The sequence below is a fragment of the Pogoniulus pusillus genome, unplaced genomic scaffold (assembly GCF_015220805.1).
Source record: "Pogoniulus pusillus isolate bPogPus1 unplaced genomic scaffold, bPogPus1.pri S76, whole genome shotgun sequence".
Lineage (NCBI taxonomy): Eukaryota > Metazoa > Chordata > Aves > Piciformes > Lybiidae > Pogoniulus > Pogoniulus pusillus.
Genome location: NW_026974538.1, coordinates 76,288 through 141,988, shown reverse-complemented (window position 1 = coordinate 141,988; position 65,701 = coordinate 76,288). Strand labels below are relative to the sequence as shown.

General features: G+C 63.6%; 3 protein-coding genes and 1 long non-coding RNA gene across 11 annotated transcripts in view; 3 read left to right on the top strand and 1 right to left on the bottom strand.

Annotated features, from left to right (window-relative positions):
* SLC48A1 (solute carrier family 48 member 1) overlaps positions 1 to 1,257 on the top strand; it is a 5,224-nt gene extending 3,967 nt beyond the window's left edge. For both annotated transcript variants that reach the window (XM_064141022.1, XM_064141021.1), the window contains exon 3: positions 20 to 1,257. In XM_064141022.1, the coding sequence (XP_063997092.1) occupies positions 20 to 156 (137 nt within the window). In that variant the 3' untranslated portion in view covers positions 157 to 1,257. The remainder of the gene's footprint in view (positions 1 to 19) is intronic.
* Positions 1,258 to 6,112: 4,855 nt separating this feature from the next.
* LOC135173826 (twist-related protein 2-like) lies at positions 6,113 to 13,492 on the top strand. Of its 3 annotated transcripts, none has more exons than XM_064141011.1 (5): positions 6,113 to 6,467; positions 7,082 to 7,216; positions 8,640 to 8,750; positions 9,424 to 10,186; positions 12,479 to 13,492. In XM_064141011.1, exons 3-4 carry the CDS (start codon positions 8,670 to 8,672, stop codon positions 10,168 to 10,170), a joined length of 828 nt encoding a protein of 275 aa, XP_063997081.1. In that variant the 5' UTR covers positions 6,113 to 6,467; positions 7,082 to 7,216; positions 8,640 to 8,669; the 3' UTR covers positions 10,171 to 10,186; positions 12,479 to 13,492. The 3 variants fall into 3 exon arrangements, with proteins under 3 accessions (XP_063997081.1, XP_063997083.1, XP_063997082.1); XM_064141013.1 differs by lacking the exon at positions 12,479 to 13,492 and adding an exon at positions 11,764 to 12,463; XM_064141012.1 differs by lacking the exon at positions 12,479 to 13,492 and adding an exon at positions 11,329 to 11,637.
* A 2,187-nt stretch (positions 13,493 to 15,679) lies between these two features.
* HDAC7 (histone deacetylase 7) lies at positions 15,680 to 62,847 on the bottom strand. Of its 5 annotated transcripts, none has more exons than XM_064141042.1 (24): positions 62,729 to 62,847; positions 30,543 to 30,739; positions 29,942 to 30,032; positions 29,299 to 29,407; positions 28,831 to 28,946; positions 28,406 to 28,528; positions 27,930 to 28,039; positions 27,022 to 27,205; positions 25,649 to 25,854; positions 24,681 to 24,890; positions 23,774 to 23,999; positions 23,116 to 23,249; positions 22,751 to 22,871; positions 22,545 to 22,594; positions 21,447 to 21,554; positions 20,383 to 20,438; positions 20,138 to 20,225; positions 19,037 to 19,156; positions 18,628 to 18,725; positions 18,050 to 18,168; positions 17,776 to 17,909; positions 17,573 to 17,657; positions 17,297 to 17,435; positions 15,680 to 16,542 (listed from the first exon to the last, which is right to left on the bottom strand). In XM_064141042.1, the coding sequence occupies exons 1-24, from the start codon at positions 62,745 to 62,747 to the stop codon at positions 16,497 to 16,499; spliced, it is 2,889 nt and encodes a 962-aa protein (XP_063997112.1). In that variant the 5' UTR covers positions 62,748 to 62,847; the 3' UTR covers positions 15,680 to 16,496. The 5 variants fall into 5 exon arrangements, with proteins under 5 accessions (XP_063997112.1, XP_063997115.1, XP_063997114.1 ...); XM_064141045.1 differs by lacking the exon at positions 62,729 to 62,847 and adding an exon at positions 49,795 to 49,930; XM_064141044.1 differs by lacking the exon at positions 62,729 to 62,847 and adding an exon at positions 47,238 to 47,356.
* LOC135173844 (uncharacterized) lies at positions 49,860 to 62,750 on the top strand. Its single transcript, XR_010301450.1, has 3 exons — positions 49,860 to 50,182; positions 56,301 to 56,398; positions 62,148 to 62,750. It is a non-coding gene; the product is annotated as an uncharacterized LOC135173844 (long non-coding RNA).
* Positions 62,848 to 65,701: the final 2,854 nt, after the last annotated feature.

The following is a 65,701-nucleotide window of genomic DNA, read 5'->3' as shown; positions in this document are numbered from 1 at the left end:
TCAGGACCTTTTCTCCTAGCCCTGACCGATCCCAGGAGCTTCTACCTGTCCTGCGTCTGGAGCTTCATCTCCCTCAAGTGGGCCTCGCTGCTGGCGCTCTACTCCCACCGCTACCGCGCCGAGTTCGCAGACATCAGCATCCTCAGTGACTTCTGACGCCCGCGGGGGGCTCCTGCCGCGCTGCTGCCGCCAGCTGCTGGGTCTCCTGGACTCGTCCTCCCTTCCCCCGCACCCTCCCACCCTCCCGGCGTGCTGCAGCGAGAGGCAGAGGAAAGGATCTCGCCCCGCGGTGGGGGTTGGGCTCCAGCTGCTTTCTGACTCGGCCCTCTGAGGGCTTTGCCTCCTCTTGTCTTGTGTCTGCAGCTTCCCCTTGCAGCCCCTCTCTGGCTGCTGCTGAGCTTGGGCCACCGAGCAGGCAGGCCTGGTGCTGCTCTTTGCCTTGCCCCTGAAGGCCAAAGTGGGGAGGAAGTTTGGACCCCTCCAGGATCTGGAGGTTTCTTTGCCTCGTGGCTGCAGCTCCCTGAGCTCTCCTCACTGCTGCAGCCAGCAGCAGCTGCCTAGGAGAGGGAGGGAAGGAAGGATTCTGCCCTGGGAAAAGCAACTCCTGCCCCTAGGACTGGGCTGGGTGACCTTTGGAGGTCCCTTCCAAGCCAGACCATGCTGTGGTACTGCTCCTGGAGGAGGACAGGAGAGGGAAGCCTTTCCTCGAGGAGAGCAGGAGGGAGAGGAGGCATTCCCCGGGGAGAGGAGGGAGGGTCCTTTCCCCGAGGAGAAGAGCAGTGCTCAGGCTTTGGGGTGGGGTCTTTGCTACTGCTCTGCCCCTGAGTGCTGTTTGCACCCTACTGGCATCCTGCAGCAGCACAGCCCTGGGCCCCTTCGGGCCCCTTTGAGCTCCTTTCAGCCCCTTTGGGCTCCTCGGGGCCCCTTTGGGCTCCAGAGTTCCCAACAGGGACCCCTGAGCACTTGGGGGGATGAGGGTGGGACTGGGTGTCCCCCAGGCAGCTCAGGGGTGTCCCCTCTGTTTTCTATCCCCCCACTCCTCACAGGTTGTTTCCATCTTGGCTTTTTGAGGCATTTCTGCTGACCTCAGATCTGTTCCCACGTTGGATCTTGCTCTCTCTGCACCCCTCAGTGTCACACCTGGGATGCTGCAGCTCACAGTGGGGGTGGTCTGAGTCTCTCCCAGTGTCTCTGTGCTAAACCCACACCATGACTTGTTGGTGCCACCACGGAGCAGAATTCACCTTTCTCACCAAACCTGTGTCTGGAGTCCTTTGCCCTCTCACAGCTTGGAGTGTTGTGCCCAGCTCTGGGCTCCCCCCAGGGGCAGAGGGACAGGAAAGTGCTGGGGAGAGCCTAGAGGAGGCTGGGGAGAGGCTGAGGGCCTGGAGCAGCTCTGTGAGGAGCAGAGGCTGAGCCCTGGGGCTGAGAGCCTGCAGCAGAGCAGCCCCAGAGGGCATCTGAGCAGTGCCCAGCAAGAGCTGAAGGAGCTGGGGAGGGGGCAAGAGGCTGGGGCCAGGCTGTGCTGAGTGGTGCCCGGGGCAAGGGGCACAGAGTGGAGGGCAGCAGGAGGAGAAAGTTGTTTGTTGTGAGGGTGCCAAGGCCTGGAGCAGGCTGTCCAGAGAGGTTGAGGGTCGGGGGGAGAGAGCTGGGGCTGAGACCGCAGCCCGGCGGGGAGCGCTCATGGGTGCAGGGCGGGCGGCGGCCAGCAGAGGGCAGCAGTGGCCATGGCCTGAAGGGCGTTTGGAGACCTCCGGGAGAAGGCTCCGCGACCCCAACCCTGCGCCTTACACGCCTGCGACCCCAACCCCGCGACCCCACCCCTGTGACCCCACCCCTGCGACCCCACCCCTGCGCCCCCCACCCCTGCGACCCCAACCCCGCGACCTCGAAGGTGGTGCTGGAGGTCTCTGCCATTGCAGTGGGCAGACAAGGCTGGAGCGTTCTGGGGGTCCCACGGGTGATTCCCAGCACCTCCCACCAGGACCCCTCCCCACACGCAGTTCCTCGCTGGCTGAGGCGCGCAGAGGTCCTGGCCTCGCCCTCTGCCCTGCCCCAGGCTGGCAGCAGGGTCTGGAGGGGTGAGGGAGCTGTGGCTGGCAGCGCCAGGGCACCTTCTGAGGACTCTACTGCCCTCACCAGGAGCTCCCAGGCAGCTTCTGCCCCGGGGGGTCTCTCCTGGCACCATTCCCGGCTCCCTGTGCTGCAGTTCCAGCTGGGGCTGCTCTGCCAAGGAGCCACCGAGTCTCTGGTGCCGGTGGGGAGGTGGCAGGGGCACCCTGGGGGCACCTCCTGAGCCCTTCCCCAGGGTGAGCATGGAGAGGACTCCTCCCAGCCCGGCTCAGGTCCAGGGGCTGAGCCCAGAGGTCAGATCCGTTTGCCTCACCCTCTGCTGAGGGATGGGTTTGGAGCTTGGCGTGAGGGGTCCAAAGGAAGGGCAGAGCAGCCCTTGGCATGCCCACTCAGGAGGGAGAAGCCTTCCCCTGCCCTGGGCAAGCATGCCCAGCCCTGCTCTCAACCAAGGAGGGCAACAACCCAGCCCAAGGTTCCCTGTGCCCCTCCGAGAGCCAGAGCAAGCCCTGGGGGTAGGCTGGAGGCCATCACCTTGCCACGACAAACTGCAGGGCTCCCCCAGGCCCTTGCTGATGCCAACCCCAGACCTTCCTCATGCCAGCTGGCAGCGTGGGCGCCCCCTGGTGGGAGCACCAGGAAGCTTCTGCCTGCAGCCCCCTGGCAGACCTGTGCAGGTCTCTCCAGCGGCTCCCTGGCAACCGCTGGTGGGGTCTTGGGCACCTTCCCAGGGGGATCTGTTGCTTGCCCACGGTGTGGTGGCTTCGATGCCACCTTCCTGCTGGGGGCTGTTGGAAGCAGCTGAAGGCAGCCAGCAGCTCCCTGGCATCTCAGCAATCTGCTCTCAGGATGTGGGGAGGACAGAAATGACCTCCTCAAAGCCTCCCAAACCCTGCCAGGCCCCCAGGGGAGGCTCTCCTGGAGCTGCTGAAGGTGGCACCTCCAAATGGAATGGGAGCAGGGAGCTGGGATGGGAGCAGGGAGCTGGCATAGGAGCATGCAGCCAGGGTCGGTGGCACAGCTCAGAGCAGACCCCCCTGGACGCTCCCTTGGCTGCTGCAGCCCGGGCCGGGAAGTGCTGACTCAGCAGATTTTTGTTCTTTGTTCTCAGGCTTGTTAAAAAAAAAGACAGCAAACAACAACAGAGAAACAAACAAAAACCTCCCCCGAGGAGCTCCTGATGGCACTGGTGGAGAGGAGAGGGAGAGGGAGAGGTGCCAGGAGCCACCTCCACTCCAGCTGAACACCTCCAAGTGAGGCTTGGTGGAAATTAGCAGTGGGATTAAAAGGCTCCATCTGGGATGGCTGAGTGCTGGGATGAGCTAAGTGAGTGCAGGCAGAGCTGGGAAGCAGCCATGGGATGAGGGAAAGGAAGAGGGAGGAAGGGAAGGGAAGGGAAGGGAAGGGAAGGGAAGGGAAGGGAAGGGAAGGGAAGGGAAGGGAAGGGAAGGGAAGGGAAGGGAAGGGAAGGGAAGGGAAGGGAAGGGAAGGGAAGGGAAGGGAAGGGAAGGGAAGGGAAGGGAAGGGAAGGGAAGGGAAGGGAAGGGAAGGGAAGGGAAGGGAAGGGAAGGGAAGGGAAGGGAAGGGAAGGGAAGGGAAGGGAAGGGAAGGGAAGGGAAGGGAAGGGAAGGGAAGGGAAGGGAAGGGAAGGGAAGGGAAGGGAAGGGAAGGGAAGGGAAGGGGGGGAGGGTTGAGAGTCACACAGAGGGAGCTGGGAATTGTTATTTTTAGGACCTCTTTGGAGTCTGGAGAGCTCCCAAGAGGACTTAAAAAAGGCTTCAATGTGGTTCCAATCTTTCAAGCAAGGAGGCTGAAAATGAGGCTGAGTGAAATGAAGCATCCAGGGAGAGGCTGGGGAGGGAATGTTTCCGGGGAGCAAAAGATGTGCAGCCAGAAGGAGCCAAAGCACAGCTGCAGAGAGAGGTTACCAGCTGGGGCTGGCACCTCCCTGCAGCTTGCAGCTGCCTGGAGGGATCTGCTCCTCTGCTGGGACCTGAAGGGATCTGCTCCTCTGCTGGGCCCTGGAGGGATCTGCTTCTCTGCTGGGACCTGGAGGGCTCTGGTCCTCTGCTGCACAGCCCAGACTAGAGCATGACCTTGCCCTTGGCCTGTTGCCTGCCTCCATACCCTGGGGGGTGCTTTAATGACCTCCTTGAACCCATCTCCAGGGGTTGCAGCTCTCAGCTTTGCCTTTCCCTCCTGGGCAATGCCACTTGGCAGCTTTTGGCTGATGCAGGAGCCCCACAAAGGCCAAGGAGTGGAGGAGAGGAAACCAAATCCTGCCCTTCCCCCCCCCCCTCCAGGGAGATCAAAGGAGCCTCAATCACAGCAGAATTTCCTCTGCCAAAAGGAGGAAAATCTGCAGCTCACATCTGCCCTGGGCTGGAGCCTTCCCCTGCTGCTCACCCCCAGCTCCAGCTCTTCACCCATCCTCACCCACAGCTTTGTCACCTCCAGAGGGGTGCTGAGGTGCCCCAGAAGTCATCTCCTGTGGGGTCCACCAGGCTCAGCTGCTGCACCCTCCCTGCGCTGCCTGCATGTGAGGGTGCTCTGGAGCCGCTGCGGAGGGCTCAGACATCTGCTCCTGGGGCCGAGGTGGTAAAGTCCTTCTGCAGCTGAAGGTCTCCTCGAGGAAGGAGGCAAAGGCCCCAGACGGAGTCCGGAGCAGCAGCAACTGGTTCCAGCCGCGCAGAGGAGTTTGCTTTCATCTCCAGCCAGCCCTTTCGTCTCCTCGCTCAAGGCTTTGAAGCCTTGCAGGGTCCTCCCACATCTGCTGCCGGAGCTGGTGCCGGCGGCAGGGCTGGGACAGAGAGGGTGAGGAGCAGGAATTGTCCTTTCCCCTTTTTTGGGGAGGGGGCTGCAGTAAATGGAAGAGTTCCTGCAAGGCCACCCTCACTCTGGGTGCTCCTGGGGACGGGGATGGCCATGGGCTGGGGGTCCTGGGGGAGTAAACTTCTTCAGAAGCTCTTCCCCAGGCGACTTTAAAGGGTTTGGAGCAATTTGGGCCAGAGGCAGAGCTCGCACTAGGCTCCCTGGGGGTATGGGGTGGGCTTGGGGGGGTCCTTTGTGGGGACAGCAAAGATGGTTTGGAGAGGTTGCAGAGATGGAGTTTGGGTCTCACTGGCAGCAAAGTGTGGGGAAGGGTCCAAGCTCTCTGCCATCCTCTGCTGCAGCTCTCCGAAATCCTTCCTCCTCTGTGACTTGTGTTGATAACAGATCCTGGCGTGGGGGGGTGGGGGTGCTGGGGAGGTGATAGTGCTGGTGGTGACGGTGGTGGGGATGAGGGTGATGGTGGTAGAGGCTGAAGGTGATGGTGTTGGGAAGGTGATGGCAATGGAGGGTGAGGATGATGATGGTGGGGGGGTGATGGTAATAGAGGCTGGCAGGTAAGGGTGCTGGTAGGGGTGATGATGGAGTGTGGTGGTGATGGTGCTGGTGCTGGGGGGGGGGCTGACAGGTGAGCCAGCACCCATCCTGCCCAAGTGTGTGCCAAGCTGTAGCTCACTGCTGTGCCCTGCCAAGTGTGGGCCAGCTGGCAGCTGTGGGACTCCACAGGGCTGGCACTGGGAGCTCCAAGGCACCGATGGCTTGCACGGGGCTGGACTCTCTCGCAGAGTGCCCTGTGGAGAGGACCCTGGCACCTTAGCATTGCAGGCACCTCCCTTTTCCCCTCCATCCCTTGGGCTGGCTCCGGCCTGGGCTGCGGCTTGGGCGGGAGGAGTTGGAGCGAACTGAGCCAGCTCCGAGCGCCTGCGGAGCTGCTCCCAGCGCAACAGCCGCGGGCGGGCCCTGGGCTGCGTCCTCAGCGCTGCCCGCCCTGGGCTTCGGTGGCCTCCTGCTGCCCTTAGCTCCGATGGCAGCTTGACACCAGACCAGGGAAAGCTGCTCCTGGGTCCTCTGGGGTCTCGTTTTTTGCTCCTCTGGCTGGGACTGGTCCCAGCTCTGTCGATTTCTCCCCCACCCCTGCTCTGGTTTTGCCTCATCCCTGCTCCTGAGCCTCAAATCTTTGTCGTGAGCAGCAGCCTCAAGGGACCAAGAATATTTGGTTGCTGCTGCTGAGCAACACCCAGAGAAATGTTTCCTCCCATCTGGGGAGATGCTCTTGGCCAGAGACCTCCTAGGGACAGCCTCTGCCCTTCCAGCACCTTCCAGAGGCTCTTTTGCAATCCCGAGCAGGGGGTGGGAAGTCTGTCTCGTTGCTAGTGGTGATGCTGACTGCTGCCTCCCCACGAAGACCTCAGCTGATGCTCTTTGTGGCTCCCTGCAAAGGGCAGAAGGAGGCCAGGATGGGTTTTGGCTTCCTGGATCCTCTCCAGTTCTGCCCAGGGGGAAGCAACTGCAGATGAAAAATGAGATCCTTGCCCTCAACCCAGTGCCACTGGAAGAAAGAGAGCAGGGTGAGGGCTCCAGGGGAGCAAAGAATCCACTTTGTCATGGCATGAGGAGGAGAAGGGATGATGAAGACCATGGCCATGCACAGGGTGGCTGGGGGGGGGTGTGAAGGGTGCATGAGCAAGCCCCCAGAGATGCATGAAAGTGGAGCTGAAGCTGCATGAGGTGCCCAGAGGTTGGATTGTGCCCCTGGCAGTCTCAAATCCTGGGATCAGTTTCGTGCCCCTCACTCCAAGGACACTGAGGGGCTGCAGCAGCAGGGCACAGGTGGAGCCCCCACCCCTGCAGGGGTTTCAGGGCTGTGGTTTGGTGCTGTCCTGGCTGAGGGCTCAGTGGTCTTAGAGGTCTCTTCCCATGCCAAAGGAGGAGTGGGCACGTGGGGAGCCAGAGGTGAGGGCCAGGACGCGGGAGGAGTGGGCTGGTGTGGAGCCCAGGGATGCCCTTTGGCCTCTGATGAGCTCCCACACCTCAGAAACTGCTTCTGGGGGGGTGCATGGCTGCATGGAGAGGCTTTGGTGCCTCTGCAGGGGGGGGTGCAGGCAACATTGGTACCTCCAGGGGGGATTAAACCTCAACAGTGCCCAAGAGCAGGAGGTAACTCTTTGAGTGTCCTTCCCAGAGGCTGGGCTGGAGGCTCTTGGACCTCCTGGCTGGAAGTGAGTCAGCCCAGGAGCAGCTGAGCTGCTGCACAGAGCCATGGGAAGAGGCTTCCTGCTGAGCCAGCCGCAGGGTCAGGATCCTGCTGCGCCTGACAGTGAGTCACTGGCCCAGGCCACGCTCAGCCCTCCCTTCCCTTCATCCATCTCTCCACCCTCACACCCCTCCCTTCCCCCTCCCTTCATCCATCTCTCCACCCTCACACCCCTCCCTTCATCCCTCCATCTCTGCCTCCATTCCTCCCTCCCTTCATCCCTCTGTTTCTCCTGCCCTCTCTCCATCTCTCCCTCCTTTACCTCCCTTCATCCTTCCATTCCTCCATCTCTCCCTCCACTCTTTCATCCTTCCATCTGTCCCTCCCTTCATCCTGCCATCCCTCCAACCCTCCATCCACCTACCCCCTCCTTCACCACTCTGTCTCTCTCCCCTTCCTTCCAACCTTCCTTCTCTCCCTCCATCCCTTCCTCCCTTCATCCCCCCATATCTCCTTCTTTCATCCCTCGTTCCCTCCTTCCTTCCAACCCTCCATCCACGCACTCCTTCCTTCACCCCTCCATCTCTTCCTCCATCTCTCCTTCCCTCCGTCCCTCGGATCAAAGCCCTCCGCCACCCTCCCGCAGACCGCTCCCGCCGGAGCCCTGCTCGCTGCCTCGGGCCGGGCCGCGGCTGCTGCAGCGAAGGCTCTGCCGGGCGCAAGCCTCGAAGCGCCGCTCGCACCGCAGCTGTTTCCACTCCGCGGCTGCAGTAACCAGAAAAACCTGCGGCAGCCAAAGCTGCTTCCCGGCCCCTCCTCACCGCCCCCCGGGGAGCAGCGGAGCCTATTCCTGGATCCCTTTCATCTTCCCTGTGACTTAGCCTCAGCCTCCCTCTCTTCACGCGGGAGAAGAGAAGCGAGAGAGGACTCTTTATTTATTTCGCCTGACGAAGGAAAGGAACCCGAAAAAGAGACGAAAAAAACCTCCCCCCCCGCCCCCAACCCCGACATAACCCAACCGCATCGGGGCTCAGCCTCTGATCTGCGCTCGGAATGGTTTGCAGACAGAAGGCATCAAAGCGATGCTCACACATGGGCAGCGTTAGCACGGCACGGCCCCGGCACAGCTGTGGAGCAGCCCAGGCTCAGCCCTGGCACAGCCCAGACACAGTTTCAGCACAGCCCTGGCACAGCCCAGGCTCAGCCCCGGCACGGCCCCAGCACGCCCCTGGCACGGCCCAGGCACAGCCCTGACCCAGCCACCAGCTCTCAGTGAGTGGCTGAGGGTGCAGCTGGAGCTGCCTTTGTCTTGCTCCTCTCCCTCCAGCGTGCCAAGCACGGCCGTGCCAGCCTCGCCTGCCTGCCTGCCTGTGCCTGATGCCAACCTCTGCTGAGATTCAAACTTCTTCTGTTTAGAGACAGAACCAAGGCAGCAAAGCCCAAAACCAGGCAGCAAAGGAGGACCAGGCACAGGCCCCTTCCCCTCCCCGCCTTGCACTCTCTCTGGCTCCCCAGGCCCCTCTCAGCCACTGCCTGTCCCCATCAGGACCTTCTGCTGCTCGTTGGTGTCCTGACCATGCTGGCAGCCCACAGAGGAGTGCCTGGAGCTGATGAGCTGCAGGCTGGAGAGGAGAAGGAGCAAAGTGGAGCCCTTCAAGTAGGAAAAGCTCTGCGAGGTCAGAGTCCAACCATTGACAGTGCCAAAACGTGGCCCCGGGTGCCATGGGGGCTCCACCACCTCCCTGGGGGCAGCCTGGGCCAGTGCCTGACCATGCTGGTGGGACAGAAATGGTTTCTTGTGGCCAACCTGAAGCTCCCCTGGGGCAGCTTGAGACCATCTCCTCTTGGCCTGTTGCTGCTGCTTTGGGAGGAGAGCTCAACCCCCACCCTGACCCCAAGCTCCTTTCAGGCACTTGCAGAGGCCCAGAAGGACTCTGGAGAGGGATGGAGAGCTGGAGATGAGGAGGGATGGAGGAGTGGATGAAGGGATGGAGATGGAGGGAGGGTTGGATGGAGCACCCTGAAGCATCCAGTGCTCCACATGCCCCCTTGAATCTCCCCCGCGTGAAATCCTCCTGTTCCAAACCCAGCCCACGACCATTTCTGGTTGGCTTTTGCAGGGCCAGCTGGGCCCAAGGACTGACCAAGAGCCAGCCCAAGCCTGGCCTGACCTCTGCTGCTCACATTATCAGGGGAGATGTCCCCTGCCATCCCCTGACAGCAGGCAGCAGCAGCGGCAGCAGCGCTGGAGGGCTAGGGGGTGTCGCTGGAGGAGGGAAGGAGGAAATCTGGAACCCATAAGCTCCGCTGCTGTTTGCATCACCTTGCAGGGCTGCATTGGTCCGCGCCTGGCCCGCCCATGGCCCTCCTCACCCTATCAGCAAGAGTCCTTCCCCGAAGCCCCTCCGGTGCCCAAAGGAAAATCCACCCCAAGCTCCCTGGAGGCTTCATCGAGGCTTGGGAAGTTTGGGGCTTGGGATGCCGCAGGCTGTGCCCCTTCCTCAGCTGGCCTGGGCTGCTCTCTGCCTCGCCTCTCCCATGCGCCTCGACCGCCGCATCCCCTGAGAGCCTCCCCGCAGCCGACCTCCGGCCCTCGAGGCGCCCAGGAGATGAAGGAGGAGCCCCCCGAGGGCAGCAGCGAGGAAGAGGAGGGCGGGCGGCTGCCTAGAAAATGCCTCCGCAAACGTGCCCAGGGGGGCAAAAGCAGGGGGGGGTCGGGGCCCCCCTCGCCGCAGGGCAAGCGCAGCAGGCGGAGCCCTGCACCGCCGCGGCCCTTCGAGGAGCTGCACTCGCCGCGGGTGATCGCCAACGTGCGGGAGCGGCAGCGAACGCAGTCCCTCAACGACGCCTTCGCCGAGCTGCGCAAGATCATCCCCACGCTGCCCTCCGACAAGCTCAGCAAGATCCAGACCCTCAAGCTGGCTGCTCGCTACATCGACTTCCTGTGCCAGGTGCTGCGCAGCGATGAGCTGGGGCACAGGGGCGCCAGCTGCACCCACCTGGCACACGAGAGGCTCAGCTACGCCTTCTCCGTCTGGAGGATGGAAGGGGCTTGGGCTATGTCTGCGTCCCGATGAGCCCCCCCCGGGGTGGGTAGGTATCGCCCCCTCCCCTACTGCCACGGCTCTCGCTCCCCCCCCAGCCCCGGTCTCCGCTCATCTCCCCCTCCCCCGCTCAGACTCGCCGCGCTGGGGAGGAAGGCTCCGCCGCCTGCCCCTCCTCGCCCTCCACGTGTGAGCCATTCGCGCTAATCCAGCCCAGCCGCGGCCGACGCCGTCGGGCCTGGGGGTGGCGGTTCCCGAGCCTGGGGAGGGTCCAAGTGGCAGAACCTTCGCGCAGCAAGTTGAGAGGGGATGTGGGGTGGGGGCAGGACAAGGGAAAGGTCTGGAATGAAGGCTTCAGGATCTCCCCGGGTGACCCCAGGCGTTAAAGCCACCCGAGGGAGGTAAGAAGAGCCCAGCCTGGTCCTGCCTGCCCGGGTGACACTGGGCAGCCCTGGGGCCTCCATCCTGCCAGGCTTTCTCCCAGCTCTCTCCCGAAGCACGACGAGATCCACAGTCCCTCTGGGCGCGGAGGAGTCCTGCCCTGCAGGGAGTGAGCCACGGCGCCAGGGCAGGGAGCTTTTCCCACTCGCTGCCCTCAGCACCATCCAGGCACCTCCTGAGCGTCTTTCCAGTCGCCAGCAGAGCTGCAGAGGGTGGCAGGATCCTGAGCTTAGTGTCCGGAGAAGGAAGTGCAGGGGGAAGGGTCCTGATGCAGCCCAAGAGATGGAGGCTCTGGAGGGCATTCCTGAGCTCTGCCCAGCTCTGGAGAGTCTCAGCTGAGTCCCACAAACAGGATCAGGGCTTCTGGTGTTCCTCAGGCACCAACTCATTCACCTCTGCCCTATGCTTGCCCTGGCACAGGGGGTGGCAGACACACCCCCCCCCCACCCCCCACCCCCCCCCCCACCCCCGTCCCTCATCCTACAGCGGGATTCCCATTTCTCCCTGCCCCCACTGCTGAGGGCTGCCCAGGCAGGAAAGGCTGGCAGAGGGCAAGGGCTGATTTTCTTTGCCCTTCATTCACGTCCCTGGATTCAGTGGCTCACTCCTGTTGCCCTCCCCAAATTGTGTCTCCTGGAAGCCCCTGGGTAAAGTTCTTCCCTTTGGGGCCTGCTGCTCCTGCCTGGGGTCTGCTCTGGCAGGCAGCTGCTTGGCTTCCTTATCCTGATCATAAACCTCCTCCCCTTGCAGGGTGCTGAAGCCACCAGGAGAGCACAGGAGCCTGGGGAGATAGCTCCTTGCCCTCCCCTCCAGAGCTGCTTGGCAGCAAATGCCTCCAAGCAACCAGAGCTGTGTGCCAGCTGCTTCAGCTGGCAGAGGTGACCCAAGGTGCCCAAGGCTGGGTCTGAGCAAGCTCCAGTCTGGTCTAAAGTGGGTGACAAGGAGCCACTGAGCTTTCACTTTTGGTTTGAGCTCCCAGGAGGGGCCCAAATCCTTGGGCATGTGAGCCTGCATGCCCTGATGGCTCTGGCAGCAGCTCTGCTCCCTCTGCCATCCATGGGATTTGCTCCTGGTGCTGGAGAGAGTGGACATGGGTTGCCCCCAGCAGCCTGCCAGCCCTGTCTACATGGCCTCAGCAGTGCCCCGGGTGTGGATGGCTGCAGGGTTCATTTGTCCTTCCTCCAGGGCTCCTCTGGGGAGGGTTGAAGGTCTCTGCTGCTGTGTGCCAAGGAAGGACCAGAGAAGCAGAAAGTCGTGGGGGTGGAGGCTGATGGAGCAAGCCCAGAGGCCTGCGGGTGGAAGCCCAGAGAGTGCCAGGGCCAGCACAGGGCCTGAAACTTCTCTGCTCCCACCCATGCCTGGGTCCTCACCACCTGCTGGAGCCTCCTTAGGAGGCTTTTTCTGCTGCCCGAGGTCCAGCTCAGCCTTGACTGCCCTGCTCCTGTGCTTGCTTCACCCTCCCCGCAGCCCCTGGCATCAGGCTGGCACCCAGCATCGCCTGCAGGTGCTCAGGGAGGTACCTCCCCCGATGGTGTCACCCACCCTGGGGACACCAACCCTGACGTCCTCCGGGGGAGAGGAACCCCCTCACGGGGAGGGGCAGGCAGGCTGAGCAGAGCACTTCGGCTGCTCCGTCCTGCTGGGGACGCACATTTGGGGTAAACCTGAGCTCTTTTGGGGCACTCCCGGGCCCAGGCTCCACTGCGGGGACTTTTCCCGGGCAATTCCACGAAGTCTGCGGATGAGGCTGAGGAGGCAGGAACCAAACGTGGCTCTCCCGGCCCGGCGCAGCGTTTCCCCCTCCCCCGTGCCGGGAAGCTCAGGGCTGGCCCCTCCGAGCCGATCCCCGCTCGGTGCCTCCCAGCGGGACTGATCCTGCTTGCTTCCCCCTCTCCCGCAGGGCCCACACCTCCGCCTCGATGGAAGGAAACAGCAGCTCAGCACCCAGCACCTGGGCACCCAGCACCGGGCATCCAGCAACGGACACGCAGCGCCGGGCCCCCTGCACCGGGCACCCAGCACCGGGCATCCAGCAACGGACACGCAGCGCCGGGCCCCCAGCACCGGGCACCCTGCACTGGGCCCCGGGCCCCGAGCCCCCAGCACCGGGCCCCCAGCATCGGGCCCCCTGCATCGGGCCCCCTGCACCGGGCACCCTGCGCTCCTCCAGCAGCCTCCTCTGTGAGCCACCGGAGCGCGCCGGCCCCACGCAGCAGCCTCCATCCCAAGCCTTGGGCTGGGGCAGAGGGAGCAGGACCCGAGTGGGTTTTGCGTGGGAGAACCTCTCGGAGGCTCTCGTTTAGTTTGGGACTCTCAGGAGAGGACTCTCCTGCCCCAGGGGAGTTGCTGCCTTCCCGCACCGACACAGGAGGCTGCTTCCTGCCAGGAGCAGGCAGGACAATTCCCAGCAGGACAACGGAAAGGGTTTGAGATCTCCCTCACTGCTTCCTAAACCTTGTCCCCGGAGGTGTGGAATGGCAGCGCCTGAGGCTCTGGCCCGGAGGGGGTCTCTGAAGGCAGCATCGCGACGGTGCCACAGCTGCAGTTGCTGCCTGGCACATGGAGGAGGTTTGGGGGCGGGGGCTGGGGGGGAGGTCCCTGAGCCCCTCTACGCCCCGTGAGGCTCAGGGCAGCCTCCACTCATTCCCACCCCACGGACGCGCTTCGGGAGCCCCTGCCCGACTGGAACAAGCCTTTGGAAATCAGTGGAAATGTCACCCCCAGCCCCTTCCCACGGGGCACGGAGGCAGCCAGGGGCCAGCTCAGGAGCGGTGCAGCTCCAGAGTCGTGGAATGGTGTGAAGGGAGCTCCGGGGATCACCTGGTCCGGCTGGAAAGCTTCTGCTCCAAGCGGGAATCACCCAGGGTGCGAGAAGGATTTAGGGAGGGGGGGAGCAGAGGCGCTGGAGGGATGCTGAGGGTGGGCTGGAGGAGTGGCAGGGACGGTGAGAGGTGCTGGAGGGGCGGCAGAGGTGGGGAGGAGGTGCTGGAGGGGCGGCAGGGACGGTGAGAGGTGCTGGAGGGGCGGCAGAGGTGGGAAAGAGGTGCTGGAGGGGCGGCAGAGATGGGGAGGAGGTGCTGGAGGGGCGGCAGAGGTGGAGAGGAGGTGCTGGAGACTCTCTAGGGATCACCTTGTCCAACTGGAGATCTGCTCCAAGCAGGAATTCACCCAGGGGTGGGTTCAGGGAGTGAGAAGGATCTGGGGGTGGGGAAGCAGAGGTGCTGGAGGGGTGAGAGAGATGGGGGGAAGGTGCTGGGAGTGCTGGAGGGGGAGTGCAGAGACTCTGGAAGGGGAGGCTCAGGACTTCCAGAGGGTCCCACTGAGCCCGGGGTGGGGGAGGGGGGGGAGGGTTGGGGTTTTCCAGGCTCCAATCCTCTCCTTCCCTGCGGGAGTGGAGAGGAGGGAAGCAGCCTCCCCCCGCAGGCTCCTGCCCCTCCCGCAGCCGCTGAGCTTTGCCCCTTGGATTCTTAGACCAGGCCAGGAAAAAGGCAAAGAGAATTTGGGGAACTGTTTGGGATTTCCGGGAGGGGGGGGGGGGGGTGGGCTTCCTGCAGCAGAAAAATCCAAGGGAAAGGCTCGGGAAAAAGCTCAGAATTCCTTTGCCTCGAGTTGGGAATTGCTATGCCCAGGATGAAGTCTGCAGCAGGGAAGCTGCCAGCAGCCTCCCACAGCTACCAACCCCCCCTGGGAGCTCCTCAGGGAACTCTTTTTACACAGGGGGCAGAAGAAAAAAGAGCAAAAAGAGGATTTTAAGGAAGAGAATTTTCCTTTTCAGCCTCAAAATCAACTCAAATAAAGAGAGAAGCCCCGGGGGGGGGGGGGCGGGGGAGGAAGGGTTGAGGCTTCCAACCTCAGAGCAAAAAGGGAAGGGGAAAAAAATCTCCTTAAAAATGATTTGAAAATATTTTTGTTGTGTTGGTTTCAGCCTCGAGGTTTGAGTTGGTTCAAAACGAAGCTTCCAACCCCCCCCAAAAGGGAAAAACAAAAGGGAGACAAAAAATTGGTACCCAAAGGTCTGGGGGGGGTCAGAGGCAGGAGACAGAGAGGAGGAGGAGGGGACAGAGGAGGGTCAGGAGGGAATGGAGCTGGAGGCAGAGACTTGGGTTGGAAGAGACCTTCAGGCCAAGCCTCACCCCCAGGGCAGCACCAGCCATACCCTCAGCACCAACCATGCCCTCAGCACCAACCATGGCCTCAGCACCAGCCATGCCCTCAGTACCAACCATGGCCCCAGCACCAGCCATGCTCTCAGCACCAACCATGCCCTCAGCACCAGCCATGGCCCCAGCACCAACCATGCCCTCAGCACCAGCCATGGCCCCAGCACCACAGATGCAGGCTTGGCAACCCCTCCAGGCAAGGAGGCTGCAGCACTGCCCTGGGCAGCCTGGCACAGGTCTGGGCAGCCCTCAAGGGGCAGAAATTGTTCCTGCTAATGGCCAAACTGGACCTGCCCTGGGGCACCCTGAGGCCATCTCCTCTCCTCCTGGCCCTTGGCAATAGAGCCCAAACCCCCCCGGCTCCAGCCTCCTCTCAGGCCCTGCCATAGCCCCAGAAGCTCTCCCCTCAGTCTCCTCTCCTCCAGCCTCACCCTCCCCCATCTCCCTCAGCTGCTCCTCCCCCAGCCCCGTTGCCCTCAGCAGGACCTTGGGAACAGCCCCACAGTATCCTCCCTGGGGGTGGTCATGAGGTCCCTGTGGCTTTTCCCCCCTCACCCCAAAATGAACCTCCCCACAGCTGGGAGGGACTTCCGTGGGAGCTGTGCAGGACCCTCCAGACCCCCTGGGAGGAGACAGGGACACAGCAGGGGCACAGCAAAAGGCTTCCCCTTGAGGTCACCTTCCCACTTGAGGGTCACCTCCCCTTTGGGGGGTCACCCCCCACTTGTGTGTCACCTCCCCACTGGGGGTGCCCTTCCCTTTGAGGTCACCTTCCCCTTGGGGTCACTTCCCCCTTGGGACCACCTCCTCCCACTTGAGGTGACCTCCTCTCAGGGCTGGGTGGCAGCTCCTTGGGCAGGGCTCTGGGCACCAGAGCAGGAGTGGGAGTGGGGGCCGGGGGGGTCTGCTCCCCAGGCTGCAAGGAAGGAGGCAGCTCAGGGTTACTTTAGCACACCTCAATGTATATAGTGCAAATCAGAGCCTCAGCACCAGCGGGGGTGAAGCCCTGCTTAGTGGTTAGGGTGCCCTATGGGTGCCCCACGGGTGCCAGCCTGGGCACTGCAGACACTCCACAGCTCTTCTTTTCCTCCCTATCCCTCCCCCCTCCCCCCTGGCACATCACCCACAGCTGGTGGCACAGAGGAGCTCATCCCCACCACGGCATTGGCACCACTCAGCTCCCACCTGGTGCCCAGGAAGAGGATGGGGAGCCAGGGAAGCCTTCAGGAGACGAGACAGAGCCCTTAGGTGCCCTGGGTCGAGCCCCCAGGCCTTGGCACTGCCCCTGCCAGGTGCCACCCAAGGGCTGCTTCTCAAAGCCATCCCTGCCTGCTGGAGGAGCTCTGGGTGCAGTCCTGAGGGTGGCTCTGCCCCCACCCTGCAGACCCATCCCACCCCCTCCAGCCCCTGCCCCCTGAGGGGTGAAGGTCCCTGGAGAAGGGCAGGGCCTGCCCAGGAGGCCTCCCAGAGAGGTGCCAGGTGCTGGGCAGTGGCTGCTGGCAGGGCTCCTGCAGAGGGAGGTTTGTGGTCTGCTTTGCAGTGGGTCCTGAGGTTGGAGACTTCTTCCTGCTGGCTCCTCACTGGGGCAGGGGCTGCAGAGGTGGCAGCCAAAGGTCCAGGCCCCTCCACGATCGTGGCTTAGGGGAGTGGGAGTGCCAGGGCCAGTGGCAATGCCAGGAGTGAAGAGACTGAGCCTGGGCTCAGGAGACTTCAAGCCATGGCCTGGAAGCAGGGGAGGGCAGAGACCATCCCTGCCCATCACTGGTTCATGGCATCCTCTTCCTCCATGGGCTCCTCCTGTGGCCTGAAAGGGAGAGAGGTGGCACAGGGGGTGAGGAGTCGGGGGGGGGCACACACCACAGAACCCCCTCAGCACCCTCTGGGGCTGCCCAACCCCACCAGGAGCTGCCAGGCTCCCCCAGGGCTTTGGCTGAGCCCTGCTGATGAGGACCAAAGTGAAAGGAGGTCACAACCTCCCCCCCAGCCCCAGGGACAGGAGGAGGCTTTGCTCCTGCTCCCAGCACTGAATTCCACCCCCGTGAAGCCCACCCAGGTCCTCTCCAGGCCACTCCACCACCCACTCGGGGGACTGGGGAGGGACAGGCTCAGAGCTCTGTGTGGGGGCATCTTGGTTGGCACTTGCAGCTGCAGCATCTCCAGATGTGCTCTGTCCTGGCCTGGTGCTGCCACAGGCTGCCCAGGAGGTGCTGGAGGCTCCAGCTCTGCTCTGGAGATACTCAAGGGGAGGCTCAAGAGGTTCTGGATGAGCTCTGGAGGCTGTGGATGACCTCTGGGAGGCCTGGGATGACCTCTGGAGGGCCTGGGATGAGCTCTGGAGGCTGTGGGTGACCTCTGGAAGCCCTGGGATGAGCTCTGGAGGGCCTGGGATGAGCTCTGGAGGGTTCCTCCAGGCCCAATCCATCCATGAGCCCTTGGTGCTGTGCTTGCTAGGAGGGAGGGTGCAGGGAGGGTGAGGAGCACCCAAAGGCTCCCGGGGCTGGTCTCAAGGGCATCAATCAATCAATCAATCAACCCCTCCAGCCAGAGGGCTCCTTCACCTCTTCTCCACCAGCACTGCCACCGAGAGGGAGGCCAAGGCCGTGACAGTTTCCACCTCCTCTGCCTCCCGCTGCTGTGCCTCCAGGAAGGAGCAGCCCAGCCTGGGGGCGAAGCGCTGCAAGGTCACCCAGTACTTGCCTGCAGGGGAAGGCAAAGGTCAGGGCTTGGGGCGGGGGCTGGCACCAGGGTGCCCCCCAGGCTTCTGTTGCTGGGGCATCAGGAGGATGATGGTGAGGGGGAGGGAGGAAAGGGTCCCTGCTGGCCCCCACACTCACTCTGGACCTGCAGCACAGCCTCCAGGGAGCGCACAGCGTTGGGGTTGGGCTTCTGCCTCAGGCTCTGCTCTGGCAGAGGGTCCAGCTGCCAGGGGAGGAAGCCAGCGGAGGGGGGGTCAAGAGGAAGGGGGTGCAGTGCCCCGGGGTCGGGCTGGCAGCCAGCAGCACCTCCTCCTCCTCCTCCCTGCAGCCTCAGCTCTCACCTCGTCGCCCAGCAAGGCAGAGACGCAGGCCTCGGAGGCGTCGCAGATGGCAGTCAGGTCGTGCCCACCCTCCAGGGCAAGCACCACAGCTCCCCCTGCCAGGCTCATCAGCTGCTTGGTCATGTAGCCAAAGCCTGCAGCACAATGCCCAAGCAGAGGTTGGCAACCTCTGCCTGCCCCACAGCACCTGGCCCACCAAAGGAAGTCTTCCCCTTCTTTCCCTGGGTGCCAGCCTTGGAGTGGGCAGCCCCCGAGGCTGCTGCCAGATCCTTACACTTTGCAGAGACTTTGTAGCCCCCCAGGGGTGGGGGGTGCCCATCAGCAGCATCAAAGCCAGCAGACACCAGCACCAGGTCTGGGCAGAACTCGTGGGCGATTGGCATCACCACGCTCCTGGAGGGGCAGAGAAAGGAGAGCCCAGCAGCTGAGGTGGGCACTGCAGCAGCCCTGGCAGGAGCAGGGGGCTGAGGGAGATGTGCCCGCAGCAGAGCAGCCCCAGAGGGCATCTGAGCAGTGCCCAGCAAGAGCTGAAGGAGCTGTGGGGGGCAAGAGCCTGGGGCCAGGCTCTGCTGAGTGTTGCCCAGGGGCAAGGGGCACAGAGTGGAGGGCAGCAGGAAGAGAAAGTTGTTTGATGTGAAGGTGCCAAGGCCTGGAGCAGGCTGCCCAGAGAGGTTGTGGAGTCTCCTTGTGTGCAGAGCTGCCAACTGCCCCTGGGCACTGTGTCCCTGGGCAAGCTGCTGGGGGTGCCCTGCTGGGGCAGGGTGGGGTTGGCACTGGGTGAGCTCCAGAGGTCCCTTCCAGACCCTCCATGCCCAGAGTGGCTCAGCGTGGGTACAGCAGCAGGGAGGGTACCTGAAAGCAGCCAGATACTCAGGGTCACCCATGGGGGGGTCGAGGCCTCCAGTCCAGGCTATGTTGATGTTAAATCCCTCACCAGGACCAGCACCAACCTGGAGGAGACACAGGACAGAGCTGAAGGGCTGGATGTGGCCTGCAGGCATCCTTGACAGTGTCAGGCTCTGACTGCTGCCCAGTGGGTGCCCTGAACCCCTCTTGCCTGTGCCCCAGCAGCCAGCCGGGTTGGCAGAGCTGCCTGCAGCACCTCCCTCAGGGCTGAGCCCCTCAGCTCTGCTGCCAAGCTGGGGGTGCCCAGGCAGGCTCAGGGCTCAACGGGAAACGAGGCCAGTGAGGTGCAGAGACAAAACCACTCCTGCTCTGCCCTCCTGGGTGCCAGCTTTGCCCCCAGCAGAGCTCTTCTCACCTCCTCAGCAGCTCCACTGCCAGGGAAGAAGTTGCCATGGTCATGGCGGTGCAGGGAGATGTAAAGGACCTCAGGGTCTCTGTAGAAGATCTGTTGGGTCCCATTGCCATGGTGAACATCCTGGGAGGGCAGAGAAGTGGGCACCAGGCTCAGTGGTGCTGCCCAACCCCCTCAGGGAGCTTCCAAACACACTGAGGAGGGCACAGCTGCAATGCTGGGGGCAGGGTTGGGCACCTGAATGCCAGGAGGGCACTGAGGAGCTGCAGCAGAGGCAGAGAAGGGAACGGAGCTGGGGCAGGGTCTGGAGGAGAGGCTGGGGAGGAGCAGCTGAGGGAGCTGGGAGGGGTGAGGCTGGAGGAGAGGAGCTGAGGGCAGAGCTTCTGGGGCTGTGCCAGGACCTGAGAGGAGGCTGGGGCCAGGGGGGGACCTGGGCACAGCTGCCAAGGGCCAGGAGGAGAGGAAACAGCCTCAGAGTCCCCCAGGGCAGGTTCAGCTTGGCCATGAGGAGAAGCTTCTGCCCTGCAAGAGTGGCCAGGGACTGGCCCAGGCTGCCCAGGGAGGGAGATGGTGGAGTGCCCAAGAAGCCTGTGCCCATGGTTTGGTGCCCACAGTGGGCTTGGTTTGCTGCTTGGCACTCAGTGAGCTGAGAGAGCTCTTTCCAACCAAACCCATTCCAAGGCTCCACTGATTCCCACCCTGCTCCAGGGCTGGGCATCCCCACCCCTAAGGCTCTGCTCCTGCTGCCCCCAGTCCTGAGGTGCCAAGGAGCTCCTAGAGGTGCCAGGGAGCTTCCAGAGACACCAAGGAGCTCCCAGAGGTGCCAGGGAGCTTCCAGGCAGGCTCCTGAGGGCCTGAGGGAGGAGGTTTCACTGCTCCCTGGGCGCAGATGCAAGGCAGAGGTGGCAGGAGGTGGGAGGGGGTGGGAGGATGTGGCAGGGGTGGCAGAGGGTGGCAGGAGGTGGGAGGGGGTGGCTGGGGGTGGCAGGAGGCGGCAGGGGGTGGCAGGAGGTGGGAGGAGGTGGGAGGGGGTGGCAGAGGGTGGCTCCTGGGGACATCCTGGGCAGCAATGGGACCAGGCTGAGTGCCAGGGCAGAGCCTCACCCAGTCCACGATGAGGATCCTGCTGAGCTTCCCTTTCTGCTGCAGCTGCCTGGCAGCGATTGCCACCGAGTTGAAGAAGCAGAAGCCCCTGCAAGATGCCAGCTGGAGCTGGTGAGCACTCCCCGAGTCCCTGCCCCTCCTCCCTGCCCCCCAGGAGTGGCCTCAGCCTCCCCTCTGGGAGTGGATGAGACAAGGATCTGGGGGGGTTGAGGTTCCCATTCTGCCCCCCCGGGGGAGGTCCTTACATGGCCGTGGAGGGATCCGCGTGGTGCCCGGGGGGTCTGACCACGGCAAAGCCATTCTGTGGGCACAGAGGGGGCACAGCTGAGCCCAAGAGCTGCGGGGGCAGAGGCCCAGCCCAGGCCTGCCCGGGGGGGTCAGCCCCAGCAGCACCCCACGAGTGGGGGCTACACACCTCGGGTGGGGACTCCACCCCCCGGGCAGCCTGTGCCAGTCCCTGCCCACTCTTACCCTGCAGAAACCTCTCCCAACCCAGCCTGCCCCTGCCCCGTGGCAGCCTGAGGCTGTGCCCTCTGTTGCTGTCCCTGGCTCCCTGTGCCATGAGGTCAGCACCAACCTCTGCACAGCCTCGTCCCGGGGAGGGCTCTGCCCTCAGCCTCCTCTTCCTCACACTGATGCCCCCCCCGGTCCCTCCAGGCCCTTCCCTGCCCTCCTCTGCACCTCTCTTCCACTGAAGTGCCCCAAACTGCCCCCAACACTCCAGGTGTGCCCTCATCAGAACTGGGCACAGCACTTCTAAGCCCTGGCCAGGCTGCCAGTGGCTTTCTCTGCCAGATGGGCACACTGCTGGGCTCACCTTCAGTCGCTTGCCCACCACGACCCTCCCCCCCCCCGGGTCCCTTCTCTGCTACCACTGCCCCAAGCCTGCAGCCTTACTTGGGGTTGCTGTGCCCTAGGGGCAGGAGCTGGCACCTGGGGCCTCGTTGAAGCTCATGCCCATTAAGGGTGGCATGGCCCCAACCTACCCAAGTCCCTCTGCAAAGCCTCCTCACCCCCAGCTCGGTGCCAGCTGCCAGCTTGCTGCTGGCACAACTCTTTGTGCCTCATCCTCTGAGTCCTGAGGGCACCACTTGTGACCAGCTGGCATCAGCTCCACTGACCACCACCCCTGGCACCCTTCACCCGGCAGAGCTGTGCCCACCCCCACCCCTAACCAGCATCACCACCTCAGCCCCCTCCTCCCAGCTTCTTTGTCCCTGCCACTCCACAGCCCCTCCCTTGCCAGGCCAACAGGTGATGCCAGCCGTTGGCACCTTCTCCACCAGGCCATGCCCTCCCCTCGCCCTACCTTCAGCTCCCTGGTGGCCACCTTGAACGCCAGCTCGGTGACGCTGCCAGCTGCCCAGCGGGCGGCGTTGGAGGAGTGCAGCTCGTTCCAGATGGTGTCGCTGTCCACCTGAGGGCCGCGGGCACCGCTCGGGAGGTGCCAACCACACCGGGGCGGGGTTGGGGGGGAAGATCTAAGCCACCTCTGAGCCACCCCCCTCCCCCCCGCCAGACTCTCCAAGGGCTGGGGGTTGGGCACCAGCTTGAAGGCATCTGGGTGGGCACTTCCCCAACCCTCTCCCCCCAGCTGCTGCCAGGCCCCAGCCCAACAGCTGAACTCTGCCCTGGGGTGGGGGTCGAGGGGTGCCCGGGAGGGGTTTTTACCTTGGAGGTCTCATTCTAGAGGCTAAGAAACCATCCTGGGGCTGGTCAGGAGTGTGCCAGGGGCAGAGCCAGAGCTGGAGGCCTCAGGGTCTCTTCTGGGCACCCCAAAGCCTTCCCCGCCCCCCCCTGCCCGCCAGCCCCCCCCCCAACCCTGCCTTTGGGGGGCACAGGCCAGAGGGGGGGGGGCAGGACAGGGGAGGCAGAGCAAGGGAAGGAGGCTGAGGGGACTTGGTGCCCAGCAGCAGAGGAGTGGGGGGGGGCAAGGAGAAGAGAAGAACCAGAAGAGGCAGCAGGATGGCACAGGGTGGGTGAGAGCCCTCCTGAAAGAGAGAGAGGACAGAGAGAGGGAGGGGAGAGGGAGGGGAGAGGGAGGGAGGAGACTGCAGTGAGTGGGGAGAAACCAGCAGGGGGAGGGGGGAAGCTGGCAGAGAGGCCAGAGAGTGCCCGGAGCAGGGTGGGCAAGCTGCCCCCACCCCCACGCGGGGACTGCAGCTTGTGGCTGCCCCTGGCTGTGCCCTCAGCTGGCTCTGGGAGGTGGCTCTGAGAGGCCCTTGGTGGCTGAGCTCCTCTGGAAGCTCTGGCACGATGCCACTCACCCACGGATGGAGGTGCCCTCACCCAGGGCTGCCCAAAGCCTCTGGGGGCTCAGTGCCAGGAGGAGGCCCTGGGTGGGCACAGAGGAAGGAATCAGTCCCACCCTCCCCCAGAGTGAGTCCAGGAGATGCCAGGCACTCACCCCCACCCCTCCGCAGGGCAGCATGACGAACATCCTCTGTGACAGCAGCCCTGCAGGGAGAGAGCGGGCACAGAGAGCCCTTCAGCGCCGGGCACCTCGCCTGGCACCCAGGGCTGGCAAGACAGGGAGGGGACAGGGAGGAGCACCCAGCGGCGAGGTGCCCTGCGGCGGCGGCGCCGCCAGGGGGTGCTGCGGGGCGCCCCCACCTGCCAGCTTGCCGTTGTCCAGGCGGAGGCGGTTGAGGGGGTTGGTGCCGTAGAGCAGAACGTGGCGCTCGCTGTGGGCACACTGCAGCTCCTCCAGGGTGGCCTTGCGGCCCCGCAGGCACTGCGGCAGAGAGCAGCAGCTGGCACCAAACCGCTGCCCCCTCGGGCACGGCAGCGAGATGCCAAGGCTCAGAGCCACCCCCCCCAGATTGGGATGTGGGCACCACCCGCGGCAGACAGCAGCAGCAGGCAGTGGGCACCACTCAGAGCACAGCAGTGGTACTTAATGGGCACCACTCAGAGCAGCAGCAGCATCCAGTGGGCACCAGTCAGAGTAGCCCTGGGGGGGTCCCAGCCCCTCTCACCTGGCAGCGCCCACGCAGGCCTCGCTCCTGCAGCCTGGACCAGATGCTCTGGATCCTGCCTGCGTGCTCAGGGTGGTTGCTGTTGTCGCCACAGCAGCATTGGTGCTTGAGCATCACCGAGTCATACACCAGCCCTGCAGGGTGGGCACACAGCTGCTGGCACAGGACTGGGCTGTGGGGCATCACAGATCCCCCTGCAGCCCCCACCCCACACAGATGAGCTCATGGGCAAAGGTCCTGGAGGGTTTGGTTGGGTTGGGGCATGGCAGCTGGTATGGGGCACCCCAAAGCATGGCAGCTGGAACAGGGCACCTCAATTCATGGAGCTGGCAAGTGGACTGGGGCACCCCAAGCTATGGCAGCTGGGCTGTGGCAACCTCAGCCCATGCTAGCCTCTGCCCTAAGCTGCCTGAAGCCAACTCTGCCCCTGCTGCTTTAAGAGTGGTGTGCACCCTGCCAGCTGAAGCAGGACGGCAGCCAAAGGGCCCTGTGGGCAGAGCTACCTCAGGTAAGGAGCAGATGCCCGTCCTGGCTTGCTCTGCTCCTCTGCCACCCATTCCCAGCACTCCCAAGCATTGCTGAGGCTGGCACTGACCCCTGGGCATTGCCACCTCCCTCCCAGCTCTCATGCCCAGACCTTGGTTGGAGGGTGCCACACCTGTTGTGAAATGAGGCTTGGTTGACTGCTCCTGCATGGGCATGGAGAGTGGCTTGGAGGCTGTGTCCTGGGCAGGAAGGGAGAGGGTGGCAGTGGCAGGAGATGACTGTGCCCTGGAGAGGGGCCTGTGCCCTGAGTGGGCGCTGGGCACCATGGGGCAGTCGGCCAAGGGCTGGTGCTTGAGGAGCTGCTGCTGCACTCGCTGGTAGGAGTCCCAGAGGAAGGCCTGAGGGAGATGGTGAGGAGATTGGCACCTGCAGAGAGCTGCCAGGGTGCTGCCAGGCCCAGGGGTGGCAACCTGCACTCTGCCTCCTGCCAGGTGGTGGGGGAGGAGGTCGGCAGGAGCTGGCACCTAGCAGGCAGCATCTGCTGCTCCCTGCTGGCTCAGCCCCGCAGTGCTGGGCAGTGCTGGGCAGCCCTGCTGGGGGCTGGGGCCAAGATGCAGCAATCTGAGGCCGACCCCCAGCAGCCTCGGGCCAGTCCCATGCCTGCTGCCCCCAGGGGCTGCTGCAGCTCTCAGCCCTGCCCCAGGCAGCTGAGGGCAGCTCCAGTTGGTGGCTGTGTCCTTCCCTCCCTTTTATGGAGCTTCTCCTGAGGGTCTGCTCTGGCTCTGAAGCTCCCCAAGGCTGCAGGGGGTCCCCAGCTTGGGCACCAGGGCATGGGCAAAGGAACTGCTGCAAGCCCCAGTGCAGAGCCCTCTGTGGGCTGCTGGCTCAGGGCTGCTGCTCCAAGCAGAGCCACCAGGGCAGGAGCTCCACCACCTCCCCTGCTCCTGGAGGCTTCAAATGGCCCCGAGGGCTCCACACAGCTTGGCACAACCAAACCACTGCCCCACGACTTCCCTGTGCCCAGCCAAGAGCTGCCCCCCGCGGCTGGCAGCCCTAAGCCTCTGTCCTCCCCTGGGTACCTGCTGCAGGATGAGTTCCTCTTGAGGCTGCATCACCTTCTGCACCCTCTCGGGCTCCTTCAGGCTGCTCCCCAGCCTGCTGGGCTCCAGATGTGGCACTGCTGGGTCGTTGCTGTCAGCCCCGGGCTTGGGGAGGGTGCCCTCAGCCTCCATGTCCTCGGAGGAGGGGATGTGGCGCAACCTCGGCTTCTCGCTGGACTTGGCCATGCGCTGTGCCAGCAGGGAGGGGCAGACAGGGGCAGGGGTTGGCAGCAGCCTGCTGAAGGTAGGGGCCCAGGAAGCTGGGCAGATGCCCCCAGCATGAGGCTGGGCATGGAAGTGTCTCCTGTGCCAGGCTTGGCCCTGGGCATGCTCCACCCCCCAGGAGTGCTGCAGAGTTGGGGCAGAGTGGTTGGAAAGCTGCTCAGGGAAGAAAGGCCCTGGAGGGGCTGAGCAGCAGAGGCTGAGGATGAGTCCTTGCGTAAGCAGGTGGCCAAGGAGGCCACCAGCAGCGCAGCTTGGGGCAGCAGTGGTGGAGGGTAAGAATTGCCCCCAGGGCTGGGCACTGGTGAGGCCACTCCTTGGGCAGGGGTCAGGGCTGGGCAGTGAGGGGCTGGAGGTGTTCAGAGAAGAGCAATGAAGCTGGGGAAGGGTCTGGAGAATGAGGAAGGCTCTGGGGAACTTCTGACCAGCAGCTGAGGGAGCTGGGGGTGGTGAGCCTGGAGGAGAGGAGGCTGAGGGGAGACCTCCTGGATGGTGGATTCTGCCTGGCACCCTGGCACTCCCTGCTCTGCACCCTGCACCTCCCAGCTCCTGTCTCCTCCTCTCCAGCTCCACCTCCCAGCTCCTGTCTCCTCTTCTCCAGTTCCACCTCCCAGCTCCTGTCTCTCTCCATCTCCACCTCCCAGCTCCTGTCTCTCTCCATCTCCACCTCCCAGCTCCTGTGCCTGCCCTCTCTGGCTCCAGCCTTGCCCCCAGCGTGGCTTTACCTTGCCCAGAGGTGTTTGCTGCTTGAGCCTCTCCAGGAAGTGGCTGTGCTGCTGCTGGTAGACCAACTGCTGCTGGATGGCTTTGGGGCTCTGGGGCAGGGGCTCCGAGCGGGTCCTGCCCAGCGGCTTGTGGTGGCCTGGCAGCGGCAGACGCTCTGCCACCAGCGAGGGGGCGAAGGAAAAGGGCACAGTCCCCAGGCCTGGCACTGCAAGGGAGGACAGGAGATGAGGGCTGGCATCGTCCTCTGGACAGGCTGGCAGCCTGCAGAGCTCTCAGCTCACAGCAGGACAAAGCAGCAGCCTAAAAGTGACAGTGATCAAGCCCTGGAGCCCAGCGCTTGGCAGGGCTGCGTTGTGCCCTTGTGGCTCCTCTGCTGTGCCCACTGCTGTGGCATCACAAGGGGCTGGGGACAGGATCTGTCTGAGCTCAGTCCCCTCAGTGTCCCACTCCAGCCTCATCCTCCAGGGGCAAAGCTTCTTCCACTGCAGAGTAACAGCAGGGAGAGCTGGAGCCAGGGAGCAGCCCGGAGGAGGCAGTTGGCAGAAGGAACAAGCCAGGGGCAGAGTCAAGGAGGTCTGAGCTGCCCTGGGGTCCCTCCTGAAACCTGCTGGCAGCAGAGCCCTGGGACAGGCAGGAGAAGACTCCTGGGGAGCAGCTCCTCGGCTGCAGGGAAGGTGAATGGCTCCAGAAGCTGGCAGGGGCTCAGCCACGCAGGGACAGGTTTGCTGGGCAGACAGTGCCAGGCTCAGCATCTCCCCTGCCCTCAGCCCTCCCTGACAGGAGAGCAACAGGAGAACATCGAGGCCTGGGCCAGGAGCAGGGAGAGAAGCAGGAGCAGGGCAGGGATTGTGCCCCTGGGCTGGGCACAGCTGGAATGCTGGGAGCAGGCAGGTTGGCACCTGAATGCCAGGAGGACACTGAGGAGCTGCAGCAGAGGCAGAGAAGGGAACGGAGCTGGGGCAGGGTCTGGAGGAGAGGCTGGGGAGGGGCAGCTGAGGGAGCTGGGGGGTGAGGGGAGAGCTTGTGGGGCTGTGCCAGGGCCTGAGATGAGGCTGGAGCTGGGGCGGGGTTGGGCTCTGCTGCCAAGGGCCAGGCCAAGAGGAGATGGCCTCAGGGTGCCCCAGGACAGGTTCAGCTTGGCCATGAGGAGCAGTTTCTGCCCCTTGAGGGTTGCCCGGGCCTGTGCCAGGCTGCCCAGGGCAGTGCTGGAGTCCCCATCCAAAGGCTGAGGGCCGTGCTTGGGCACTAGGCTGGGTACAGCTCCACGGTGGCTTGGCCTTGGCTGGCCTTAGAGAGCTTTTCCACCTCAAAAAGGCTTCTGTGAGCCTGACCTGTGCCAACCTCAGCACCTGGCACCCAGCCTGGCACCTACCTGCCACCAGTGGAGTGTGGGTGACAGAGGGCTCGAGGATGATGAGGGGCTGCAGCCGAGGGGGTAAGGAGCTGCCAGCTTCATGCTGCTCCAAGCCAGCTGGTATGAAGATGGGAGGGTGAGTGCCTCCCAGCACGGGCACCCTGTGTGCCAGGCTGGAGAGGGGGCGGCGATCTGCCTCTGCCTGCAGGGAGGAGGAGGAGGATTGGCTTAGGGACCACCAGGCCATGGCACCTCCTCACTGCCGAGCCCAGCACACGCCTGGCACTGCCCTCAGTGCCCCAGGCCCAAAAGGCTTCCCCTGCCCCACAGGAACCTTCTCTGCCCAGCCCTGCAGCTACCTACAGCCTGGTGCTATGGCAGCTGGCAGTGCCAGCATGATGGCTGGGGGGAGGCTGTGCCCTGCAGGGAGCTCTCCTGCATCATCAGGTGCTGGGCCAGGCCATCAGCGTCCTGCTCTGGCACTGGCACAGCTTGGCATGGCACAAGCAGCTCAGGCATGGGCAGCAGAAGGTGTCTGAGCACCAGCTGCCTGGTAGCAAAGCCTGGTGCCAGGGGAAGGGGGACTGGGGAGCCCTGGGGATGGCACTGGGGGCCTGGGGGTGGGCACTGGGGACCTGGGGGGATGGGCACCAGGGAGCCATGGGGCCAGCACAGGCACCAGGAGTCAGGAAGTGCAGCCTGTGGAGAGCAGCAGCCTGGCAGCAGCAGCTCTGGGCCACACAGGAGGTGCCAGGGAGTGGGCAGAGCAGGCCTAAGGGCAGCCCCTGGGCAGTGGGTGCCAGGGGCTGAGCTGCCTGGGTGGGGGCAAACTACCTTCAGCTGAGCTCCCGATGGGAGTGGGAGGTGGGGGGCAGCCCAGGCCAGGGTCGGGAAGCCCCATGCCAAGCAGCCCTGCTGGCACTCACCTCCAGGGCCATGCCAGGGGCAGTGGGCAGGGCTCCGTGCTCGGCGGGCAGGCTGTCGTTGGGCGAGCTGCAGCCTGACACGGGAGTGCTGCTGCTGCTGGGGGAGGAGTCTGCAGGGAGCAGAGAGGCTGCTGCTGGGCACCGCCACCCCCGGGCAGAGCTGGCACAGCCCTTCAGAGCCCTCTCTTCCTCCAACAGCCCCCCCGGCACCACCACCACTGCCGATCAGCTCAAGCTCTTGGACCCCTCCCACACTTGGAGGTCCAACATGGGTAGAGCTGCAGCAGGATCCTTGCCTGGCACCCCTGTGCCCACTGTCACCACCTTCCTCCCCGGGGGAGGGCACTGACAGAGTGCCCAGCCCTGGAGACGCAGCCCCACGGGCAAGAAGCTGCGGTGCAGGATGCTGGGCACTGGGTGCCAAGGGCCGTGCCCACAGGCCGGGGGCGCGGGTGGCCACCAGGGGGTGCCCTCACCAATGGCCTCGGGTGGTCTCCTCTTGAGCGAGGGGGGGGCACTCTCCTTGCGGGTCAGGGGATTCTTGCGCCGCTCCTGGCACTTCCTGGGCTTGCAGCGCACCTTCAGGTTGGGCTCAGAGGCTGGCAGGGCACGGGGCAGGGTAAGCTGGGCCCAGTGCCCACAGGGATGAAGCTCCGGCCCCTAGTGCCCAGGCCACAGGCCCCCAGTGCCATCCCCACAGCTCCCCAGTGCCATCCCCACAGCTCCCCAGTGCCATCCCCATGGCTCCCCAGTGCCCACCCCCACAGCTCCCCAGTGCCATCCCCACACCCCCCCAGTGCCCATTCCCCCTGCTCCCCAGCGCCATCCCCCTGCCGGCTCCTTGGAGGAGTCGGAGGGCAAGGGGCAGGGGGCATGGGGGGGTCTCATGCCAGGGTCTCACCTGTCTTGCGCAGGGGAAAATGCTCAGGGGGGTCCAGAGAGGTGCTGGGGCCTGGGGGCAGGAAGGTGCTGAGCACAGGAGGGGAAGGGCCCTCAGGATCCAGGGGTTCCAGAGACCTAAGGGGCAGAAGGTGGCAGCCTGGTAAAGGTCTTGCCCTGCTGGCATCCAGGTGCTGCCCTTCCTGCCTGGGTGCCCTCCTGGCAGAGACCAAGAGAAGTTTGTCCTGGCAGTGCCACAAGCCCCTGCAGGAGGGACCCAGCTGCTGGCTCTGGGACAAAGCTGGCAGCACTTCTGGGGGTGGGAGGGGTGGGCAGAAGTGGGGCAAGACCTGCATGGCAGCTTCCCCTACCTCCTGCACCTGGCACAGGCCCAAGCTGCAGAAGTGGCACAGCAAGATCTGTCCCAGGACAAGCTGGCACCTTGGGTGGTCCTGCCCAGGGCAGGCCAGAAGGGTGCCCCTGGCTGTACCTGTATGGCATGGCAGAGGGGTTGGGGTTGGTCCTCTCCAGAGCTGCCTGCTGCTTCTTCAGGATGACCTCTGCCAACTTCTGCTTCACCACGGTGCTGGCAACAGCACCTGCAGGGAGACCACACAGGGCTGAGTGCCCCCCGAGGGCACCCCCCAGGAGCCTGAGCACATGAACAGGGCCCCAGGCTGGCTGGAGACCCCCTGAGGGGAAAGGAACAACTCTGAGATGCAGTCCTCGGGTCAAGACTGGCACAGGGAGTGCCCAGGTGGGCCAGCTGGAGTTGCCCAGGTGGTGAGGGAGCAGCCCTGTGCCACCCTCAGCCCCCCCACCTCATCTCACAGGCCTGCTGTGCCCCACTGAGCCTGAGTGGCACGGCTGGGGAGAGAGAGCAGCAGCAAAGAGCTGAGCCAGGCAGAGAGGGCACCAGCTGGCACCCCAGGAAGGCACAGCAGGGCTTGGGCAGCTCCTCTCCTCCAGCCTCACCCCCCAGCTCCCTCAGCTGCCCCTCCCCAGCCTCTCTTCCAGACCCTGCCCCAGCTCCGTTCCCTTCTCTGCCTCTGCTGCAGCTCCTCAATACCCTCCTGGCACTCAGGTGCCAACCTGCCTGCCCCTCTCAGCCCTGCCTGCCCCTCTGCCCTTACTTCTCTTGCTCTTGTCCTTGTTGAGGATCTGCCTCAGCTCCTGCTCCTGCTGCCCAGCCTCAGGCTCCCGGTGTGGGCACTCCATGGTCACCTGCAAGGGAAGGACATCACTGCCAGGAGCCTTCAGCCTGCCCAATTCTCAGCCTGCCCAGGCCACCCCGGCTGGCTCAGCCCAGCCCAGCTGCATTCTGTACCAGCTGGGGGGAGCCTGGAAGGGCTGCAGGGCAGGGGCTGCTGCTCTGGGTGCCAGCTGAGCCCGAGGCCAGAGCCGGCCAAGCTGGGCAGCAGATGCCAGGCGGCAGATGCCAGGCGGCAGATGCCAGGCAGCAGGCGCCCTGCAGGCTTCCTCCTGCAGCACAGGGGACGTGGCTGACTGCACCTCCCTGCCTCCCGCAGCCCAGGAGGCCTCCACCCTCCCTCCCCAGCCTTGGCAGGATGCAGGCCTGGCCTGAGAGCAAGACAGGAGCCCTCTCCCCTCCCCCTCCCCCCCGGCGGCAGAGGGCCCCTGGCAGGCTGCAGAGCTCCCCCGGGCGAAAGGAAGGAGTTCACCTGGGAGGCGATCCTGGGCTCGGGATTTACATCTTCGAGCCCCTGCCCTTACCCGGACGTGCTGGTGGCTGAGCTGCTCCACCTGCTGCTGGTGCAGGCTGGCCAGGAGGAGTTGGTGCTGCAGCTGCTGGGTGTGCTTCAGAGCCAGCAAGGTGCTGTCCGTGCCAGGCTTCACCAGGCGCTGCCCGATCCGCAGGTCCATGGGGGCGGCCTGGGGCACCCCCGGAGAGGTGCAGGGGCTCACAGCAGCTGTGGAGACAGACAGAGGGGGCACAGCTCACTCCCTGTGCCCACCTTCAGACCACTGCCCAGAGGGAGGCTTTGGGTAGGGGTCCTGTGGCTTGAACGCTGAGAAGGGTTTGCCAAGTGCCCAGTGCAAGCCTCCCCCAGCCCCCCCGAGCCAAACCAAATCCTGGTGGGCACCCTTGGAGGGGCTGCCAGGTAGCTCTGACAGAGAGAGCTGGCAAAGAACTGCTTTGCCAACCTCAGATCTTCCCACCCTGCCTCCTGAAGCCTTCCTCTGGGCCCCACCAGCACCTGTCAGAGTTCTGCTCCCACAGCTTCCCAAGCAGCACAGAACTGCCCCCTGCTTGCCTGGGGCAGCTTGGGGCTGTACTCCTCACACCTCTGCTGCTGCCAAGCCCTAAGGGCAGACACAGAGGCAGCAGTGCCAGGAGAGCTGCTGCCCTCACCCTGCCCAAGCTGGCACAGTTTGGTGTCTTCCAACAGCTTCATCTCCACCTGGCAAGAGCCAGAAACCAGCCCAGAGCCTCTGCACCATCCCCTCCCTGAGCCAACACCAATCAGCTTTGGAGAGAGAAGCTTTGGCATCAACCCTGGCAAAAGAGCCTCCCCTGGGTCTCTTCCCCAGGCAGGTCGATGCCAGCTTGAGCCACAAGATCTCAGCCTGGCACTCAAAACAGCTTCACCTCCAAAGAGTCCCCCACTGCCTGGGGGGCAGCTGCCAGCAGTGCCACAGATCAGCCTTGAACCTGCTTCACCTTCAAGGGGTTCCCCACTGCCTGGGGGCCAGCTGGCAGCAGTGCTACAGCTCAGTGCCACAGCTCAGCCTCAGCCCTGCTGCACCTCTAAGGGATCCTCCACTGCCTAGGTGCTGCTGCCAGCAGTGCCACAGCTCAGCCTACCCACCCCCTGCTTTGAATGCTGCCTGCAGCCCAGGCAGAGCCCAGCTTGACTCAGGACCCCTCCAGGGAAGAGCTGAAGGCTTCCAAGAGGTCTCTGCTTGACCTAGAAGTGCTGAGCCCAAGGTCCTGAGCTCCCCCAGGCTCCACTCTCAGCCTCTCACTCATTAGCTGGAGCCTCTCTGAGCCATGCAGAGGAAATCCTTGGGCAAGCTTTGGCCCAGGGCCAAGCCTGGGCTGGGAGGCAGGAGGAGGAAAGCAAAGCACAGCAAACCCAGGCCAAAGCAGCTCTGCTGGGGGCTGCTCTGGAGCCCTGTGCACAGCACAGGCAGGGAGCTGCTGGAGCGCGGCCAGGGGAGGTCACAGCAGTGCTGGGAGGGCTCTGCTGGGATACTTGGAGGTGTTCAGCTCCAGGAGACCTTCTGGTGGCCTTGCAGGGCTCAAAGGAGACAAGCAGAAAGCTGGGGACAGGGCTTGGAGCAGGATCTGTGGGACAGGACAAGAGGAGGTGGTTTGGGGCTCGAAGAGGGAAACTGAGGGCAGTGAGCAGGGAGACCTCCACCAGGAGGGTGGTGAGAGCCTGCCCCAGGGTGCCCAGAGAGGCTGGAGCTGGAGGAGAGGAGGTCACAGCAGTGATGGGGGGGGCTGGAAGGGCTCTGCTCGGGGAGTTGAAGGTGTTCAGCTCCAAGAGGCCTCCTGGTGGCCTTGCAGGGCTTAAGGAGAGCTGGGGACAGGGTTTGGAGCAGGTCCTGCTGGGCCAGGCCAAGGGGTGATGGTTTGGAAGCAGCCTCCAAAGGTCACCCAGTCCAACCCCCTGCAGGCAGCAGGGATGTGCCCAGCCAGAGCAGGGTGCTGGGAGCTCCAAACAACCTGAGCTGGGACAGTGCCAGGGCTGGATGGGGCACAGCTCCAAGCTCTCTGGGCAGCCTGGGCCAAACTCTGCCCACATTTCCCTTTCTCTTCACTCCCTCTTGGGAGTCCAAACCATCACCCCTTGGCCTGGCCCAGCAGGGCCTGCTCCAAAAGTCTGTCCCCAGCTTTCCTCAGCACTGCAAGGCCACCAGAAGGTCTCCTGGAGCTGAACACCTCCAACTTGCCCTGCCTGGAGTCCCAGCAGAGCCCTTCCAGCCCTCCCAGCATGGCTGTGGCCTCCTCTGACCTCTCTCAACAGGTCCCTGTCAGAGGGAGGGGAGAGGAGCAGAATCCTCTCTCTGCACCTCTGGGTGTCCTGGAGGGCTGGGATGGAGGAACGGCAAAGACCCAGGCAGAGCCTTCGCTGGGGAAGAGGAAGGGTGGGGGGGGGCAGGCAGCTCGCCGCCGCCTGCGGAGCGCTGATGCCCAGAGGCACCCGCAGCGAGGACAGGGAGGGGGCGGTGGAGGTGTGAGCAGTGCTGGGGCGACACTGCCCGGGGGGGCCGACCCCGAAAACTGGGTCCAGGCTGCTGCTGAGCCAGACCGGGGGCAGTGCCAAACCGCCGGGGGGGCAATGCAAACCGCCGCGGGGGCAAAGCAAAGCCACCCCTGGGGCGCTCAGCGCCGGTGCCAGCCTCGGGCAGCGAGGAGCCAGCGCGGGGGGTGGGATGCTGAGTCCTCAGCACCTCTTGAGGTCAGCTCCCAGCAAAACCCCACCCAGGACCAGCTCAATCCCACACAGGATCACCACAGTCCAACTCAGGACCAGCCAAATCCCATCCAGCTCAGCAAAATCCTACTCAGGACCACCTAAACCCCACCCAGGACCAGCTCAGTCCCACCAAGGGCCAGCAAAATCCCACACACAACCCTGCAGTGTCTTTGGCATCCCCCAGAGGCTGGTACCTGGCTGGGTACAGGGTGCTGAACCCAGGCAAGATGCTCAAAGTGCAGCCAATGCCCACCCGAGGCTCACCCAATGCCCGTGAGAGGCACAGCTGCCCTAGAGGTGGCATCGTGCCCCTCTGAGTGCTGGGTGGGGGTCCAAGAGCCAGGCTAGTGGCACCAGGCACCACGAGGGCTGTGGTGGCAGCGGGCAGGAGCTCTCAGCTCTCCTCTCCCAGTGCCAGGCGCGGCTCCGTGCCACACCCATGCAGTTCTCACGGGCAGAAACCTTGGCACAGCCCTTGGCTCGCTGGCAGCCAGCCCCAGCAGGCTCATTAAGTGTAATTAAGCTAAGGTGGGTACCCCTGGCACCCACCACCACCTCTGGGGTACAGACAAAATAAACAGAGAGGTTTTTGCGTGGGCTTGGGCAGGTGGTTGGCGCCCAGCAGCTGGCAGCTGCAGGTGGAAATGAAGAAGCCTTTGCCCAGGGATGCCACAGAATCACAGCAGGGGGCAGCCAGGGCAGACAGGGACTTCAGGATCAGCGAAGAGCAGGTGGCACCAGATGGCATCCAGGTAGCTGCTGGATGTGTCCAGCCTGGCTCAGTACTCCACCACCCTCCAGGCTCCCCTGGCACTTCCCATGGCCAGCTCTGTGCCTGCTGCTTCTTGTGCTGCCAGCGGGCACCAGCGAATCACGACTGGTGCCAGCCCCCATGGTGAAGCAAGAGGGCAGGACCAGGATGCTCGACCCTGTCCCTGGCTCCTGCACTGCCCACTCCAACTCCCTGGGCTGTGGCAGCTGCTGGGGATGGGTATGAGACCCTCTCGGCTCTGCAGATGGCACCGGGCATCAGCACAGACCATAATGAGCCTTGGCAGGTCCAGCCTGGTCCAGCCTGGAGCATGGAGAAGCTCTTTGGCCTCAGCCTGAGGTCCCCTTGGCTCAGCTCAGCTCCCCTGAGCTGGCTCCAGAACTGTTCTCTGCTGCCTCCTCCATGCTCTGAGGCTGAGAAAGTAGGACACAGCTGAGGTCCTCCTGCCCCACAGGGCCTCTGCCTGGCACCAAGTGCCCCATCCAGGCTTGGCTTCAACACCCCCAGGGATGAGCACTGCACCACCTCCCCAGGCAGTCCATCCCAATGCCAATCTCTGTGCAGAACTTCCTCACACCCAGCCTGACCCTGCCCTGGCACAGCTTGAGGTTGTGCCCTCTTCTTCTGTTGCTGGCTGCCTGGCAGCAGAGCCCAACCCCACCTGGCTACAGCCTCCCTGTAGAGAGCTGCAGACAGCAATGAGCTCTGCCCTGAGCCTACTCTTCTGCAGGCTGCATGCCCCCAGCTCCCTCAGCCTCTCCTCACAGGGCTCTGCTCCAAGCCCCTCCCCAGCCTTGCTGCCCTTCTCCAAACACCTTCCAGCACCTCAACATCTCTCTTAAACTGAGGAGCCCAGAACTGGACACAGCACTCCAGGGGTGGCCTGAGCAGTGCTGAGCACAGGGGCAGAAGAACCTCCCTTGTCCTGCTGCCCACACTGCTGCTGAGCCAGCCCAGGATGCCATTGGCTCTGCTGCCCACCTGGGCACACTGCTGCCTCATCTTCAGCTCCTCTCTCCCAGCACCCCCAGCTCCCTCTCTGCCTGGCTGCTCTCAGCCACTCCATCCCCAGCCTGTAGTGCTGCTTGGGGTTGTGGCCAAAGTGCAGAACCCTGCCCTTGGCCTTGTTCAGTCTCATCCCCTTGACCTCTGCCCACCCACCCAGCCTGGCCAGGTCCCTCTGCAGGGCTCTGCTACCCTCCAACAGCTCCACAGCTGCTCCTAGCTTGGTGCCATCTGCAGACTCACTGCTGCTGGACTCAATCCCCAGGTCCATATCATCAATAAAGAGATTGAATAGGACTGTGCCCAGCATTGATCTCCGGGGCATGTCACCAGTGCCAGCTGGATGTGGCACCATTCACCATCACTGGGCCCAGCACTGACCATTCTTGGCCCATTTCACAGTGAATCTGCCCAAGCCAGGAGGTGCCAGCTGTGCCAGGAGCTGCTTGTGGCAGACGGTGTCAGAGAAGGGCTCTGGAGGGTGGCAGAAATGTGGCCATGCTCTGAGCAAGATGCTCCAAGTGCCTGGGACCTGCTGGTGCTAAGAAAAGGACTGAACCAATGTGAATCCAGATCACTTCCTCGCTCCATTCCCTCTGCTTTCACTTCCTGGCCCCTGGAGCCTGCAGCAGCCTCCGAGACCCTGCAGGGCCACAGCGAGCTGGAGCTGTGCACCGAGGATCAGGGACAGCCTTTTGCCACGTCCAAAACAACAACCCCCAAAAGCCAGAACCTCCTTTCCTGGCCACACTTCTCCACCACAGAGCAGGAGGTGACCTTCCCCATCCCCCACACCCTTTCCCCCACCAGAGGGACTTAAAACGTCCCCACCGAGGGGCTTGGGAGTCTTTTGCCACCCCCGCGGCCCCACCACGGCACCTCCAGGGCGCTTAGAACCTTCCAGCCCCACCTTGCCTTTCACTGAAAGGCAGCAATCTCCCCAGGCACTGCTGGGCAGAAGGATGTGGAAGCAGCAGCATCTCCCCACACACACCCACGCCGCGCACTGCTGAGCACCAGGAGCCCATAGCCCCCAGGAGCCACAGCCCTGCTGGAGCTTCGCACCCCCCACCCTGCACAGGAGGGTGCGCCTGAGCCCACAGCTCGCCAGCGAGGGGCCAGATTCGTGCCCCCTGCCAAAGGAGGGGGCCCTGGGGGCTCCCCCCGGGACGCCAGGCTCGGCGCTTCCCGGCAGCAGGAACCTTCCTCGCCTGTTGCATAACCACCGGCCAGAAGAATCCTTCTCCCTTCCCACCCCCACATCCCTTTGAGGCAAAAAGGAAGACGGTTGGAAACATCCTTCCTGCGCTGCCACAATGCAATGGAAACAGCACGGGAGGAGGAGCAGGAGGCAGCCCCCGGCTCGGCTCGGCTCGGCTCGGCCAGCGCCGCCGCTCTCGGCTTCCTGCCATTGTCCCGGCCGGGGCCGCGCTTCCCCCGGCAGCTGCACCGCAGGGAGGGCAACACCAGAGCCGCCCCCCGCCCCAAAGCGCAAACCTGCTGCTGCATCCAGGACACCTTCAGCCTGGCCCCGCTGCGGAGCTCGGACCCGCATCCGAAACGCAGCAGCAGCCCCGGGAGGGAGCAGGGCGGTGGCCGCGGGCGGACCCCGCGGAGGGGCTGCGAACCCCTTGCCACAGGCACCCGCACCCCGCTAGGATCCGCTCCCCAGCCCAGGGCGGGGGGGAGGGGGGAGCCAAGACCCTCCCTCGCCTTCCAGGGCGGAAGATGCTTCCTCCGGACCCAGCCCGGCGAGCGGAGCGAAGCCCCCAGGGGAGCGCAGCTCCAGCCCCGAATTCCTTATTCCCTGCTCGGAAGGCAGCGGAGCCCCACGCGGGTCAGGGCCGCTCCGGCACACGTCAGCAGGGGAGGGAAGAGCCCTGGAGCCCTGCAGGGGCCAAGCCCAGCAGCTCGGCCCCGCTGGAGAGGATGAGGCTGGGCAGAAGGACCTGGCCGGGGGGGTCTGGAGGACAAGCTCCACTCGATTGCCACTTTTTCCTTCCCCCCTTCACCTCCCGGCTCCGGAGGGGGTTTGCAAGTTGCCGCTTGCAGCTCTCGCTCGTCACGGAGGTGGCGAAAGGAAAGTGGCTTTGTTTAAAGCAGAGGGAGCGAAGCAGAGGCTGCAGATCGCTCGCAGGGCCCTGACACCTCGCCTGGCACCACCCAAGGGCTGACTGAAGTCGCTGCTGACGCAAGCGCTGCCAGCTGCCAGCGCCCCCGAACCCTGCGCGGCTCCCCCACCGCCTCCGCGGCCTGGAAGGGACAGAGAGAAAGGGAAGAACTCCACACATCCCTGCTCCTCCTCGTCGCCCCCCAGCCCCCTGGCCCTTGACGCAGAGGCTCTGCTGAGCCCACCAGAGCAAGGGGAGCACAAGTCCTGTGCCCCTCTTTACCAGCTGGCAACCCCCAAGCCCAAGCTGCTGCCCAAGCTGCCGGCAGCGTCGCTGCCAGATCGCAGCCGTGAAGGCTGCCAGCGGCTTCCCCAGAGCCTCTGAACCCTGCTGCTGGCTTAGAGCAGAACTCGAGCACCGGGACGGTCCCGAGGGCAGATCTGGGAAGCTGAGGTCCTCAGGGCTTAGAAAGCCAACTCCAGGCAGCAGAGCCCCGGCCCTGATGCGGCTCCGGAGCTCAGCATCCTTCAGAGCTGCAGCCTTAAACCCCGCCTCGGCTGCCCTCCCCCTCCCCCTCCTCCTTCCTCTCCAGGGGTTGGGGTTTTGGTAGGCTTTGGGGGTGTTTGGGGCTTCTGGGGGGTAGTTTTTAGGCATCGGGGACCGGGAGGGGGGCACCGGGGAGGGGAGCGCAGGCTCTCACCACACGTCTCCCCCTCCCCCAGAGGAACTGGGGCGGCCCTGGGGTTTGCCCTCGCAGCTGGGCCAGCTCCTCACTTCCAGGCTTTCTGCGGCTCTCAAAGCATGGAACTGTTCCACTTGGAAGAGAGCTGAAGAGACCACCGAGCCCCAGCCCCGACCGCAGCACTGCCCCAGGGCACCGTCGAGCACCACAGCTGCAGGGCTTAGAAGCACCTCCAGGGATGGAGACTCCTCCACTGCCCCTGGGCAGTCTGGGCCAGGCTTGGAGAACCCTTCCAGGGCAGAAGATTCTCCTCATGGCCAAGCTGAGCCTGACCTGGGGCACCCTGAGGCCATCTCCTGTGCCATCACTTAGGACAGGAGATCTCAGCCCCTCCCTGGCTCCAGCCTCCTCTCAGGCCCTGGCACAGCCCCACAAGCTCTCCCCTCAGCTCCTCTCCTTCAGCCTCACCACTCCCAGCTCCCTCACCTGCTCCTCCCCAGCCTCTTCTCCAGAGCCTTCCCCAGCTCCGTTCCCTTCTCTGCCTCTGCTGCAGCTCCTCAATGCCCTCCTGGCACGCAGGTGCCCAACCCTGCCCCCAGCATTCCAGCTGTGGCCTCCCCAGTGCCCAGCCCAGGGGCACAATCCCTGCCCTGCTCCTGCTGCCCACACCACTGCTGCTCCATGCCAGGCTGCTGCTGCCCTTCTTGCCCACCTGGGCACAGCCTGGCTCCTCTCCAGCCACTGTTAGCCAACGCTCCCAGCCCTTTTGAAGCACAAAGGAGTGATGCTGCCCAGCAGCAGGGAGAGGCTCTGTGGAGCAGGCACCTTCCCCATCCCAGCTCCACCTCCCAGCTCCACTTCCCAGCAGGTAAGAGCCATTTTCTGCTCCCTCCCTCCACAGGCACAAGCCAGAGGTGACCTCAGTGGTGGCAAAGCTCTGCTCAGCTTCCCCCTTCCATCAGCCCTGCTGACTCAGGAGGGAGGGGACCCTCAGCCTGAACCAGTTCTTGGAAAGGGAAGTTCTGCAGCCAGGCTGAGCCCTTCCATGAGTGTTTGTGCTCAGGTCCCACCCAGCTGGGACCTGCCTCTGGATCCAGCTTTGCCGCACTGCAAACCCCAGGGGGAGAGGAGAGGAATGTGAGGAGGTCACAGCCAGCTGCAGGCAGGCTCCAGCAGCCCTATGAGAGGGAAGGCCCTCAGCAAGGCACTGCCAGCAGCTGCCTGGAGAGGTGCTTGGCACCAGCCCGACGCAGCACCACCCCAGCTCTGCAGGACTGAGCCAGGCAGCAGCCCTGAAGGCTCTGAGATGCTGCTCCTGAACTCAGCACCATGGGAGCTGCTCAAGGGACTGCTCAGCACCTAAAAGAAAGCAGCCTCTGGCCTTCATCTGAGGGATGGAGCACCCTGAGGAGGCCCTGGGAGGAGGCTGTGCTGAAAGGGTCACAGCAGAGCACAGCAAACAGCTCCCACTCAGGCCTACCAGGGCTGTGGTTGGACTCAGCCCAGGCTCTTCCAGCCTGGGCAGTGCTGTGATCCCTGCCCGTGGGCATCTCTGCCCTCAGGCCGAGGGGCCTCAGCTCACAGAGGGGATTCTGCCCTTACCCAGCCCAAGCTCTGCCCTCTCTTGGCCTGGGGCACTTCCTCACCGCTCAGCAGCTCTGCCCTGGGCACATCCTTCATCCACCTCTGCTGCTTCTGCTACCTCCAGGATGCAAAGGGCAGGAGGATTCCAGGGCTCAGCTTATCCTGACCCCCTGCTCCTCTCACAGGCAGCCTGGGATCTGGGGGGCAGAGGATCTGGGGGGCAGAGGATCTGGGGTCTTCCCCAGCTGTCCCCAAGGCCTTCTCCCTGCCTCCCACCCGAGCTCTGCCTGCCCCCTCTCTGCCAGCCGCCAGCGCAGGGCTCCCTTCGCCCCCTCCCCACCGCCCCAAGCACGCCCAGAGCCAGCAGGGACCCGGTCAGGAAAAACCCAACGGCGACGCCGGAGCCTTCCCATGCCCAGGGGTGATCTGCTCTGCCCTCTGCCGCCTTCCCCCTCACCACACTGCCAGCTGCCCCTTTGCCATCCCCACGCCCGCTGCCGGAGGGTCCAGCTGCTGGGGGGTCTCGGGAGGGGGCCGAGGGCTCTCTGCCGCCCCCCAGCCCAGGTGTGAGGGGAGGCTGCGGCGCTGCCGAGGCAGCCTCCGGTGTCGCAACGCCAGGAGGGCTGCAGCTGCGGCTCAGCAATGTTCTCATCCCGAGCGCGGAGCTGCTGCATTCCTGCTGCTCAGCTCAGCCCTCCGCGGGCCTGCAGGGGCAGGGAGGTGCTTGGGAAGGCTGCCGAGGGCTTGGCTGCGCTGCTGGCGTCACCCAGGAGCCGCTGCTGGGACTCCCCCTGCTCCCAGCTGGCACCAGAACGGGACCAGCCAAGGGTCTGCTGCAGCCTGGCAGCGTGGTTGGCCCTGCTGGGGGCTGCGATTTCAGCTGGGCAAGAAGCTTTCCACCCGCCCAGCTAGAGCAGCTCCTGCAGCTCTGGCTCCTGCAGTTTCTCCTCTCCAGAGCTGATGTCTGACCCAGGACCGGGAGCATCCAGCGGCACACAGAGCCTTGAGCAGCACAGGTCCTTCCTGCAGCCCCCGGCCCTGAGCCAGCTGGGACTCAGTTCCCCTCCTGGTCGCTGTCTCCCAGAGCTGCTCCTCTCTGCCTGAAGGCCACAAGGGCCAGACAGACCCCAGGGTGGGCTTGGGGGGGCGGCAGAGCTCCCAGCCCTCCCAGAGCCACTCCAGGCTCCTCTCGGTTTGCCCCAAGAGCTCTTAGCCTCTTCCAGCCCCAGGCACAGGAGCTGCAGAAAGCTCCATCTCTGGGAATGCTGCAGAGGGATGCAGCAGGGAAAACATCTGGGGTCCTAAATTGCCTTTTTAGGGGGTGGGGAAGAGGAGAATTAACCAACCCGGGCTAGGAACTGCACCGGGGTGCAACCAGGTTGCCCTTGCAGCCTGCACCAGCTGTAACCCAACCTCCCCTTCCTCTCCCTCCCCCCGAGGGGGTCCCCTCCCTCTGCTCCCAGGAGGTCCTTCCACCACTCCTGACCCTGGGCTTGCTTCCTGCCACCATCTGGGCTCCATTTAGGGGAGCTGATGTTTTCCACAGGGCTGTGATCTAAACTTGGCTCTGCAGTTTACATCTCCACATACCAACCTCTCACCAGCCAGCCCCGGGCCAGGTTGGGGGTGGGGGCACCCTCTCAGCTACCAGCGCCCAGACCAGCTCCACTGGGTGCCAAACTGGGAGAGCCCAGCTCCCTGGGGAGGCTGCAGATGGGAGCTGAAGCCGTGACCCAGCACCACTCAGGCTCCATCACCCCCAGCAGCAGGAAATGCCCTCTTGGCCTTCATCCCTGCCCTCTATCTGCAGCCAGACACTGCAGAGCCCTTTGGGGGGCTCAGCCCCCACAAGCAGTGCAGGAGATGCCCTTTGGAGACAGCAAACTTGGCACCAAATGCCCCTGGGAGCAGGTGGAGTGTCCCAGGGTGGTACCAGAGGCTCTGCTTGAGGCCAGCCTGAGCAGGTTAAACCTTTGCTGAGGCCTCCAGCTCCAGCCCAGCAGCAATCCCTGCCTGTGAGGCTGAGCCACAGCTGGGACAACCCACAGCCACCATCACCCCCTTGGGCAGCTGGCAGAGCCCAGCTGATGCCCAGGGCAGGCTTGTGCCAGGCAGAGGGCAGCCCGGAGAGGGCAGCTCCCAGCCCTGCTGAGACATCTGGGCCCAGAGGTGTCGTTGGCACATGCCAGGCTCCAAGGCTGCCCCAGCCCAGCCTCCTGCACCCCCAGACCCCTGCCTGTCCCTCCCCAGCACATCCACAGCAGCTGCAAAGCAGGGCAGAGCCCCAGGGCAGCACCCAGAGGGCTTCTGCTGTCCCAGGTGCCTCAAATCCAGGGGTCACAGGACCATGGTTGGGCTTGGAAGGGACCTCCAGAGGTCATCCAGGCCAGCCCCCTGCAGCCAGCAGGGACATCCTCCTCTGGAGCAGGCTGCCCAGAGCCCTGCTGGGCCTCACCTTGGGCATCTCCAGCCCTGCAGCCGCAAGCACCTCCCTGGGCAGCCTCCTGCTGCAGAGCCTCTTCCTCCCAGACAGCTCAGATCTCCTCTTCCTCTCACTCCAGGCTGTTGTTCCCTGTCCTGCCCCTGCAGGCCCCTGGCAGCAGTCCCTCTGCAGCCTGCTTGTAGCCTGCTTCAGGCTCTGGCAGCAGCTCTGTGCTCTGCCTGGAGCCTTCTCCTCCCCAGGCTGAGCCCCCCCCAGCTCCCCAGCCTGGCCCACGGCACAGCTTCCCCAGCCCCTCTGATCACCTGCGTGGCCTCCTCTGGACCCTCCCCACCAGCTCCATGTCCTTCAGACCAAGCCTGGCAGTGCCCAGCAGCTCCCCTGCTGCCCTTTGGAGAAGGCAGCTCCGCAGGCAGCTCGTGCCTGCTCCCAGCACAGCCAGAAAGCTCCTGCAGTGCCACTGCCAGCCTCAGCCACAGCTGCCCTCTGCCGTCCCCTGCCCTTCCCGTGCTGAGGGCCCCACAGTTGGTGTGGCTAAGCGGCTGTGGGTGCCCTGTTGGAGCAGGGGAGGTCAGACTGGGTGAGCTCCACAGGTCCCTGCCCACCCTGCTAGGCTGACACTCTGTCACCAAGCAGGGGCTGAGGCTCAGAGGGCCTCAGAGGACTCCTGGAGCAGCACAAACCCACTCAGCTCAGCCAGCAGCTTGGAGCAGCTTTGTGGAGGAGCCTCTGTGCCCCCTGGGCAGACTCCAGCAGCATTTGGGCAGCTGGGCTGGGGAAAGCCAAGAAGGGAGCCCAGCTAAGGCTGCTATGATTCACTCAGTGTAAACCTTGCTCTGGGTCTTGCCTGCCCCAGAAGCTGCTTGAGGCTCAGCTGAGCCAGGTCCCAAGAGCAGCCAAAGGCCCCATGACAACAAACGGGTCAGAGGAAGAGAAGGAAGCACAACTGCCTGCCTGAAACAGTAGTCCTAGAAGAGGGAGTTAAAGGAGGAAGGGAGGTGCAGCACAAGAGGAAGAGGAAGCCAGAGAGCACCTAAAAATAAACGTTGAAAGAGGCAGAGAAAGCCAAATCCAAGAGCCAGGCTCAGGACCAATATGCACTTGAGGGGCAGGATGTGACCACAACCACTCACTGCACAGCAACCCCAGGGAGGGAGGCAGACAGAGAGCTTCTGCCATCATCCCCCAGCACAAGCCCACCCAGCCCCTGCCAACCCCAGGGTGGGCTCCTTGCTCCTGGGCCTGAAAGACTGCAGGTGCAGGATGCTGCTGCTGAGCCCAGCAGGGCTGTGGCTGATCTCTCCCAAGTGCAAATGCAGGATGCCAGCAGAGCTGGCATGGGCCAGGAGCAGTGGAGGGCAAGGAACTGAAGCCTAGGAAAGATTTCTCCCCAAAGCACTCTGAGCACCAGCTGCAGACTGCAGGACCTGCAAGGGATCCCCCTGCATCAGCACTGAGCAGGTGGTGGCTTCCCGGTGAAACACCACCAAAGGCAGGGCAGAAACCAGCTCAGCCTGGGCACTGCTCCTCTGCTGTGCCCACAAGGCTGGGATGGCTCCCATGTGGGACCCTGGGCACAGGATCAGCAGTGCTGGATCCAACCTCAGAGCTCTTCTCCAGCCAAAATGCTTCCATGGTTCTCCCACCCCCTCCAAGCCCTTCTTCTGCCCCAGTGCTGGCTGTGGACCTTCAGCTCCCAACTCTGCCTGTGCCCCCCAGAAGGATGCTCCTGTAGGCACCTTTAGCCAGCCCCCACCAGCAGTCAGGACTGATGCAAGGAAGGAAAATTCCCCCTGGGATGAGACAGGCACTCACAGGATGGGCTGAACATCACCAGGGTGGCAGAAGCCTTCAGCTTGAGGAGGACTCTCCCAGCACATCCAAGTGGCTCCGCTCCCGGGCAGGCTCCACTCCGCATCCCTCCACTGCTGCTCCCCTCTGCCTGCCGCTGCTCCCCTCTGCCTGCCGCTGCTCCCCTCTGCCAGGCAGGGCTCTGCCGGGCACCACAGCAGCCTCTGCTCGGCAGCTGGCACCCAGCAGGGCCACCCAACAGGGCTGTAGCACAGGGACTCACTCCTCCTGCCTCCCCTTACTGCAGGCTGGCAGAGGCAGCTGCCAGTCTGTGGAGGGCAGTGGGGCCGTGCCAGAGCCATCCCTGCTGAGCTGCTATGGCACAGGGGCACCGCTGCTGCATGGTCCAAGCTTTGCTGCTCCTCTGCGCCCTGAGGTCCTTAGCTCCCGGCCGAGTGAGCCACTCGCTGGGCTCCCCAGCAGGCTAAGAATAGAGAAGCCCTGAAGTGAAACCTCCGGGGATTGGAGGCTATTTTGAGCCTGCTCAGCCAGGGCAGGAGGGGACAGAGAAGAGGAAGCTCTGCACAGTGACTCTCACCTCCCCGACACAGGGGGAGGACAGGAGGTACAGCCCCCTTAGGGGCTCTTCGGGGGCAGAGAGAGTGCTCTGATGAGTTCTTTTCCCCCTCTCCCAAAGGCCATCTCCACGTGGCTGTGCCAGCTCCTCGGCAGCAGGGCTTGAGCAGGAAGGGGGCATCTCCAGGGACTGGACCTCCACCACCTCCCTGGGCAACCTGTTGCAGTCCTCAGCCACCCATGTGCTAAGCCCCAGCTCCACAGCTGCTGGAACAGCCCCAGGGATGGTGACTGCAGCACTGCCCTGGGAAGCCTGTGCCAAGGTTCGAGGACCCTTCCAGGAATGAAGTATTTCCTAACATCCAGCCTGAATCTGTCCTGGTGCAGCTTGGAACCATCTCCCTTGCTCCTGTTGCTTGGCACCAGGGAGTAGAGGCTGAGTCCCTCCTGCCTCCAGTCTCCCCTTCAGGGAGCTGCAGCTCCATGAGGTCTCCCCTCAGCCTCCTCTCCTTGGTGAGCTCCTTCCACTCTCCAAGTGGCTGAGCTCCAAGGGTCGTGGGATGCTCCAGAGGCTCCTCGGGCCTCTCTTGGAGGAGTAGAGGAGCCAAGTGAGCAGCTGAGACCCTCCCAGTTCCAACTGGAGCAGGACACCTGCTGGAGACACCAACCAGACTTCCCCAGGAGCAGCTGTGGAGTCCTGGAATCCCCCATTGTATGATGCAAGGGAAGGTGGAGAAAGGCAGAACCTGCTCTGGCCTCGATCATCTCTGCAGGTCCCTTCCAACCTCTCTCAAGACCAAGTTGGGCAGAGGAAGGAGGGAGAGCAGAAGGATGCAGCTCCAGGACCTCCCAGCGGGACCTAAGGGCTCAGCCTGGGGCAGGGCAGCCGTGTCAGGAATGCCAAGCACCCAGGGCAGCTCCACCTGCTGCTGCCATGCTCTGCCACTTCAGAAAGCAAAGCTCTGAGCAGCACCCACCATGCTTGGCCTGGGCCACAGCCATGAGAGGAGACAGCCAGCCAGGATGGAAGTGCTGAGGTGGTGAAGCCTCACAGCAGCCCCCAGCCCCTCCTCGGGGGGACCTCTCCAGGCCATTCCCTCCGTGCTGAAGACCACTCAGGGTGGCACTGACTCAAGGCTCCTCGCTCAGATGTTGCTCCACAGCCCCCAGTGACATAGGCATGTGACAGCTCAGCCACCTCATCACCTCCTGCCTCATGCTGAGCTCTCCCCACCTCCAGCCCCCTCTGCCCAGGGCTGTTGTGCCTTGGCACCAGTTCCTCTCCAAGGTGAGGCTGGGAGCCTCCTGGACTCACTTCAGCTTGGGCTGCCTTTGCTCTACGTGGGGCAGAGGGCTGCTGCTGCAGGACTGCAAGGCTCAGGAAGAGGAATCCAAATCCACACAAGCAGAGAGTGGCTCAGGCTGGAAGGGACTTCCTAGCTCAGCTCCTCCAACCTCCCCCTCTCTGCCAGCCCAGGCTGCTCCAGGCCTCATCCAGCCTGGCCTCCAGTACCTCCAAAGGAGGAGGCAGCCACAGCCTCCCTGGGCAACCTCTTCCAGACTCTCTCCATCCTCATTCTGAACAACATCTGCCTCAGCTCCACTCCAGCCCTGCTCTGCCTCAGCTCCAAACCATTCCCCCCTGCTCCTGTCTCCAGACTCCCTGAGCAGAAGTCCCTCTGCAGCTTCCCTGCAGGATCCCTTCAGGCACTGGCAGCAGCTCTGAGGCCTCCCTGGAGCCTCCTCCCCTCCAGCTCCCAGAGCCTGCCCCACAGCAGAGCTGCTCCAGCCCTGGGCTCATCTCTGTGGCCCCCTCTGGACCATCTCCAGCAGCTCAGAGTCCTCCTGAGCCGTCAGGGCAGAGCTGCTGCAGCCCCTCCTGAACAGGCACTGGCAGAGGCTGCAGCAGCACTGAAGAACTCAACTCGTTGCAAGGCTGCTGGGGGGAGGGGGCTGCAAGGGAGGGGATGAAGGAGGAGAGGAGGAGAAGGATGCAGGGGAGGGGGTGCAAGGGCGGGGGGGCGCATTCCTGCCTTGGGGGAGCGCAGTGAGGTCATGAGACACAGAGCACGAAGGGCTCAGCCGCTCACAGACCCTGACTCACCTCTCACCCCCCTGGGCTGGCCCAGAGAGCAGCCCCGGGGCTGTCTGGAGATCAAAAGGGACTGAAGCAGAGCAGCAAAGCTTCGGCCGCCAGGTTTGAAGCAGAGACCCAAGAGGAGCTTCACAAATCTCCCCGCAAGAGCCACGCAGGAGGAGCTGCCTGGGCTCTGAGTGCTGCCAACACACCTGTCTGAGGCTTTCCCTGTCCCCTCCTTCCCCAGCAAACACAAACCTGCAGGATCTCAGCTTCAGAGAAGCACAAATCTGTCTGGACAGGGGAAAAAGCCCAAACCTGAGCCACAAAACCCTCCAAATCCTGAGCCTCCTCCCTGATCAACCTTTCTCAAACCTTCTCCCAGCAATGGCTTTGGAAGGGTTTGCAGCTTCCAGCCTGCCAAAGCTGCTCCCAGGCAGCGTCCCACGGTGGCAGAGCTCTTCAGCTCCAGCCTCATGTCACAAAGGCATCCCTGAAGCCATTCAAAAGCACTTCAGCAATCATCCTGCACTGAAGGTGCAATCTGCCTCTGCTCCGACCCAGGGCTGTGCCATGCTGCCTGCAGCCACCACGGGCTCCACCTCTGCCTAGAGGCACGACACAAATCCAGACCCTGAGGACACGGTTAGGCACTTTGCCAGCCCAGCTGCACCACGTCACACTGACACCCCCCAGCTGCATCCAGACTGCCCCAGCCAGCACCCAGCGCCCATCCAAACCCCCTCCCTGCCCCATGCAGGGTCCTGCCCCAGGATGCACCAAAGCAGCTGGAAGAGAGACCCAGATGCAGCCTTCCTCCTGTTCTACTGCCACACAAGAGGCCACATGCCCCCAGGAGACAGCCCCTAGCACAGGGACTCGTCCGTGCCCCAGCACCACCTCCAAGCCCTTGGCTCAGGACCCTGCTCAGGCCAGGTCTCACCTCAGCGCTCCTGCGGCGCTGCCAGCCCTGCTACTGCCACTCTGCTGCTGCCGTTTGCAGGCTCCCCACTTCCTGCTGGGGCAGGCAGCTGCTGTAGGAAGTGCTGAGATCCTTGCTGCAGGGCAGGAAGCACTGGAGAGAGAGAGGGAGAGAGAGGGAGAGCTGCTGCGGCAAGCTCTGATTTCCATGCTGCAATCCTCGGCTAACATCTGCCCAGAGCCGATCCACATCTGGACCCTGAGCCTCCCACCCTGCCCTGTGCCTTGCTCTGACCTGGGCAGAAACCATTCACAGCTCTGGAGACCCCAGCGCGGGGAGGACATGGAGATGATGGAGCTGCTCCAGGAGTCCTCTGAGCCTCAGCCCCTGCTTGGTGACAGAGTGTCAGCCTGGCAGGGTGGGCAGGGACCTGTGGAGCTCACCCAGTCTGACCTCCCCTGCTCCAACAGGGCACCCACAGCCGCTTAGCCACACCAACTGTGGGGCCCTCAGCACGGGAAGGGCAGGGGACGGCAGAGGGCAGCTGTGGCTGAGGCTGGCAGTGGCACTGCAGGAGCTTTCTGGCTGTGCTGGGAGCAGGCACGAGCTGCCTGCGGAGCTGCCTTCTCCAAAGGGCAGCAGGGGAGCTGCTGGGCACTGCCAGGCTTGGTCTGAAGGACATGGAGCTGGTGGGGAGGGTCCAGAGGAGGCCACGCAGGTGATCAGAGGGGCTGGGGAAGCTGTGCCGTGGGCCAGGCTGGGGAGCTGGGGGGGCTCAGCCTGGGGAGGAGAAGGCTCCAGGCAGAGCACAGAGCTGCTGCCAGAGCCTGAAGCAGGCTACAAGCAGGCTGCAGAGGGACTGCTGCCAGGGGCCTGCAGGGGCAGGACAGGGAACAACAGCCTGGAGTGAGAGGAAGAGGAGATCTGAGCTGTCTGGGAGGAAGAGGCTCTGCAGCAGGAGGCTGCCCAGGGAGGTGCTTGCGGCTGCAGGGCTGGAGATGCCCAAGGTGAGGCCCAGCAGGGCTCTGGGCAGCCTGCTCCAGAGGAGGATGTCCCTGCTGGCTGCAGGGGGCTGGCCTGGATGACCTCTGGAGGTCCCTTCCAAGCCCAACCATGGTCCTGTGACCCCTGGATTTGAGGCACCTGGGACAGCAGAAGCCCTCTGGGTGCTGCCCTGGGGCTCTGCCCTGCTTTGCAGCTGCTGTGGATGTGCTGGGGAGGGACAGGCAGGGGTCTGGGGGTGCAGGAGGCTGGGCTGGGGCAGCCTTGGAGCCTGGCATGTGCCAACGACACCTCTGGGCCCAGATGTCTCAGCAGGGCTGGGAGCTGCCCTCTCCGGGCTGCCCTCTGCCTGGCACAAGCCTGCCATGGCTGCAGGGGGTTGGCCTGGATCGCCTCTGGAGGTCCTTTCCAGCCCTCCATGACCATTCATATGGGCCCTTCTCCTCCTCTCCCACATGCTCAGGTCCAGCTCCTCTCAACACCTCCTCTGCAGGAGCCTCCTGACGCGGCCAAGCCCCAGCTGCTGCCACCTCTGCCGCGGCAGGAGGTGTGGGAAGCTCTGCTCCATGCAGTCCAGGCACTGCCAGCCCAGGGCAAGGGCTTGGCCCTGCAGTCACAGCTGTGGGCTGCGCTGGCTCCCACGCTGGGGCTCCAGACAGATCTGGGCCACCAGGGCTGGCAGCAGAGCTTCTGCCACCCTCTCCTGACCAGGTGCGGGCAGTGCCAGGCGGCGCTGCAGAGAACGCACCCAGGAGGTGACCCAGCCCCTGGAGCTTGCTGCAAGGGGGCAAAGCTGCCAGGAGGGCACCAAGGTTCATTCCTACCCCACACCATTCCCTGGCTCCACACAAAGGCTCCAGCAAGCAGGAAAGCTGACAGGAGAAGGACAGAGCCACCAGCAGCTGCCGTGCCCATGCCACGCTGCTCCAGTGCCAGGGCTGCCAGCACTGCCAGCTCCCCTCCATCCACGCAGGCTGCACCCCTGCTGCCTCCATCTCTGCCCGGGGGCTCTGCAGCCCTAAAGCAAATGCTGCAGGACCTCAGCACCCCCCCAGAGCCTCCTCCCAGCTCCCTGCTGTGCAGGGGCATCGCTGCTGCCAGCGCCAGCTCCAGCGGGCATGCAGGGGGTGCAAGGGCCTGGGGAGAAACTGCCCTGGGGGGAAGCACCTTCTGTGGGAGGGGGGAGGGAGTCCCAATGCCAGGGGAGACCTCTCCTGCATGGGGTCTCAGCCCTGGGGACATCTCCTGCCGCCCGGGAGGGGTCTCTCCTGCATGGGTACAGGGCACCTCACCCCCAACCTCCTCCCAGCCCCGACAGGGAGACTGCTCAAGGGCAGCCTCTGACCCACCCTGGGCATGGGGGGCCCAGCCTAGGAGAGGCCTCTGACCCCGCCCCGGGGATAGAGGGTCCAGGGGAGGCCTCTGACCCCGCCCCGGGGATGGAGGGTCCAGGGGAGGCCTCTGACGCCCCCCCGGGGATGGAGGGTCCAGGGGAGGCTTCTCAACCCTCGCCCCCGGGGGCTGACAGCGGCGGTGCGCAGTTAGCCGGAGCCATCCCCGCTGCTCCGGTACCTACCTCGGGCGGGGGCCCGCGGCGGGGACAAAGGCGAGACCACGGCGGCGGCGGCGGCGGCGGGCGGGAGGCGGCCCCGGCCGCGGAGCTCCGCCGAGCAGCTCAGCTCCACCTGCGCCGCCGCTGCCGCCCCGGAACCGGGCGGGGAGGAGGGGCCCGGCCCGGGCTCGTTGGCTGCGGGCGGCACCGCCCCGCGGCACAGACCCAATAGCGCCGCTGCCGCCGCCGGGCCGGACGGGAGCGGAACCGGAGCCGGAGCCAACCGAACGGGAACTGAACGAGAACTGAACGAAACCGAACGGAGCCCAACGTGAACCGAACCGGAACCGAGCGTGGATCGAACGGAGCGGACTGGACTCGCGGCCGCCGGCATGGCCTCGCCCGAGGAGGTGTAAGCCGAGGCCGGGGGCGCAGGAGTCGGCGCCGCTGGGGACCGGGGCCGGGGCTGGGCTCAGCGGGAGGAGTGAGGCCAGCCCCGGGCTGGGAGCGGCTGGGCTGGAGGAGACCTCCAGACCGCGGGGGCCAACCGGTACCCAGCCGCGGCCCCCGGGCACCGCCGAGCCCTGCGCCAGCACCGCGGCTGCAGGCTGGAGTCGTCTCCGGGCGTGGGCAGGCTCGCAGCGCTCCGCAGTGAGGGCACTGCCCCTTGCGGCCAGGCTGGACCTGCCCCGGGGCACCCTAAGGACATCTTCTCCTGGCCCTGGGCAGCAGAGCACAGCCCCCTCCCCGGCCCCAGCCTCCTGCCGCAGCCCCGGGAGCTCTCCCCTCGGCCTCCTCTTCTCCAGCATCACCACCCCCAGCTGCTCCTCCTCAGCCTCCGGACCCTTCCCCAGCTTTGCTGCCCTCTGAGATCGTCAGATGGCACCACGGGGAGCAGCCTGCAGCCCTGGGGTCAGCTGCGATCACCCAGCCCAGGCTATTTTGGAAGCCTGGCCCCAGTATTTTTAGCCTGGCAGGCACCAGCTTCCCCTTTCTGGAGTCTCTCCTCCCTTCCACACCACTGCCATCCAGGCTAGGGTGGGCGTGGGGGGACCTGTGCAGAGCCCACTGCTGGTTGTGAAAGAAAGGAGCTGGGTTTGGGTGGGTGGACATTGTTGTGCCCTCCCCACCTCCCGCCCCTGCTGTGTTGTGCAACCCTCAGCCTGCTCTGCCTGGGCTTGTCCCAGCTCCTCAGCAGCTGAGGAGGCTTCTAGGAGGCTACCACCAGCATCCTGCCTGCTGTGAGCTTGGCACCTGGGAAGGGAGGGCAGGAAGGTGAGCACTGGTGGTGGTTGCCCAGCCAAGGCTTTGGGCAGCAGCCATAGCTGCTTTTCTGGTTGCCTCCAAGCAGTCCAGAGCTGGAAAATGTCAGGATAGGACTGGGAAAGTCTGCAAGGTCTGGGGTGGGGACACAATTGTGGGCCCCCAGCTGGAAGCAGCAACAAGGTTGGGCATACACCCTGGGAAGACCTGGGCACCTGGTGGTGGTTCCCCACCGAGGCCTTTGGGCAGCAGCCGGAGCTGCTCCAAGCCGTGTCTGACACTGCTCAGGTCACACCCGTGGGGCTCCAAAGGCTGCGGAGGGGAAGCTCCCTCCTGCTTCCCAGGGGCCGCAGCTTGGGCTGGTTCAGATCCCTTTGGCCTCCCTCGGCTGCAGCAGGAGGATGCTCCTAAGAGGCTGAAAATCTCTGCCCTCCGCTGGCAGCCGAAGCCGCAGCGCTGAGCCGGAGTCCCCCTGGGCTGCTCGCTCTGCCCTCGGCTCCCCAACGCCTTTCTTGCTGGCACCGGAGCAGAGCTCTGCCCACGGCCACCTGCCCGCCCCCGGCTGAAGGCTCTCGGGTGGGATTCGCAAGCAGAGGCCACTCAGAGGGCCCCTCCTGGCACCTTCCCGCGGGGTCTGCTCTGGACAGCTTCTGGGGGGCTTGTGGAAGAGAATCACAGAGGCTTGGGAAAGCTGCCTGAGGTCATCCAGGCCAGCACCAACCAGCACCAAAACCCTCTGAGCTCATCCAGGCCAGCACCAACCAGCACCAAAGGCCAGGGTCTGGCCCAGGTCAGAAGGTGCCTCAGCAGCACACAGCAACCACAAGTCCTGGTGAGCAGTCCCCAGGCCAGCAGTGAACTCAGCAGTGAGGAAGCTGCAACCATGGCTTCTAACCACTCATCACAGCCTCTCCCTCACCTTCATCCCCCTCTACCTCACCTTCATCCCCCTCCACAGGTTGCCCAGGGAGGTTCTTGAGGCTCCATGCCTGAAGATGCTCAAGGTGAGCCTCGACAGGCTCTGGGCAGCTGCCTCTGCTGGCTGCAGGGTTGGGGTTTGACCTGGGTGACATTTGGAGGTCTAACCCAGACCATTCCATGGCCTCGTTCTCCGGAGCAGCTGGGGCCAGGAGCTGCCTAAAAGCGGCACCGAGGCAGCGCCAGGGAGGGGACGAGAGGCACCCAGCAAAGAGCAGCAAAGAACTCCCAAAGACATCCCAGAGACAGCAGGTGGGGGAGAGGACAGCCAAGCTGAGGGCTACCTCTGCTGGCACTGCTCATGTGCCCCAGGTGCCAGCTGCTGCCCTCAGGTCTCCGTCTCCCTCTTGCCCCTGCGTGTGTGGCCAAGTCCCCAGGCAGAGCAGCTCCTTTGTGTGGGCTGTGCTGTGTGTGCTGAGGAGGACCCAAGCCCTGCTCTTCTTTTTCTCCTCCTGGGTGCAGTTTCCATGCCTGGTTTCAGAATGACAACCTCTGATGCTGCTCTGCCCCTGGCAGTTCAGCTTCTCTCTCTCACCCAACTGTGTTTATCTCTCTGCCTTTTGTCTCACCCCCAGCTAAGGGGGGGAGTGGGGCAAACTGCTTTCAGACCTAAAACATGAAGCTGCCAGAAGCTCTTTGGGGCTCTCCCAACCTTCTGCAACACCTTTAGAGCTGGTGCTGAAGATGCTCCTTGCTGGCTGGGAATGGCTCAGTCACCAGTTAATATCTCCTGGCAGCAAGAGGCAAGCCAAGGTGCTGAGGGTTTTATACCCGGGGAGGTGGATGGAGGCTAAAACTGGAGCAGCTCACCCAGGGAGGGGGAAAGAAATCTCCCTTCAGGAATTTGTGAGCTGGAGCTCAGATTTCCCAGCCTGTGTCACAAGGAACAGGGCAGAGCAGGGGATGGAGGAGACACTGGGGACAACGACCCCCACCCCCAAAAGAATAAGAGTAAAGAGCTTGGTCAAGGGCACAGGGGCAGGAATTGCCCCAAATCTCTGGTTGGCATTTGGGGTGCAGCTGAGGGTGTTGAGGCTGGAGCAAAGGAGGCTGAAGGGAGGCTTGAGAGGAGCTTGGAGCCAAGGAGCAAGGGCCAGGACAAGAAGAAATGGCCTCAAGGTGCCCCAGGACAGGTTCACGTTGGCCAAGAAGAACAATTTCTGCCCCTTGAGGGTTGGCCAGGCCTGGCCCAGCCTGCCCAGGGCAGTCCCCATGCCTGGGAGGGCTTTCCAAGCCCTGCAGATTGGGGCAAAGGGCCCTGGGCTGGTGATGCCCTGGGGTTAAGTTTGGACTTCATGACCTTGAAGACCTCTTCCAAGCCAACCCTTTGTGCCTCAGAGCACAAATCTCATCCTGGCTGTGCTCTGCAGCTCTTCCCTCTGCAATATTCCTCTGCTGCATTCCCTGCCAGTCTGTGGCTCTGCTTCTGTGCCAGTCAGGAACAGATGTCAGAGCTTGGTCCTTTGCTGAGCAGATGAAGCTTTGGGCACAGGTGGTTGTGGATGGAAAAGGCATGGAGGAGGAATTGCTGCTGCTGGGACTGCAGGAAAGAGGCCAAGAGGAGCCCGGGGAGGGAAGTTCACAAAGTGCTGACAATTCCCAATAGCTGGAGGCAGAGACCCTGGCCCAGTGCTCCTGCTGGCAAGGCTCAGACACCATGGCAGTGCCTCCCTGCCACCACCCTGTGGGTAGTGAGTGCCCTTCCTCTCACTGTCCTTCTGTTCCCAGAGCACTGCTGTGTGCATCCAGCTGGAATCACCTCCAGTGTGGGCTGAAGTCAAATGGCAAAGCAGGAGGAGAGCCCAGGGGAGATCTCCTCGAGGAAAAGGAGTTGCCCCCACCCACCATGCCATGAGTTGGCTCCCACTGCCTGATAGCTCTGACCCAACAGACTGGGGCTGGAGGACTTCCTCAGGGCCCCTAAATCCAGGCTCAACATCTCCATCCACCAAGGAGCAGGCTGCAGGCTTCCCACAGCACTCCACTCCCCATGTCCCCACTCCTGCAGCATTCCCCACTGGAGTCAGTGCTCAAGTGCAGAAGCCACCAAACTAACCTGGGGGCAGGAAAAGTTGCAGGCAGAGCCTCTGGGGTGCAAGACAAGGAGAAAGCCTTGGGGCCAGCTGGGGAAGACCCCAGATCCTCTGCCCCCCAGATCCCAGGCTGCCTGTGAGAGGAGCAGGGGGTCAGGATAAGCTGAGCCCTGGAATCCTCCTGCCCTTTGCATCCTGGAGGTAGCAGAAGCAGCAGAGGTGGATGAAGGATGTGCCCAGGGCAGAGCTGCTGAGCGGTGAGGAAGTGCCCCAGGCCAAGAGAGGGCAGAGCTTGGGCTGGGTAAGGGCAGAATCCCCTCTGTGAGCTGAGGCCCCTCGGCCTGAGGGCAGAGATGCCCACGGGCAGGGATCACAGCACTGCCCAGGCTGGAAGAGCCTTTGAGAAGTCCAACCACAGCCTCAACACTGAGGCCCCTCCTGGAATGGAGGCTCCAGCACTGCCCTGGCCAGCTTGGCACAGGTCTGGGCAACCCTCAAGGGGCAGAAACTGCTCCTCACGGCCAAGATGAACCTGCCCTGGGGCACCCTGAGGCCATCTCCTCTTGGCCTGGCCCTTGGCAGCAGAGCCCAACCCCCTCTGGCTCCAGCCTCCTCTCAGGCCCTGCCACAGCCCCAGAAGCTCTCCCCTCAGCCTCCTCTCCTCCAGCCTCACCCCCCCCAGCTCCCTCAGCTGCTCCTCCTCAGCCTCTCCTCCAGACCCTTCCCCTGCTCCATTCCCATCTCTGCCTCTGCTGCAGCTTCTCAGTGCCCTCCTGGCACTCAGGTGCCCAGCCCTGCCCCCAGCATTCCAGCTGTGCCCTCCCCGAGGCCAGAAGCCCCCTCACAGGGCCATAAGCCCCCGGGTGCTGCCGGTGCCCACCCCACCCCAGCACTCTCACGCTGCGTGAGCTGCTGCCGGCTCCCGCGGGGGTTACTCTTAGCCGGTGACACCCGGGGGGGGGTTTCGCTTCGAAGTCGCTTCAGGATGTGCGGCCCCGAGGCGCTTTCTGGGAATCCCGAGCTGTAAACAGCCTCGCTCGGGGCGAGGGGCCCCGGGCTGAGCCGCGCAGCTCTCAGGTGTGAGTCAAGCAGGAAGCTGCTGCCGCGGGGGCGAGCGAGGTCCCTGCCGGCACCCAGCGGCCTCGGTCCGCCCCGGCTGTGGTCCCGCAGTCCAGCCCTGGCCAAGCACCTCTCAGCCGGCTGGAATGGTCCCCGTGAGCTCCTGGGATGCTGCTCTCTAGGGGACGCAGCTCCTGGGATGCTGCTGTCCAGGGGATGCTTCGCATAGGATGCTCCCTGTGGGACTCAGCCTCTGCGATCCTGCTCTCCAGGGGACGCAGCTCCTGGGATGCTGCTGTGCAGGGGATGCAGCTCCTGGGATGCTGCTCTCCAGGGGACGCAGCTCCTAGGATGCTGCTGTGCAGGGGATACAGCTCCTAGGATGCTGCCCATGGCAGGTCCAGCGGTGCCCCAGGTGGGCACATGGCTTAGTGGCCATGGTGCTGCTGGGTCGATGGTTGCACTCCAAGACCTGAGAGGTCTTTTCCAACCCAAACGCTCCCAGGGGGGCTGGCTGTGGAAAGGCTGCTGTGAAGGTTCTAACCCTGGCACAACCACCCTGAGCACCACCCGTGGGCACCCTGGGCAGGCAGAGCAGTGTTGCCAGCTCTGGTGAAGCAGGGCAGGGGCAGAGCTCTTATCTGACTCATTTCAGCACCTCTCAGGGTTTTCCCTGGGCACTGATAAAACAGTTCCCTGCTCTCTGGCTCCTCATCTGCCAACTGAAACCTGCAGGTTATTTTTACCCCCCCACAAAACATCCTCTGCAGTGGTGGCATCACCAGCCCCCGGTTCACAGCCTGAACTGGTTCATGCTGGTGTTTACTGGGGTAGGTTTGGGTCTGTGGCATTGGCAAGCTGCCAGTCAAAAGGCAAAGTGAGACCAAAACAAGTCCCTGAAGGGCGGGGGGGGGCACTGTCCATTGCTCAGTGGCCCCGGATGAGGCAGGCAGAACAAGAGACAAAACCAAGCTCCAGAGTTCTGTTTCCCCTGGACTGAGCACTGGGAAAATGCTCAGCACTGCTCTGCCTGAGGGGTTGGCTGCCAGGGGCATGAGGAGCGGGAGCCAGATCCAGCCCCAGGGCAGCAGCAGCCAGTGGGCAGCAGTCAGAGCTCTGCTTCTCCAGAGCCTGGCACTGCCAAGGATGCCTGCAGGCCACATCCAGCCCTTCAGCTCTGTCCTGTGTCTCCTCCAGGTTGGTGCTGGTCCTGGTGAGGGATTTAACATCAACATAGCCTGGACTGGAGGCCTCGACCCCCCCATGGGTGACCCTGAGTATCTGGCTGCTTTCAGGTACCCTCCCTGCTGCTGAGCCACCCTGGGCATGGAGGGTCTGGAAGGGACCTCTGGAGTGCCAACCCCACCCTGGCCCAGCAGGGCAACCACAGCAGCCTGCCCAGGAGCACAGAACCCAGGGGCAGTTGGCAGCTCTGCACACGAAGAGACTCCACAACCTCTCTGGACAGCCTGCTCCAGGCCTTGGCACCTTCACACCAAACAACTTTCTCTTCCTGCTGCCCTCCACTCTGTGCCCCTTGCCCCTGGGCAACACTCAGCAGAGCCTGGCCCCAGGCTCTTGCCCCCCACAGCTCCTTCAGCTCTTGCTGAGCACTGCTCAGATGCCCTCTGGGGCTGCTCTGCTGCAGGCTCTCAGCCCCAGGGCTCAGCCTCTGCTCCTCACAGAGCTGCTCCAGGCCCTCAGCCTCTCCCCAGCCCTTCCCTGTCCCTCTGCCTCTGGGAGGAGCCCAGAGCTGGCCCCAGGCCTCCAGCTGTGCCTCCCCGAGGCAGAGCAGAGTGCAGCAGTACCTCCCTTGCCCTGCTGCCCACAGGAGATGCCCTTTCAGGAGGGCTCTGCTGCACCTCCACAGCCCTGCCCACAGATGCCAGCTGGCAGCAACCTGGAGGTTCTTTGGGTCTCATCCATCCAGAGGAGCTCAGGGGCAGCATTTCTGCCTCCTGGCCCAAGCCAGAGCAAGGAGGGCAGGAGCCAGACAAAGCCATGCCCAAAGCCGAGCTGCTGCAGCGCTCGCAAGTGCCACATGCCCAGGGCTCGGTGGCAGTGTGGAGCGAGGAAGGGAAGCTGAGAGGGAGGCTGCAGAGCCCCCAGCTCCCTCAGCTGCTCCCAGGAGCTTTCTGTGCTCCTCCTGCAGGCAGAGGGAAGGATCCAGCCTGGCTCTGTGGGCAGGACACCTCTGGCCCTTCCCTGGCTCTCCCTCAGGGGAAGCTCCCAAGCACTGGAGCAGGGAAGGGAGAGTCTGGTTGTAATTCCTGGCCCGAACAAAGGCTGCCTTTGACAGCAGCATCCCAGCGCCGCCTCGGGACGGGACACCTGACACTTCCTTCCCAAGCCCCCACGCCGCCTGCAGGGGCTTTGGTCACCATCCGCTCCAGGACAGTCTGGACTGGATTTAGGAAGCTTCCTGTGGCCAAGAGCTCTTCAAACCCTTTGCTCTTCACCCTGAACATCACAGAAGCAGCCTGAGGGGGAGATGCTTTCAAGCACCTTCAACTGCTCCAGCCAAGAGACCTTTCCTGCTCCTATCTTCTGCCTGCTGCAGACTTTCTGCCTCCTCCCTTCTGCCCTGGCTTAAGCACCTCAGGGTGCCCCTTCTCTGGGGCACCTCAAGGCAGAGCAGAAAGCTCAGCAGCCCAGAAGAGAGACTCAGAGAGCAGAAATCAGCCTGGGCAGCCACAAGAGGCAGGTTCCCACTCCCCCCTGGGGCAGCTGCGAGCCTGTCCCCAGGCTGTGGCTCCTGCTCTGCCTGTTCCTGCTCTGCCCAAGGGCTCTGCTAAAAACCTTCATTTCCTGACAGCGATGGGCCGGGGCCAAGGGGTCGTGTTTTGGCCAGCCTGGCTTTTCCATGGCGACCAGCAGTGATGTCAGCACCAGGCAACTGTCGGAAGGGGCCTGAGGAACACAGAGCTCTCCAGCAAGGAGGCAGGAAGGGAGGCCTGCGGGGGGGGGTGGGGGTGGGGGTAGTAGGAACACACTTGGAAGGGCTGGGGGCACACCAGAGCAGCCTGGGCAGTGCTCTTCCATTCATGGCCCCGAGCAGAACCATTGCCCAAGCACACAGAGGCTGGAGCCTGGCACCGTGGCTATGGCAGAGAGACCTTCCTGCTCTCTGCTTTTTTCCTCCTCCAGCTCCCATCCCCTTCAGCCTTGCATCCCAGCCAGCTGCCCCTGCACAGCCTTGGGCTAGACCCTCCAAGCATCTTCTCCTCCCCTATCCCTCTCCTCTCCCATCTATGGCCATTTGCACCACTTAACCTCTCCCTGCCTTCACCTGGCGGGGAGGGGAGCTCTGAGCTGCTCTGCTCCCCCTCCCCCTGCCATCTCTCTCCCCTTTCTTCCTGCAGCCACTCCTCATCTCCCTCAGGGATTTCACCAGCACCCCTGCAGGGCAGCTCCACTTTTACAACAGGCAGATAATTAAAGGCTCAGGCAGGCAACTACCTGCAGCTCCGGGCACTTGGTGCCATCCGGAAAGCTCTCCTGCAGTGGTGCCCATCTGTCTGCCCAGGCTGCCCATGGCTGGAGCCATCTGACAGCACAGAGCTTCACTTCCAGGCACTGGAGTTCCCCAGCTAGCTTCTAGACCCTACCAACATGAAGGCACTGACTGAAAACATCCCTGTGAGTGTGGAGCTGCCAGGGACACAGCACTGCACCTGTTTGGCATGGGAACCAGACCCCCAGAAAATCCCTGGAGATCCATCTCCAGCCCAGAAACACACAAGTAGCCTTTTTCCAGCCCACAAACACCCTAAACACACACTTCCAGCCCAGAAATGCTCCAAATACCAATTTTCCAGCCCAAATATCCATTTTCCAATGCAGAAAACCCCCAAATGTCAATTTCCCAGCCCAGAAACACACAAACATCATTTTTCCAGCCCACAAACACCCCAAACACACATTTTCAGCCCAAATATTCATTTTTCCAGCCTAGAAACACCTCAAACATCAATTTCCAGCTCAAACATCAGTTTCCCAGCCCAGAAACACATAAACATCCTTTTTCCAGCCCACAAACACCTTGAATATACATTTCCAGCCCAGAAACACCCAAACCAGCCATTTCCCATCCCAGAAACACACAAACATCCTTTTTCCAGCCCATAAACGCCCTGAACACACATCTTCAGCCCAGAAACACCCCAAAGAGCCAATTCCCAGCCCAAGGATTCCTTTCCCAGCCCAGGCTGCAGGGGCTGAAGGTCGCCGCAGAGCACAGAGGCACAGGAAGGGTCAGGCTGGAGCTGATCCTTACCCAGCACTGCCCCAGGGCACCACCAAGCCCTGGCCCTCAGCACCGCAGCCGCAGGGCTCTGAGACTCAAACCACCTCTCCAGGGATGGGCACTGCACCACTGCCCCTGGGCAGCCCTCAACGGGCAGAAACTGAGCCACATGGCCAAGCTGAGCCTGCCCTGGGCCAGCCTGAGGCCATTTCCTCTCCTGTCACCTGAGACTTAGGGAGCTGATCCCAGCCCTCCCTGGATCCAGCCTCCTCTCAGGCCCTGGCACAGCCCCAGAAGCTCTCCCCTCAGCTCCTATCCTCCAGCCTCACCCCCCCAGCTCCCTCGGCTGCTCCTCCCCAGCCTCTCCTCCAGACCCTTCCCCAGCTCCGTTCCCTTCTCTGCCTCTGCTGCAGCTCCTCAGTGCCCTCCTGGCACTCAGGTGCCCAACTCTGCCCCCAGACATTCAAACATGGCCCCCACCAGTGCCAGGCACAGGAGAGCAGTCCCTGCCCTGCTCTTTCTTGCCCTGCAGTGCCCAAGCACCGCTCAGAAAGGGGCGAACCAAGGAGAAAACAACCACGCCCACCCCCACCTCCCAGGACCACGACAGAGCCTGGGGCTTCCCGTAGGCTTGGTCTGCAAAGGGAGCACTTCGCAGAGCACTCAGAGGTGAGAGCTGCCCAGGGAGGGGAGCAGGAAATTGCAGCTTCCTGCCCTGCAGAGGAAGCTTCCCCTCCATGCTCCCGAGCAAAGCCCAGCAGCACTTCCAGCAAACAAACACAGCAACCCCCCAAAAAGAGACAAACCTCCTCCCCCCGAGCCTGGCTCAGCTCCAGCAGCCTGGAAATGTGTCCCCCCAAAAAGAGGCTTCTGACCTTGCAAAGGGGCCCCTGGCCCTCCTCCTCTCCTGGCTGTGGCTTGGGCAAACTCCTGGATGTGGTCCTGTTGTGACCCCAGGAGCTGGACACAGCCCAGGGGTCTCCAGGGAGGGCTCAGCTCTTGGGTTTGGTGCAGGATTGCTGCCAAGGGGCAGAGCTGAGCTCAGCCTGGCACATGCCCAACCCCTGGGGGACTCCAGGGAATCTTCTAGACCCCCAGGTGCAAGGCTCAGCCCAGCACTGCCCCAGGGCAGCACCAGCCACGGCCTCAGCACCACTGCAGGGCTTGGAAACATGTCCAGGGATGGAGGCTCCAGCACTGCCCCTGGGCAGCCTGGCACAGGCCTGAGCAGCCCTCCACAGGCAGATATTGTCCCTCAGGGCCAAGCTGAACCTGCCCTGGGGCACCCTGAGGCCATCTCCTGTGCCATCGCTTAGCACAGGAGATCTCAGCCCTGCCCCTGGCCCCAGCCTCCTCTCAGGTCCTGGCACAGCCCCAGAAGCTCTCCCCTCAGCTTCCCTCTCCTCCAGCCTCACCCTCCCCAGCTCCCTCAGCTGCTCCTCTCCAGCCTCTTCTCCAGACCCTTCCCCAGCTCTGTTCTCTTCTCTACCTCTGCTGCAGCTTCTCAGTGCCCTCCTGGCACTCAGGTGCCCAACCCTGCCCCCAGCATTCCAGCTGTGGCCTCCCCAGTGCCCAGCCCAGGGACACAATCCCTGCCCTGCTCCTGCTGAGCCAGCCCAGGCTGCTGGTGCCCTTCCTGCCCACCTGGGCACACTGCTGAGGCTGCAGGTGGGGCAAGGAGGCTGAGCTCATTAGCAAAACAACTCCTCCAGCCCTCCAGAACCACTTGCCCCAGGGCAGCAGCAGTAACTCGGTGCTTTGTGACCCAGGAGGAGCTGGGATCCATCCTCACCTCTCTCCCAGGCTGTTTCCATCACTAACTGGCAGATGGCACCTTCTGGCTGCTCAGGACCCACCTGAGGTGCCTGTGACTCCCTCGTGGGCCTGAGCCAGGTCCCTCTGCCTGGTCCTTACTCTTCCTTCCTCAGTCTGGGGTTGAGATTTAGTCTCATCTGCTGAGAAAAAATCCTTTCTGCTCTGTTCTTCTGCAGCTCCTCTTGTCCTAACCCTGAATCCTTCAGCACAGCCCCAGGAGGCACACCCCAAGATGACTGAGCCTCAGAGCTCCAGGATTTCACCTTCTCAAAGGGACCAGAGCATGCTGAGGGCTGGGGGATGCCGAGGAAGCTCCAAGTAGATTTGTTTTCCCAGCTTGCTAAAAGCCTCTGGGCTGAACAACCCACGGCAAGGAGGCTGAGCTGAGAAGCCAACAGCCAGGCCCTGCCTGCCCTGGTGGGCACTGCCAGTGCTTGCCACCAGCCTCTGTGCCAGCAGGAGCAGGTTCTGCTGCAGCATTTGGGTGAGTTCTAGGGTCTGGATGGCACCAGCTGAACAGCCAACGCTGGGCACCTGCTGGTGGCAGTGGGTAAAGCCCAGGTACAAAAGGATGGAGGCAAAGTTTGGCTCCCAATGTCTCCAAGCTTCATCTCAGGGCAGGCCATTTTCCCTTCAACACCACACTCTGTCCCCTGAGCTTGGTCCCCTTTCCCTCCATATGAGGCTGTCTGCCTGCTTATGGGCCCAGCCTGGTGCCAAATCCTCTCTCCAGCCAGCCCTCCAGCCATCATCCATCCATCCATCTATCTATCCATCCATCCATCCATCTCTCCCTCCATCTCCATCCCTCCCTCCCTCCACCCTGCAGCCCCAGAACTGTCCTAACCACCCCTGCAGCCCCCAGCTGTGCCCACAACCAGCCCCCCACAGCCACTGTCTGCCCAGGACACAGCTCCTGTGCCACCACCACCCCAAGCAGCACTTTCCCTGTGCTCCAATCCCTCTCCTTTCGTTTAAAACAGGCTGAAAACAAATCCCGGGAGGCAAAGAGAGCAGAAAGGCCATCGAGGGGCATCACGCGGCATCTCCACGCCCAAAGGGGATCCCTGGATCCTGGATTTCTCTCCCACCCTGCTGCCTTCCCAAGCTCCTCTTTCACCATCCCCCCCGGGCTCGGCTCGCTTAGCCCCGAGACTGCTCGGGAAGCTTTCTCCTCCCTCAGCCTTGCTCCCAGCTGGGGCCTGGTTGCGGCAGATTCCTTCTGCCCCCGGCTCAGGATGCGTCCCACCTTTGCCAGGTCTCGCCGCAGCGCTCGGGAGGGCAGCCCCCAGATGCAGGTTGCCAAAGCCACCGCCGGGCACGGCTGGCCGAAGGGGACAGCACCCGGCGGGGAGAGGGGCAGCGAACATCTTCCTCGGGCAACAATCCGGGTGGGTCTGGAGAGCTCGGATGCCCACAGCATCTCCTCCTTGTGCCAGCCCATGCTCTCCGCAGCCCGAGAAGAGCGCCCCGGGCTGCGGGCACCACCCCGAGCAGCCAGCGCCGAAGGCTCCGGTCCGCCGCCGGCGGTGCGCGGAGAGCCCCGAGCCGACAGCTCACTCACCCTGGCTCTGTCCTTGCATCCAGAGGAGTTATAGCCCTGGGAGGGGAAGTCTCATGGTTCAAGAGGTGCTTAAGGCGAGCAGCTGCGGTCGTTAGAGCTGAAGATTCACTCGAGGAAGAAAAAGAGGGGGAGGGGGGAAGAGAGAGAGGGGACGGTGGAAGGGGAGGGACTGAGCGAAGGGCCCAGGGGCCGTCTAGAATGACAATGGGAGGAAATGCTTTATCAACCCTAGAAAGCCAGCCCTGTCCCGGGAACACGGAGCGGGAGAGAGAGGAGGAAAAACCCCAAAACACCAAAAAAACAAAACTCAGGAGCCGAAAACTCGCAGAAGTTAAAAAAAAAAAAAAAAATCAAAGGAATTCATCCTCTGAGACCTCCTCCGAGCGCCCTCCTGCCACACGCATCAGGCTCAGGCACTTCGAGTGGGAAACAGCGAAAAGTTCTTTAATGCAAGAAAACGCAAAAGGAGCCCAACGAGAAAGCCCTCCCCGGGAGCGCGAATGTGATTCCCTCCCCCCAGCTTCAGCCCTTCCCAGTCTCTGAGTCAAACGTTTGCGATGTGTTCCCGAGCTGGAATGCAGCTTCCAGAGGGCTCAGCCCATAAAACTCTTCTTCTTGTTGTTGTTTGTTGGCAGGGGCAGAAAGTGGCACCGGCAGAGAGTTCCCTGCTGCCTGCTCCCTGCTGCCTGCGCTTTGGGCTTGGTTTGATTCCCAGCTGGGATGGCTGGGAGAGGGTTAAGGGATTGTGCAACCCCAAGGGGATGGCAGCAGCTCAGGGCTCCCAGTCGGAAATGGAATGGGAAAAACTGGGGAGTGAGTGGGAGGAGAGCTAGAGAGCAGCAGCAGCCTGCTGGAGCAGGTGGGAAAGAGAGGGGAAGGGGCCGGAGGAGGCCCAGGGGAGGGCAGTGAAGCTGGGGAAGAGCCCTGGAGATACCAAACCCACCCAGAGCAGCCCTAGGGAGACCTGGAGGGGAAAGGAGACTCAAAGGTGCCCAAAGGGTGCCAGCTGCCAGGCTAAGTGCCAAGGACAAGGGCAGGGTCATGCAAGCAGGGAGGAAGAAGCTCCTGCAGCAGCACAGGGAGGGGAGGACCTGCTGGGAAGCAGCTCCACAGAGAAGGAGCTGGCACTGCTGGGGCACAAGAAGGTGCCCAGGAGCCAGCAACCTGCCCTGTGGTGGCCAAGAAGCCCCCTGGGGTGTCCTGGGGGCATGCAGCAGAGTGTGGGCAGCAGGGCAAGGGAGGTTCTGCTGCCCTCTGCTCTGCCCCAGGGAGGCCTGGGGCCAGCTCTGGGCTGCCCCGGGGCAGAGGGACAGGGAAGTGCTAGAGAGAGCCCAGAGGAGGCTGGGGAGAGGCTGAGGGCCTGGAGCAGCTCTGTGAGGAGCAGAGGCTGAGCCCTGGGGCTGAGAGCTTGCAGCAGAGCAGCCCCAGAGGGCATCTGAGCAGTGCCCAGCAAGAGCTGAAGGAGCTGTGGGGGGCAAGCGCCTGGGGCCAGGCTGTGCTGAGTGTTGCCCAGGGGCAAGGGGCACAGAGTGGAGGGCAGGGGGAGAAGGTTGTTTGGTGTGAGGGTGCCAAGGCCTGGAGCAGGCTGTCCAGAGAGGCTGTGGAGTCTCTTCGTGTGCAGAGCTGCCAACTGCCCCTGGGCACTGTGCCCCTGGGCAGGCTGCTGTGGGTGCCCTGCTAGGTGAGCTCCAGGGAGGGCCCTTCCAGCCCCTGTCATGCTGTGAGTCTGAGTTTGGCCAGGCAGAACCCGACTAGGGTGATGAGGAGGAACCAACTCTGTCCTACTTGGCCACTGGCACCGTTTACAAGTCAGGTGTGAGGAGAGCAAAGGAGCTGCCAGAGGCTGAGGGCGGGCAGAGATAAGAGTCCCTGGGGCAGGGTTAAGGAAGGGACATTTCCATCTGCAAGGAAGTGAGGCAAAGCCCTCTCTAATTAACCCTCCTTCATTAAGAAGAGTGGGCAGAGGCTCCCTCGAGGCCAGCAAAGAAGGGGAAAGATTAAAGTCTTTGTGTTGCAAAGGTGGAGCAGAGCAGCCAGGAGAAGCTCTCCCTGCAAGTGGTGATCCTGGTGGAGCTGAGGAAGATGAAGGAGCTGAAGGTGGTGGTGATAGGTTGAGGCTGAAGGGCTTAGGGTGGCCACTGGAAGGGGACAAGGTCATCAGAAACACAGAACCAGGCTGGTTTGGGCTGGAAGAGGTGGACAAGGGTGGTCCTGAGTAGTCCCAGGCAGGTGGTTGGCCACAGGAGGACATAGAAGGATCCAGGTGGTTGTGTCTGGGTGGTCACAGCACTCAGGAGGACGTGAGGTGGCCCAGGGTGTTCCTGGGCACATAAGTGGCCACAAGAGGACAGGAGTGGTGCCAGGTGGGCACTGGGGGCCATAGCAGAGGCTGGGTGCTGGTGGCCTCAGGCAGAGTCACTGCTGAAGGAGGAAGAGGAGGAGGAGTGCAGGGGAATGCAGGAGGGATGAAGGACTCCAGGGCAGGATTTGACTGAGGGGGTGCAGAGGGGGTGCAGGGGGGGATCTGGGGATTCAGGGGGGATGCAGAGGATGCCCAGGGGCGATCTGGGAATGCAGGGGGAGCCCAGGGGAGGTTGATTTGATTGGGGGGGTGCAGAGGGGGCGCAGGGGGGTTGAGGGAAGGCTGGAGGAGGTGCACAGGTGCTCCAGGGAGAATCCAGGAGGAGGAGGACTCAGAAGGACCTGGCAGCAGCTGTGTGGTGCTGGCACGGAGCTGCCCCTTGCTGGCCACCAGCTCTGCCTCTGTTCCTCAGCTGCACTCCCGCAGCTCCAGCAGAGCTGCTCCGGCAGCTGCCGCGGCAGTTTAACACCCAGAGCTGGCGCCGAGGGGAGGGAAGTGCTGCCCTCAGCCCCTGCCTCGGGGAGCAGCTCCTGGGGTGTCAGCTGGGCAGGTAACCCCCGGTGGTGCCCGGTGGGGGCTGGGCGATGCTCCTGGAGTTGCTCTCCCACCCC

Excerpts from the sequence above, each read along its gene's own strand:
- LOC135173826 (XM_064141011.1), top strand. The coding sequence starts at position 8,670 with ATGCTGGCAGCCCACAGAGGAGTGCCTGGAGCTGATGAGCTGCAGGCT. Across the intron at positions 8,751-9,423 it reads AGCAAAGTGGAGCCCTTCAA|GGCTGCATTGGTCCGCGCCT; the intron begins GTAGGAAAAGCT and ends ATCACCTTGCAG.
- HDAC7 (XM_064141041.1), bottom strand. The coding sequence starts at position 36,588 with ATGCGGGTCCGAGCTCCGCAGCGGGGCCAGGCTGAAGGTGTCCTGGAT. Across the intron at positions 30,033-30,542 it reads TCAGCCACCAGCACGTCCGG|GTGACCATGGAGTGCCCACA; the intron begins GTAAGGGCAGGG and ends CTTCCCTTGCAG. Across the intron at positions 28,947-29,298 it reads CCCTCTGCCATGCCATACAG|GTCTCTGGAACCCCTGGATC; the intron begins GTACAGCCAGGG and ends TCTGCCCCTTAG.